This window comes from Bubalus kerabau, chromosome 4, assembly GCF_029407905.1.
Source record: "Bubalus kerabau isolate K-KA32 ecotype Philippines breed swamp buffalo chromosome 4, PCC_UOA_SB_1v2, whole genome shotgun sequence".
NCBI lineage: Eukaryota > Metazoa > Chordata > Mammalia > Artiodactyla > Bovidae > Bubalus > Bubalus kerabau.
In genome coordinates, this window is record NC_073627.1 from 14,674,528 (window position 1) to 14,746,616 (window position 72,089).

At 43.2% G+C, this 72,089-nt stretch overlaps 1 protein-coding gene and 3 long non-coding RNA genes across 4 annotated transcripts; 1 reads left to right on the forward strand and 3 right to left on the reverse strand.

The window, feature by feature from the left end:
• Positions 1–11,125: 11,125 nt before the first annotated feature.
• LOC129648812 (uncharacterized) lies at positions 11,126–11,704 on the reverse strand. The gene is made up of 2 exons (XR_008712877.1): positions 11,566–11,704; positions 11,126–11,410 (listed from the first exon to the last, which is right to left on the reverse strand). It is a non-coding gene; the product is annotated as an uncharacterized LOC129648812 (long non-coding RNA).
• A 206-nt stretch (positions 11,705–11,910) lies between these two features.
• Positions 11,911–17,680, forward strand: LOC129648810 (uncharacterized). The gene is made up of 3 exons (XR_008712875.1): positions 11,911–12,290; positions 15,500–15,539; positions 16,351–17,680. It is a non-coding gene; the product is annotated as an uncharacterized LOC129648810 (long non-coding RNA).
• A 1,568-nt stretch (positions 17,681–19,248) lies between these two features.
• PSMD12 (proteasome 26S subunit, non-ATPase 12) lies at positions 19,249–39,714 on the reverse strand. The gene is made up of 11 exons (XM_055575482.1): positions 39,493–39,714; positions 31,336–31,395; positions 31,120–31,248; positions 29,713–29,820; positions 27,927–28,031; positions 24,866–25,015; positions 24,648–24,782; positions 23,531–23,643; positions 22,739–22,913; positions 20,852–20,929; positions 19,249–19,918 (listed from the first exon to the last, which is right to left on the reverse strand). Exons 1-11 carry the CDS (start codon positions 39,598–39,600, stop codon positions 19,709–19,711), a joined length of 1,371 nt encoding a protein of 456 aa, XP_055431457.1. The 5' UTR covers positions 39,601–39,714; the 3' UTR covers positions 19,249–19,708.
• Positions 32,201–39,485, reverse strand: LOC129648811 (uncharacterized). Its single transcript, XR_008712876.1, has 2 exons — positions 38,953–39,485; positions 32,201–32,668 (listed from the first exon to the last, which is right to left on the reverse strand). It is a non-coding gene; the product is annotated as an uncharacterized LOC129648811 (long non-coding RNA).
• Positions 39,715–72,089: the final 32,375 nt, after the last annotated feature.

Below are 72,089 nucleotides of genomic sequence, written 5' to 3' on the forward strand. Positions count from 1 at the left end.
ACGCGCACACACACTGTGAGATACACCCAGACACTCACTCACAGGGAACACATCCACACCTCACACCCCTGCACGCTCATTGACACCCACCCTGCCAGCCCTGCACACACCCTTGGGTTGATGGACAGGCTGGAGACCGAGGGCCCCAGGCTGACCTGAGACTCCAGGGCTTAGAACAGAAATGGCAAGAACATGCTGACTTTCTGCCTCCGCCCGTTCAGGGCTGCCACGTGTCCACCCTGGGTCCTGCCCCTGACCTGAGCCTCTACTCTCTGATCCATGAAACAGGCATCAAGGGCTGACCAGGTTGCTTAAGTGGATCCACCCCTGAAGCATCAAACACGGAGGGCAGAAAACACAGGGAAGAGATGGAGGGCTTCCCAGAGCTCTGGCCTCTGCGTTGGTTCACCCAGCCCTCCCAGCACTGCAGCCTGACCGCTCACCCTGAGCGCACACTCCCCAGCCAGCAGGGGAGCCTCAGCAACCACCTGGGGCTGCAGCGAAGGCTGCAGGGAGTGGGGGTCCCACGGGGAGGAAGCCCAGACCGCTGCCCTTCCAGCGCTCCTGCATCGCCACCTGCTGGCCACGAGGAGCCTCGCTGTGCGCCCGGCACAAGCCCTGGGCATTAGCCCAGGTTCCCGGAGCCCCCCAACAGGTTCAAGACAGTGGGTAGGGGTGTAGGCTGGCAAGGCCAGGGACCTGGCCCCCAATTTCTCGAGTCAGGAAGGGCAGAAGCAAAGCTTTGGCGCCAGGAGCTGGGCTCCGTTCCCAGACTTCCTCTTGGAAATGGGCGAGCGCAGGAGGGCTGGACGCTGAGCCACGGTGACCGTGGCTCCCTGCCCCAGTCCTCCGCAGGCCCCAGAGCTGAGGCATCTCCTTGATAAAGCAGGGTTCAGGTAAGGACATAGGCTCCCATGGAATGGGTCAGCTGATTTCTGGATGCACCCAGAGCTCCAAGGACATGGCCTGATCTCTAGTTCAAGAGGTGACCCTTGGCAGGACACCCCAAGTCAGCGAACAGGCTGCAGAGGGTGCGAAAGAATATTTGGGGGAACCTGCTACAAGTTTTGTGTGGCTTATGAGTGTGTACCTCGAATTCCACTCGAGATAGAGCATTGCCTTTTCACCAAGCTGCACAATCTGTCTGCCTCTGGGCTTCTGCATTCCCACTGCCTCTGCTCGGCTGCACAGCTCCTCCACACCCAGGTGACAGCAGCCCCGCCCCCCCCACACACACACACACACTGGGGGTGTTCCTGGGTCTTGCTCCTTTGTTATTCAGGAGCCTGGTGTCATTCTTTGTAAAAGCTGACTCTTAACTAAATACAGGAGTGTTAACAGCTCACCTAAAAAAAATACATTAAAGCTTAATTGAACCAGATCTCCAGTCTCCAGGACACTCAGCTGAGATACAACTTGGCACTTAGTCAAGTCCATTTCAACTCATTACTTCACCCAACTTGTTTCTCAACCCAGCTCCAGAGAACAGTTTTTTGCCTTACCTGGATTGCCGCTTGGAGTTGAAAAATACCAGATTTCACACCCTGGGGAGGGGCTGGACAGGGGAGGAGAACAGGGATGAGGCCCAGGTGCTCCATCCGTCCAGCAATGTCCAGAGCTGACTCCTGGAGGAGAGCCCACCCCAGGCACAGGCAGGCCAGAGCCAGGTGGGCCGGGTGGATGCCTATGATGGCTGGTGTGGCAGCTCCAAGACACTGCATTTCAGACGTGTTAATGAGGGGTTAACCAGACACATGCTTCAGACCGTCACACCCTCCCTAGGTTTCCGGGCCTCAGAAATACATCAGAGGTCAGACAGGGGGAGACCCAGCTTTGCCTTCAAGGTCCAGAAACCCAGGGGAAAACACTTGAGGCCACATCACTGGGAAGGAGCATGTGTTGGTGACTTTCTGAGTGACACGAAGCACGTTTCCTGCATCACCTTTAAAGTCAGGCTGCTGCTGGTGCTGCTGCTAAGTCGCCTCAGTCGTGTCCGACTCTGTGCGACCCCAAAGACGGCAGCCCACCATGCTCCCCCGTCCCTGGGATTCTCCAGGCAAGAACACTGGAGTGGGTTGCCATTTCCTTCCCCAATGCATGAAAGCGAAAAGTGAAAATGAAATCGCTCAGTCGTGTCCGACTCTTCGCGACCCCATGGACTGCAGCTCACCAGGCTCCTCTATCCGTGGGATTTTCCAGGCAAGAGTACTGGAGTGGGGTGCCATCGCCTTCTCCATTAAAGTCAGGCACCTGACTCCAAATGATCCTGGCAAAGGATGCAAACATGATTTCCCTGTTACGAGAGTGAAAGGGAAGAACCAGGAAGAAGGGAGGGGCAGAGGGGAGACAGGCTGTGAACGCTGCCCTCCTGCAGCCCCTCTGAGAACTGGAGTCAGTGGTGCTTCCCAAGGGACCCCAGTGTCACCCCACCAGCCACCCTGCCTGAGATGCTGCTCCTCCTGTCCAAGCAGGCCTCTTGCTCTTCCCATAGTGCCTATTCAACCAGTGCCACTTCTGGGTATCCCCCAGTGCTCCAGTATGGTGCCCAGCTTTGGGGTTCATGCCTTGGGGCTGACCCTCACCTGTCCCACCACTTCTTTGGCTACACAAGGGAATATATACAACTGTGTACACAGCTCTCACTCCTGCTAGGCCCCCACTAGACACTCACGGCTGCCCTCTCACAACCCTTGTTAAGGACAAATTATTCACTGGACACTTGTTAGAAAGTGCAAGAGAGACTTTACTCAAGACTCTGGCAAATGTGGGAAGAAACTGACTTCAACTCCCAGTATAACAGAGAGTGAAGAGTTACAGCCCATGGCCAGGTGAGGATGCAAATGCAAATTTACTAAGAGGAACTTGGTTAGCTTCAAGGGTGGGGGATTCTTGGCTGGGACCAGACTCAGCAGGCCCAGGATGAGGCCTGGAGGAGAAGAGGCGCCAGGGAACCAGGCCTGAGTTTGCTCTGCCCACCCCCCACAATGTCCCTGTCCCCTCAAGTGGAGGTTGGGGTCTAGAAACAGTTTCAGTTCAGTTCAGTTCAGTCCAGTCGCTCAGTCACATCCGACTCTTTGAGAACCCATGAACTGCAGCACGCCAGGCCTCCCTGTCCATCACCAACTCCCGGAGTTTACCCAAACTCATGTCCATCGAGTCAGTGATGCCATCCAACCATCTCATCCTCTGTCATCCCCTTCTCCTGCCCCCAATCCCTGCCAGCATCAGGGTCTTTTCAAATGAGTCAACTCTTCACATCAGGTGGCCAAAGTATTGGAGTTTCAGCATCAGTCCTTCCAATGAACACCCAGGACTGATCTCCTTTAGGATGGACTGGTTGGATCTCCTTGCAGTCCAAGGGACTCTCAAGAGTCTTCTCCAACACCACAGTTCAAAAGCATCAATTCTTTGGTGCTCAACTTTCTTTATAGGAACCCTCCAAGGAGAGGACCCGCTGTGGTCGACAGATCCAAAGCCGGAGACTGACGCCACATCTAATGTGCCAAGACTCAGAAGGTGAGTCTCCTCCCAAATGTGTCCCTTTTCACTTCAGGCTCTGGTTTTCTTTCCCTCCGTCCCAGGCCCGCCTTTCTCTCTCTGCCTCTCACTAGCCTCTGCTCCGACATTCTGGGCAGTTGTGAGCTGCTGTCTTCCCACCCCCTCTCCACTGCCATGTTCCCTGTCCGCCTCCCTTTCCACGGCCTCCACAGAATTTCTAACCCTGAGCCCCACGCTCCGCCCGGACCAACCACAGCCCAAAACAGATCTGCTGATCAGGCTGTGTACATCATACAACGTGCTTCTGTGCTGTGGGCCTGCTTCTAAAGGTGACAAGTACAACGCTTTATCTCTTCTTTCTTGAAATAAAAATCCAAATGACAAAATTAATTGCCCTTCACGGACTGTGCCCTGCTGGAATCTCTCTACCTGTGGCCCTGAGAGGAAGGGTTTCTTGGAGGAGGCTGAGCCCCTGCAGAGGCTCTCAAATAATAGGCAGGGGGATAGTTTCCTGGAGGTCACACCTGAAACTTCCACATCCCAGAGGGTGGCCCAGGAACCTCCCCTCCTCAAAGCCCAGTAGCCAAGTAGAAACCGATGTTCCCCCCAACCTTCCCCACCCCCCACCAGGCCAGTTTTTCCTGCTTGTCCTGTTTGGGGACTCCAGCCAGAAACCCAATAAGCAGAGGGGAGGGGGCGAGGAGGGGAGGCAAACAAGAGATCCCAGACTGTGCACCGTGCTGGGAGAAGGTGGGGGCAGGGCACATAAGAGCCTGATGGCACAGCATTAAGCCCCTGAACACTTCCTCACCTGGTCTCAGGACCTTGCTCACGGCACCTCTTCAGGGTCCTGTGCAGGAGGTACCTACCCCCACCTTTGGAAGCTGGGTGCCCCTGGGCTCACCTCCTTGGGTGGTCTCTTCCCCCATGCTTCTCCCCCATATCTCCCCACAGAGCTCCTCTTCTCCCCAGCTCCAGCTGCTTCCTCTGTTGAAGACTCTGATGTCACCTCTCTCATGTCACATCCAAAGAAGAGCCCTCCATTCAATCCTGAAACCTCAGGCTTCCTGTTCAGTAAGAGGCCATGTTATTCTAAATGCTCAGGCCAAATCGCAGTGTCAACTCCGCTTGGCTCTTTCTCACAAATCCCACATCCTTCCTTGATTTCTTCCTGCTCTTAGTTTACAATGTATTCCAAACCCAGCACTCCCCTCACACACTCCCATCACTGCCAAAGAATTGATGCCTTCAAATTGTGATGCTGGAGAAGACTCTTGAGAGTCCCCTGGACTGTAAGGAGATCAAACCAGTCAATCCCAAAGGAAATCAACCCTGAATATTCATTGGAAGGACTGATGCTGAAGCTGAAGCTCCAATCCTTTGGCCACCTGATGTGAAGAACTGATTCATTAGAAAAGACCCTGATGCGGGGAAAGATTGAGGGCAAGAGGATAAGGGGATGACAGAGGATGAGATGGTTGGATGGCATCACCGACTCAATGGACATGAATTTGAGCAAACTCCGGGAGATGGTGAAGGACAGGGAAGCCTGGCGTGCTCCCTCATAGGGTTGCAAAGAGTCGGATACAACTTAAGCGACTGAATAGCAACATCACACAGCACCACCACCCTGCCTCCCGCTGGTCTAAACTACCTCACCAGGGCCTGGATTAAGGTAAATAGTCTCCCAACCTCTCCTGCTGTCTTCCAGGCTATGACATTCTTCTCTCATCTCACTTAGAATGAAATCCAAAGCTTCAGGATACTTCAGGACCTGGCTGTCCCCTCTATTCTCACTGCTCTGCAGATACTCTGGGCTCTGACTCTCCTCAGACAAGCACCCCTGCCTCAGGGCCTTTGCACGTCCCATCAATCTGTTAGAAAGCTCTTCCCACAGGCATGTGCATGGCCCATCCCACTTAATTTACACCAAAGCTCATCTTACTTGTCTATCATCTGCCTCCTTATAAGAACTGAAGCTCCCAGGGCTCATGGACCATATTTTCCTCTTGTTTTCCCAGGCCCTGGGGTGATAGCCAGCACACTGGAGGTGCTCAGTAACATGAGTTATGGATAAATTAGTGAATGGTCAGGGCCGCAGTGTGGGGGTGCTCTGGAGCCTGTGTCCTGCCCGGAGGTGTGTGTTCTGAGCCCCCGCTCAGCCCCTGCCCACGCCCAACTATACAGACCACCCGACTGCTTTCTCTGACCTTTGTATGGGCAGCCCCACCTTCCTTCTTCACAGACTCTCTTTTCTTCTATTCAAACCCTGCTTCTACCTCCTGGCCAAGCTCACCTGATTGTCCTCCACATCAGTGCTGTGTCTGGGGTTGAGGAGAGTCTGGAGCAGCTCTGCCAAGGGGCTAGTGTTAAGACAAGTTAGAGTTGCATGAACTGGCACCCTTTTCCAAAAGGGGAGGTCTTCCCTGCTGTACGTGGCTCCTAGACACCTGCTGGGTGATTGAGGGGCGGTATTGACCAGGCTGCAGCAAAGTTCCTCATGGGTCCAGCCCTCACTGGGCTTCCCTGGTAGCTTAGCTGGTAAAGAATCCACCTGCAATGCAGGAGAACCCGGTTCAATTCCTGGATCAGGAAGTTCCCTTGGCGAAGGGATAGGCTACCCACTCCAGTATTCTGGGGCTTCCCTGGTGGCTCAGAAGGTAAAGAATCCACCTGCAATGCGGGAGACCTAGGTTCAATCCCTGGGTTGGGAAAATCCCCTGGAGGTAGGCATGGCAACCCACTCCAGTATTCCTGCCTGGAAAAATCCCCATGGACAGAGGAGCCTGGTGGGCTACAGTCCATGGGGTCTCAAAGAGTTGGACACGACTGAGTGACTAAGCGCAAGCACAGCACTGATGGAAAGGGGCCTCCCGCCATGGGACTGACTGCCTCAGGTGTTCTGTGCACCCCCCGCCCACCCCTTGCCCTGGTGACTTGCTGTGTTCATCAAGCCGAAAGCAGCTGCCCCGTGCACAAAGAGGTATGAGTCCTGGCTGGCAAATGCCAAGAGGGCGCTTCTGCCAGCCTGTGCCCGAGAGTGCTGAGTGCTGCCGCTCCGAGGACACTGTGTGCTACTTAGGCCACTGACACCGGCTGTGGCGCTTCTGCACAAACGGCATGTTGTTAACACCTCATTACTGTCCAATGGGTTCTCACCCCTCACCGCACCCCAAGGTTTCAAGTTCCTGGAGCCTGTTGGAGAGTTCGTGTTTTTCCTCCTGTGCCGGCCATAGTTCCAGGAGGAATACTGTGTGGCCCTCGGGGAAGGGGGTTACAATGAAGGGAAAGGAATTTGTTTTTATAGCCAGTCACCCACCTTGCAACAGGTCCTGTGTGTGTTAATGATCTTGCCTGTCAGGGACCTTGATCCCCTAGAGCCCTAAGGCACTAAGTAACTCACACAGAATCCCATGCACGGCTGCTGACCACACCCCAGTGGTCGGGTACCTCTGTTAAACCCACTTCTAATTCCAGGTTCGGGGCATTTCGCTAAAGCCAGGTGTTGGAGTCCAAAGCCTTTCCTGATGAAGCTCATTGCAAGAGGAAGAGACGACACAAACCAATAAACCGCAAAACAGCCAAACACAGCTAAGATCTGTAGCACAGAAGGAACGCAGGGGGCCTCCCCGGCCTTTGAGTGAGTCTGAGCTGGGGTTTGCTCTTTCCTCTGCTGCCACCCAGCGCCCCCAAAGAGAGGCTGACCAGAAACCACACCAGTTTCCTTTAGCCTCAGCTCAACAATTTTGGGGAGGGCAAGTAACCCTTTGAGAATCTGCTTAAATGTGGGAAAATCACACAGGAAAATGCACGTGCCCAAGTTTTTGAAAACACTTGTAGGGGTATGCCAAGGATGCTAGATAAAGAACTCCCTTTTCAGAATTTAAATTTGAAATCAGGAGTGCTGTTTGTACTCTATGGCCATCAAATCCTTGATTCCCTGAGGTCCAGGTGTGAAGAGCAAAACATTGCAACTGAAGGCACCTGGAATCAGGATGTGTTCAGAGGGTTACAAAGCAGCCTGGACTGGGACCACAACAGAAATCCAAGAACAGATCCCTGATTCTATAAAAACATACTTGATGTATTGGAGAGACTTCAAATCCATGGGAGAAAGGGCAGATGACTTTACAGTGTCGGGATACGTGTTTGCTAGTTCGGCTTTAATTGAAGAAAGTAGGGAAAACCACTAGACCATTCAGGTATGACTTAAATCAAATCCCTTATGATTATACAGTGGAAGTGAGAAATAGATTTAAGGGCCTAGATCTGATAGATAGAGTGCCTGATGAACTATGGAATGAGGTTCGTGACATTGTACAGGAGACAGGGATCAAGACCATCCCCATGGAAAAGAAATGCAAAAAAGCAAAATGGCTGTCTGGGGAGGCCTTACAAATAGCTGTGAAAAGAAGAGAAGCAAAAAACAAAGAAGAAAAGGAAAGATATAAGCATCTGAATGCAGAGTTCCAAAGAATAGCAAGAAGAGATAAGAAAGCCTTCCTCAGTGATCAGTGCAAAAAAATAGAGGAAAACAACAGAATGGGAAAGACTAGAGATCTCTTCAAGAAAAATTAGAGATACCAAGGGGACATTTCATGCAAAGATGGGCTCGATAAAGGACAGAAATTGTATGGACCTAACAGAAACAGAAGATATTAAGAAGAGGTGGCAAGAATACACAGAAGAACTGTACAAAAAATAGCTTCACGACCCAGATAATCACGATGATATGATCACTCATCTAGAGCCAGACATCCTGGAATGTGAAGTCAAGTGGGCCTTAGAAAGCATCACTACAAACAAAGCTAGTGGAGGTGATGGAATTCCAGTGGAGCTCTTTCAAATTCTGAAAGATGATGCTGTGAAAGTGCTGCACTCAATATGCCAGCAAATTTGGAAAACTCAGCAGTGGCCACAGGACTGGAAAAGGTCAGTTTTCATTCCAATCCCAAAGAAAGGCAGTGCCAAAGAACGCTCAAACTACCGCACAATTGCACTCATCTCACATGCTAGTAAAGTAATGCTCAAAATTCTCCAAGCCAGGCTTCAGCAATACGTGAACCGTGAACTTCCTGATGTTCAAGCTGGTTTTAGAAAAGGCAGAGGAACCAGAGATCAAATTGCCAACATCCGCTGGACCATGGAAAAAGCAAGAGAGTTCCCAAAAAACATCTATTTCTGCTTTATTGACTATGCCAAAGCCTTTGACTGTGTGGATCACAATAAACTGTGGAAAATTCTGAAAGAGATGGGAATACCAGACCACCTGACCTGCCTCTTGAGAAATCTGTATGCAGGTCAGGAAGCAACAGTTAGAACTGGACATGGAACAACAGACTGGTTCCAAATAGGAAAAGGAGTATGTCAAGGCTGTATATTATCACCCTGCTTGTTTAACTTATATGCAGAGTACATCATGAGAAACGCTGGACTGGAAGAAACACAAGCTGGACTCAAGATTGCCATGAGAAATATCAATAACCTCAGATATGCAGATGACACCACCCTTATGGCAGAAAGTGAAGAGGAACTAAAAAGCCTCTTGATGAAAGTGAAAGTGAGAGTGAAAAAGTTGGCTTAAAGCTCAACATTCAGAAAACAAAGATCATGGCATCCGGTCCCATCACTTCATGGGATATAGATGGGGAAACAGTGGAAACAGTGTCAGACTTTATTTTTTGGGCTCCAAAATCACTGCAGATGGTGATTGCAGCCATGAAATTAAAAGACACTTACTCCTTGGAAGGAAAGTTATGTCCAACCTAGATAGCATATTCAAAAGCAGAGACATTACTTTGCCAACAAAGGTTCATCTAGTCAAGGCTATGGTTTTTCCTGTGGTCATGTATGGATGTGAGAGTTGGACTGTGAAGAAAGCTGAGCGCCGAAGAATTGATGCTTTTGAACTGTGGTGTTGGAGAAGACTGTTGAGAGTCCCTTGGACTGCAAGGAGATCAGCCCTGGGATTTCTTTGGAGGGAATGATGCTGAAGCTGAAACTCCAGTACTTTGGCCACCTCATGCGAAGAGTTGACTCATTGGAAAAGACTCTGATGCTGGGAGGGATTGGGGGCAGGAGGAGAAGGGGACGACAGAGGATGAGATGGCTGGATGGCATCACTGACTCAATGGACGTGAGTCTGAGTGAACTCCGGGAGTTGGTGATGGACAGGGAGGCCTGGCGTGCTGCGATTCATGGGGTCGCGAAGAGTCGGACATGACTGAGCGACTGAACTGAACTGAACTGAGTTCAGCTTTTCCTCCTTAACAAACTAACCCAAATCTTAGTGGCTTAATGCAGTCATTTATTTGCTCACGATTCTGTGGGTAGATAACTGGGGCTTGCTCAACAGGACAGTGATTTTGCTGACTTCTTCTGAGCTCACCTGAGCATCTTAGCAATTGGCACGTTCCCTTTTTCTCATCAGTAAAGTGCCAGGATTGACTGACTGCACTACACTCTCCCATTTTTTTCATCTTGCTAGTGTCACTCATGGCATACCATATTCTGTATCTTATACCAGTTTTGCTATTTGTGAAGTTGTTTGTGATCAGCTCTGAAGTATCACCTGCTTCTATGCCCTATGCCTAACTTTGTGAGTAGATGTAATGCTTGCCATATGACCTTTCTATAAATTGCAAAGTATGTATTTTAAAAACTTTTTATGACACAGCAGAAGTTCTAATTCATGGCAGAAAATTTGGGAAATATGGAAAAATATAAGATAAAAAATATGCAGATGACACCACCCTTATGGCAGAAAGTGAAGAGGAACTAAAAAGCCTCTTGATGAAAGTGAAAGGGGAGAATGAAAAAGTTGGCTTAAAGTTCAACATTCAGAAAACTAAGATCATGGCATCCGGTCCCATCACTTCATGGGAAATAGATGGGGAAACAGTGGAAACAGTGTCAGACTTCATTTTGGGGGGCTCCAAAATCACTGCAGATGGTGATTGCAGCCATGAAATTAAAAGACACTTACTCCTTGGAAGGAAAGTTATGACCAACCTAGAGAGCATATGGAAAAGCAGAGATATTACTTTGCCAACAAACGTCCGTTTAGTCAAGACTATGGTTTTTCCAGTGGTCATGTATGGATGTGAGAGTTGGACTGTGAAGAAAGCTGAGTGCCGAAGAATTGATGCTTTTGAACTGTGGTGTTGGAGAAGACTCTTGAGAGTCCCTTGGACTGCAAGGAGATCCAACCAGCCCATCCTAAAGGAGATCAGTCCTGGGTGTTCATTGGAAGGACTGATGCTGAAGCTGAAACTCCAATACTTTGGCCACCTCATGTGAAGAGTTGACTCATTGGAAATGACCCTGATTCTGGGAGGGATTGGGGGCAGGAGGAGAAGGGGATGACAGAGGATGAGATGGCTGGATGGCATCACTGACTCGATGGACATGAGTTTGGGTAAACTCCGGGAGTTGGGGATGGACAGGGAGGCCTGGTGAGCTGCAGTTCATGGGGTCGCAAAGAGTCGGACACGACAGCGACTGAACTGAACTGAAGATAAAAAATATTTTTAAGCCCATAATCCCTGCAGCCCCAAACAGTATTTCTTCCTGGTATTTTTTTCTATATATACTTTTTCTGCATTTTTCAAAATTTGCACAATGAACATGCTGTCACATTTGTAATCAGAAAACAAACATTCGCAGTTACAATAGGGATCTATCATGCTCTTTGGCCAAAGAGAGAAAATGAGAAAATAAACAGCAGGACAGGACTCCCCACTGTTACTGCTGCAAAGGCCCTGACACTGGGACTTGATTGTTTTCAGGGGCTGAAGTACTTCGTGGATCTCTTCCGCGCCACATATTCTTCACTCAGCATTCCAGGCCGCCTGAGCTCTTGGCAGATTAAAAACAAACTCAGTCGACCTCTGGATGGCTTTTGAAGTATCTGCTGAGAAATGCCAAAAGTGACGTTCATTCATTAATGTTATCTAATACCCAGCTCCTCCTTCCATTGTCCCCGATTCTCAAAAATATCTTTTTACAATTTGTTAGAAACAGTATCCAAAGAACCACAGCGTCCTCTAACGTCTGTAAAGTTTTTACTTTGTCTTTTCTTCCCAGGGCCTGTTCGATTGAGCGCGGAGAGGCCGCTGTCAAGCGCACACCAATCCCCAGGAGCGGAGCGCCGGCCAGAACCCCATACGTTGGATGCAAGCTTCTGCCTCCACTGGGAGCATAGCCGAAGTGAGTGGGCTTCGGCGGTTACCATGGAGATTCTGGCTTGCGGCCCTGGTTGGCTGAGACGCCTCCGACACCGCCCCCTCTGCTCAGCTCAGGGAGAGAGCTAATCAGAAGCGGAGATTTCACAGGGACTTCTGGGAAAGGGAAGTCCCTGAGAACGGAAACGGAAGCGGCTTGGCCCGGTGCGTTCTGGGAGTTGCAGTTCAGTTGTCTGGGGCTCTTGTGCCCTCAGGCCAAGCGGTCTTGGAGCGTCGCACGAGTAGCCACAGACGCCGGAAGGCTGCCTGGAGCTTGGTTTCACAAAAGGTCGGTGCGGCCCAAGGCCCTGGTGTCCCACCTCCACTCCGACCGGGAGCAGCGGCCATTCGGCGTTGGGGCTTGGCGGGGAGCTGGACCCCAGGTCTCTCAGAAGCCGCGGAGCCCCAGGGCACCCGCTCGGCTCGGGAAGAGCAGAGGTGGAAAGGGAAAGCAATGTCAAGTGCTTAAAAGGAGATCTGAACGGACCCAGAGTTTCCTGGTTGTGACAGCAGCCTTGGTGCAGTGGGCCAGATTTTAGTCTCAGGACTGCAACCTGCAACCCCTAGACGGTGAGCCTTTGCCAAAATATTTGCTTGGAAACCCCAAATTTGACTTGAAGCAGTTGTTTTTTTGGAGGCCTTGTGAAGGACTTGCATTTATCCTTACACTATAATCTACACCTTTCCAAGATTTCTTAACACTTGCTGAAAATTGAGTATGCAAATCTTTAATTAAGGAAGCAAAGTAACTTCCACAATTTAAGTGACTATTCATTTGGGTTTCTCAGAGGTTTGTGTTTGTTTAAAAAAAGAGAAAGGAACAATTCTCTAGTGCCTTTCCTCTCTTGGTACCAGAACATGTCTTATGTTTATGATCGGTGAAAATGCTGTTGTCTCTAGTAATGATTCCACCCATATGTTAACTGTGATCTTAGATCACCTTGTCATACTGCCCTTCCATTTTCAACCAGTTTGATAACACCTCCTCAGACTCTGTATCTTCTCTAGTATGGTATCTTGTGTTTTCTGTTGACTGGAGGTCAGTCTTTGACCTTCAATACAGACTTTTTGGGAAATTCAGATTATATCCTTTTAAAAACTAATAATGCTTGAAACATTTCAAAATATTTAAGTAGACGGTTTTTATTTTGTTGCATATTTTCTTTTCCAATTAGCAGAATTCTCAGTTTCTGAAATTAGTCTCAGCCCAGGAAGGAATTGTGGATATCTAAGGAGAAGGCAATGGCACCCCACTCCAAGTACTCTCGCCTGGAAAATCCCATGGACGGAGGAGCCTGGTAGGCTGCAGTCCATGGGGTCGCTAGGAGTCGGACACGACTGAGCGACTTCACTTTCATTTTTCTCTTTCATGCATTGGAGAAGGAAATGGCAACCCACTCCAGAGTCGCAGAGTCGGACACGACTGAAACGACTTAACAGCAGCAGCAGCAGGAGATGTTGATGTCTTCAGAGGCACTTATTCAGAGAGGGATAAATCTGTATGTGCAACTTAGGGGGTGAATGTTTAGGAATGCAATCTCAAAAATGTTGTCCAAGGAGCTCTCCTTAATGCCTTAAATTCTGTTCTATTCAGATTTAGACCTTCCTCGGTTATCCCTTGGTACATTGCTTTTTCAGGTGCTGTTTTTACATGCCTTACTGGCTTCTCGCCAGGTGCTGTCACTGACGGCATCATTCTTGTGCATTTTCTAATACTGTTACGCATCCCCTTCATTCTTTGTTTTTTGAAGAGGTACCTGTCCATTCTCTCATTTAAGCTCTGATCAGTCTCCAGATATTGTAGTATAGTGGACAAAGCCTAAGTTTTATATCTGACCATCTCATTAATAACTTCTGTATCTTTAGGTTTATCACATAACCTCTCTAGTTCTAAACTTGCTTATCTTTAAATGAGAAGGTTAAAGTTCTACATCTTTAAAACATTGTTTTTCAGCTTTCAGAGTCTTTGCCTATTGAGCCAGCTTCTTTCCTACTACTTCTGCCTCTATTTATCTCTACTCCACTGGCTTATTATTTTCCCAGATTTCAAGACTGTAAACATGCATTCTAATTTTAGTAAGGCTATTTTTTTTTAAATCCTGAGTGCAGTTCCCCAGCACAGAAAATGTTTTTATAAATTTTTTATTCCCCTCAGATATGAAGACCAGAGCAGATACCAAAGAGATCAGTAGAATATACTTTTGAGTGAGCAGCAACATTTCTGTCATCATTGAAAGGCTCAGAGGAGTTGTGTCCAAAGAATCTTTATTTGAAGGAATCTGTGAATTTGAGGTCAAGATAGAAAAGCGAAAAGAGAACTCTATAGGCAAAATTTCAACAACAAAAAAATCTCTTGCCCAAACCAGTGGTTTTTAGCAAATAATAGTTGCCCATGAAAACTATCTTGTGAGGAAAATGGGCATATTTTTAATGAATTTGAGAGAAGTTTTGATCTAAGATCTAAATTTATCCCAAAACATTATTTGTTCAGAAGAGAAACTACATATACTTGATCCAATTGGGAAAAATGTCAAATGGAATTTATCTCCAATTAAGTCAAAGAACTTCTAAAAAGAAAGCATAATTGTAGTGACTTTGGAAAAAAATTTCAGTGACTGTTCAAACTTTTTTTTTTTTATCAAGAATTCATATTGGTGAAAAACCTTATAAGTGTGAAGACTGTGGAAAAGCATTTATCCAGAATTCATGTCTTACTGAATATCAGAGAACTCATACTGGAGAAAAACCCTGTAAATTTGTAGGAAAGCATTCACTGTAAATTCATCTGTTCAGCATCAGAGAATTCACACTGGGGAGAAACCTTATATATGTAATGAATATAGGAAAGCCTTCAGTGACTCCTCATCCTTTATTCAACATCAAAGAAGTCACAGTGGGGAGAAACCCTATGAATGCATTGATTGGGGGAAGTCCTTCACTGATATCTCATCTCTTACACAACATCAGAGAATTTACATGGGAGTGAAACCCTGTAAGTGTAGTGATTGTGGGAAGGCATTCAGATGAAGTGCACACCTTACCCAACACCAGAGAATTCATACTGGGGAAAAGCTTTATAAATGTAATGAATGTGGAAAAGCATTCAGTGCCCACTCAGTGTTTACACAACACCAAAGGATTCACACTGGAGAAAAACCCCATACATGCAGTGAATAAGGGAAGGACTTCCCTGAAAACTCATCCCTTCCTGAAGATCACTGAATTCATACTGGAGAGAAACCTCATGAACACAGCAAATGTGGTAAAGCATTTAGCCAGAGCACTCATCTTACTCAACATCAGACTTCATACTGGAGAGAAACCCTTTAAATGTGAGATGTGGAAAAGCATTTGGTAACAGTTCAATCCTGATCAGACAGCAGCAGCTTCACACATTAGTCATCTTAATGATACTGTTTTGTGGACTACTCTATCCTTTCATGATCCACTCTTAACATTTTGGTCATATGTCTCTTACCCATGCCACCCACTCTTCTGCTTACAATTAGAATCTAGGAATGTTGTACTCCTGGGATAAAGTGAAACACTGGGTAATATTTTAAGTTTCCCATACTGACACTGTTTTGTTAGGTGCATAGAGATTTAGACTGTTTTCTTGGAGAATTAGCCCATTTATCATTATTTAATGCCCCTTCTTATCCCTTGCCTGGAAAATCCCATGGACAGAGTAGCCTGATAGGCTACAGTCCATGGGGTCACAGAGTTGGACATGACTGAGCAACTTCACTTTCACTTTCTCTTTCTTTCTTATCCCGTAGTATCTTCCCTGAAGTCTGCTTTGTCTGAAATTCATAAAAGGTAAGTCGGCTTGCTTTTGGTTAGTGTTAGCATGGTATGTCTTTCTCCACCTCTGTACTTTTAACATGTTTGTTAGTTTTCTATGCTTTGTATTTGTTGTTTCTATCTTCCTTCTTCTGCCATCTCTGGTTTTAATTGAGCATTTTATGATTCTATTTTCTCTCTTGTAGTACATTATGTACTCCCTTTTCTCTCTTGTAGACTATATGTCTTTTAAACAGTTTAGTCGTTACCTTAGAGCTTGCAGTATACATTTTTAAATTAAGTGCACATTTAAAGAAGAAGGAGATGGCACCCCACTCCAGTACTCTTGCCTGGAAAATCCCATGGACAGAGGAGCCTAGTAGGCTGCAGTCCATGGGGTTGCTGAGGGTCGGACACGACTGAGCAACATCACTTTCACTTTCACGCATTGGGGAAGGAAATGGCAACCCACTCCAGTGTTCTTGCCTGGAGAATCCCAGGGACGGGGGAGCCTGGTGGGCTGCCGTCTATGGGGTCGCACAGAGTCAGACACGACTGAAGCGACTTGGCAGCACCAGCAGCACATTTAAATAAAAAGATCCTGCTGCACACGTAGCACAGGTAACTTACATCAGAGTATTCCCACCCTTTGTGGTATTGCTGTCATTTATTTCACTTATACATATGCTATGATCACCCAGTATGTTGTCATTATTATTACTTTTAATAAACAATTATCTTTGAGAATAAGAAAATATTTTTTTATCTTTCTAAAATTTCTCACTGGTGCTATTCATGTCTTGATGTAGATCTAAGTTTCTGAACTAAATAAATTTTCTTCTGCTAGAACTCTTTTTTTGGCCATGCCACGCAACATGTGGGATCTCAGTTCCCTGACCAAGCATTGAACCTGTACCGTCTTCTGTGGAAGCACAGAGCCTTAACCACTGGACCACCAGGGAAGTGTCTGGCAGTTTTATTCTTATATAAATATCCCTTTGAACTGGTTTTAACATCTGATTGGTTCCCTTATTAACTGTAAGTTGAACAGAATCTTTGATATGCATACTTTGCATTTACACACCATGATCTTACCTTGGAAAGAAAAACCTGTTGAAATTCACATAACAAAATTAACCATTTTAAAGGGATTCAGTAGAAAACAGTACATTCACAATGTTATACAATCATCACATGGATCTAGTTCTATAACATTTTTATCACCCCAAACTAAAACCCCTTATCCATTAAATAGTAACTTTCATTCCCTCCTTCCCCCCCAGCAAAGCACCAGTCTGCTTTTTTTCTCTTGGCTTCACCAGTTCTGGGTATTTCATGTAATGGAATCATACCGTATATGATCTTTCCTATCTGACTTATTTTCACTTGGCACGTTTCAAGGTTCCTCCTCACCACAGTATATATCGGTATTCCTAACATGGTTCTTTTCTAGCATTTACTGTAAGTGTGGTCAAGGATCGGTTCTCAAAGTGTAATACATGGGTCAGCAGCATCTGCATCACTTGAGAACGTGTTAGAAATTAAAATTCACTGGAACTGTAAGATTAAATGTCACAGAAACTCTGGGGGTGGGGCCAGCAATCCATGTTGGAACACGCCTTACAGGTGATTCAGAGGTGTGCTGAGAAACCCCTTAGTCAAAACACAATTAAGATACAGCCTGTCACCAACCCCAAATCAGGAAGAATCCAGGGGGAAAAGCCAACCAGTTGCAATGTACAAAATGTCTTCTCATTGCTTAAAAACAGGATTAGAGAGGTAACATGATTTTGAAAGAAAAAAGGTAATTGTGGCTTTTTGTTATAAACAGTAAAAGAATTGAAAAAAGAAATGATCTTTTAAAGTATGAGTTTTATTCTCCAGGTTTTCTTAAATACCACAAATTAGTGCTTTTATTGCAGCTATATCCAGAAGCTGAAAACAATTTAAAATACGTTCTTTTATCATACATTAAACACTTGTAAGAGACAGAATGGAACGGTATGAATTTTAGAGATGAGTTTTTCGAGGCAATAAAAAGCATATGGAAATTGAATTACAGAAATAATGACTGAAAGCATAAATCATATAGAAATAAAAGGGTGAAAGGTGTTTCATTAAAAAAGAAAAAAGTCCCTTGTTACCTCTCCTGCTGGTTAGTAACCTAATGAAAACATTAAGGCAAGTATTCTCTGTATTAAAACCAAGTGGTTCTATCCTTTCCATGCAGCTTTAGGTCAGAAATTGCGGGGGTGGGGCGCGGGGGGGTGGGGGGAGGTGGCAGGATTTTAGGTTCTAAACATCCCAAATATTTTACTGCCTTAGGCTAATGGATCTTTTTAACACTAAGAAATTGGTAGTAATTCTTGTTTGCTTGGACAGAAAAAATTAAAAAATGGGTGAGCAGTTAACCAAATCAAGTGGGATTTAGTCACTGGGGCACACTTAAAGTGGCCCCAAATGAGAACACACAAAAAGCTTAGTCTGAGGGTATGTTAAAATAAAAAACAAAGGAGAGGAGCACTTGAGATCTTTATAGCAACATATTTGGCCAAACAGTCAAGGTTTGGCACGTATGAGGGGAATGAGTCCCTAGAAAGATGAAATTAGTGAAAAGATATTCAAATTAGTTCCAATTCAGTTTACAAACTAACAATACAAAATGATTTTCTTTTCCATCCTTTCCATTCAAAAGAAAATTAAAAACCATATTCTTAGTGCTAATGTTTCTGAGCTTGGCATATTTTTGGTTAGTTTTTAAAGATGTGTTGTGTGCTGTGCTTAGTCGCTCAGTCGTCCAACTCTGTCCATGGGGATTCTCCAGGCAAGAATACTGGAGTGGGTTGCCATGCCCTCCGGGGGATCTTCCCAACCCAGGTCTCCAACATTGCAGGCAGATTCTTAACCATCTAAGCTATATGTGATAACAAAGGTTATTAATGTGGCCAATACATTAAATTTCTAAAGAATAAGATTGATATTATGTTATTATTCACTGATGACTCAACAAAAATAATATTCAACAATTGTTCCCAGCCCTGGGATCATGAAATAGAATAATTTAGTGACCATTAAATGGAAAATGAATTATGAAAACTGTTGTTTCCAGAATGTCTTTCCCCTCCCCTCTTCACTTGTATTAAGAAAAAAAAGACCTTTTACTTTCTTTAGATACATTTTAAATAACCTAACCTTTTCCCCCATTTTCACTGAAATCAAATTTTAAAACTTCTAAAATTTGCTCATAGTAAGTGATCTCAGATGTTTCTTTTGACAATAAAGCTACTTCTGTTTAAATAGTTTTTTAAAAGCTGTCAAGACTATATCATTTGCCAAGAGGGTGCCAAGAGTCTTTCTGGGTCATTTTTAATGCATTTTAGCTTGTTACCTAGTGTGCATATCATGGAATTCTCTCCTATGAGGAGAGAATGAAATTGCAGCACTGATGAGGTAATCAGACATGGAAGTTAAAGCCACAAGGAGTTAGAAAAATGACTGTGTATTAAACTTAATCAATACAGTTAGTTCAACAACTGGCCAAGTCAGGGAAAGGGAAAATACTGCGATTCAAACAGCTTGACTCAAAAAAATAAAAAAAGAGTCTAGAGCCTACCAGATAGCTCTGTACACAATCTAGAGACTTTCTGCCACAATACTAAAATACAGATTCTTCACAAATCACAACTTTATCCCAAATGTTCTTACAGGTTCTATGTTGCTTTTAAATTCTACTAAATAATCAATAGCTTTACAACAAAATTTATTTTATTTTAAAAAACACATTTAAATCACTATCCCACAAAATGTTTAGAAACACGGGTAACCATGGAAAGTAAACGTGCATAGACTGCTTTTATTATAATAATTACGGTTGTTAGCTGAATGAAAACAAATTGTAGCTAAAAAGGTTTCAAATGACAGAAAAATGTATTTAGGTAAGTTATGACAATTTTTTGAGTACTCAGATGATGAAATGTATTGTGTATTTCTGCACCAAATGCAAAGTTAACAATGAAATTAAGGTACTAAAAGGTCAAAAGGGGCCTCAAACATATTCACTATCTTTTAAATTTTAGACAAAAGAGCTGAGAATAGAAAAGAAAAGAAAAAAAAACAACCCAACATATACATCATAAAAGTGTTTTTCTTTTTTAATGACTTCCAATTTTAACTCTTTTCTAAAAGCATTAAGGGCATGGAGACCCTTATTGTAGATTATGTATCATCTCCTCTTTGGCTATGAGGTGTGTGGTTTTGTTAACTAGAGACATCAGTGAGTTCAGTTTCTGAGACCAGTCATTTAATAAATTATTTGGATCCTTGGGTCTCTGGAAGTTGATAATTCCTGCCAACCTGTCTACTTTAGCAAAGATGGTCTTGTTGACTACTAGATTTGAGAGAAAAGCCTCTGACTCCTGCAAGAGAGAAAGACAAGTTGGTTTAAGACATGATAATTTAGATAATAAAATTTAAGGAAAGCATTTTCTAATTATCTTCATTCAAGAATATGCAGGGCTAAAATTCATTATTAATAGTTAGAAATTGATTTCCTACAATAATGTACTTACCTTACTGAGAGTCTAGGGCTCAGTTTGAATCTCCTCACAAACTTAATACTGTGGGTACTGTTCAACAGACTTTGTCAACAGCAACTTGGTCTACCTTCTACAATGTTTCCCAACAAAAGCAGTATTATACAGTTTGTTTCCAGAAATACTGGTTAGAATATATGCTCTGCCACTTGCTAACTAGGTAGCCAAGGACAAGGCACTTTACTTCTAAGGCCTCTGGCGGCCTTGTCCAGAAACGAGAAGAGTTAATGAACTAACCAAGGATCAAGCCCTCTAACCCAAACTATTCCAAGATTCTTCGTTTGCGGTTAAACTGTCAGGATACCTCCTGTTGACTATACACTTTGCCTAACTCCTGTCTCTTTGGTGTTGTATATTTTACCAACGTGAAACCCGGACGTGAATACAATATTCCCCTAACATGTCCTAGCAACTTTCCAGAGGAACTGCAGTCAAGTCTCCCTTATATGGTTTATTTCTACAGTTCACTTTTTGAACCTAGATGTATTTATTATAGAAATATATACTTTAGATTCAGATTAATCTAATTCAGATCAGTGTAAAACTAACATATTTAAATAAAGATGTTAAGTAGTATAATATTCACATAACTATAACTTGGTATTTAGGCTACTCTTTGGTGTTCAAGATAGCTTGGGGAAACCTTCTATCACCTAAACTTAAGATAATAAAATGAAGTTGATTTGCTCACTCAATTTTTACAAGTCAATTGATTTTCAAAATGAATGGTTACAAACAATGGTATTTACTACTTACATCAACAGACAGATCTAGAAGCTGCGCCATCCTCTTCATTGTTATCCTTGTGTAATACTTGGCCATTATTCTAATATTCTGAGGAAAGAAGGGCGGGCGTGGAGGACACAGCCGTCAGTAAAGCCAGAAGCTCATTTGTTTTCCTATCCAAGTAGGTTTAATTAAAACGTCAAGACTCAGAGCTTTTATTCTGCTGCAGTCTGCCACTGGAATGAAGCCGGTTCTAAATGTCCACAACAAAACTAAATATTTCAATATTTTGGCTTCTGCAGTTATTTTTAAGTTATTCTGAGCACACTCTACAACTCTTTTAAAATACATATAGTTAAAACACAGGCTTAGCTAAATTAGTTGTTAAAAGTTGTAACTGTACTAAAATATTTTTGCTAAATGTAAGAATCGAATGTTAAGTTTTTCTAACTATGATACAAATGTTTAAAAGGCTAAAATTTTAAAAAGATCATCTCAAAATACTATCATCACAGTAACTACATAAAGATAACCTGGATTAAATTTCCCAATTTTCACTGAAGTGGTGCTAAAATTAGAGGTGCCCTTTGAGTATTCTTAATGTTAACCTTACTAATAAGGAACCACACTCACAAGGAAAAATGGGGTTCTGGGGAGAAAAATGAGCTCATCTTTGAAGAAGCTGCACTTCCTCCCATCATTAATCAAGGTCGATGGCAACACCAACCTCTCAGGAAGAATAAGAATCACTCAAGACTTCCTGCTTTTCCTTCATCCTCTCATCAATGACCAAATTCGATTGTCTGTCTTCTTTAAAATAGTTAATTCCATTCCATCCACTCAATTCAAGCCCCCAAAGCCCCTCTCACTTAGCTAGTCTTCTTATCTCCAGTCTTTTCTCTCTCCAAATTCACTCTTTACACTTACTCCCAGAGGAACTGCTATAAAATACAAGCTGGTCATTATCCTCTCAGCTTTTACTACTGGGTGTACAAACTTTGTTATGACCAAGACCTTTTCCGTATCTCCAAAGCCCTTTCTCACTGAGCCCTTTCCTTGGAGGTCCCCAAGTTCCCCGGCTGGTCTGCTGCCTCTGTGACCCAGCATAGACTAACCCATCTGCCTACAGGGACGGCCCTCCCGTCCTGCCCACTGAACCTACATACCCTTCTCACAAATCTTACCTCACCCATCAATTCCTATAAGTCCAGCTTAACCATTCTACCTGGTGGAACCAATCAACTTTCTCCTTATGCTCCCCTCTCATCCATGTATACTTGTACCATAATACATAATTTATAAGTGCCTATTGCACTGTGATGCATTTTTAAACATTTGGAAGGTAGAGACCATGTCTTATTCTCCCATGTGTCCCAGCACTCTGTACAGTGTAGCACACAGAAGGCTCACAACGTCTGTTCTGTGAATGAAGGTTGACATAATTCAATTTGTAGTGACACCCAAGAAGATCAGAGGTTGGGTTTAAAACATGTTACCTGTTTCCAAAACTACCAAGTCAGTACTAGTGAGAAACCACCCCCATCCATCCATCCCTCACATTCTTAAGAAATTCCTTCTGCTTTATTTACTATAAAAGTTTGTATTCCTGAGGGGTGCTCTCAAAATGCAGCATGGTAACACGTAGATATCTTTTCTGAAAAGCTAAAAAGGTGGGGGAAAAATGACAAGGGGATAAGATAATTCTGATGTGCTTGGGAAATAAGACAATAAATATCTGAACAACAAACTTACATCACTACCACACTAGGCATGGTGGGGGGGGTGGGGGGGGAAGAATCCTTAAGTGAAGAATTAAAGATATAACATCTAAAAGAAACATTTGAGAAATAAAAGTTTAAGCTCAAATTTGCCAAAGTTTGCTTCTAAATTGTTATTTGCAACATGCCAGATCCTTACATGTTCAACAACTCTGTTTTTCAAGTCTTTCCACCTTTTTTCACCTTCCTCTGTATAACCAAAAACGTCAGTTGCAGGACTCTCTAAAGAACCTTTTCTTAATTCCATTCCATAGTCTTCAACAAGTGTGGACCAGCGCATCAACTCCATTGTGGTAAAAAGCTTTAAAAGATCCCTGTAAATTACAGAAAACTTACTATTCCAAATCTGTAAAGACTGCATTTCATCTAATAGCAAATTTTAAAATATCAAAGATTATTTTTTAGAAAGCTTTGTAGAACAAGACTCGAGGTGATTATTATTTATTTTACCAACTTTGCTACCATTTTTTCCACAGTAATTCTGAAAGTGCCTTCTCCTACTTATCATTCTGTTCTCTCCTATATTATATTTGCCAATCGCTGGACTAACTGACTGTAAACTTACTAATGAAACAGATAAAAGAAGAAGTGCATAAAGCCCATGTCTGCTTTATTTAACAGATTTTCAGAAGCATGTACGTCTAAAAATCACAAAGCCCCAAACATTTACTATGATAAAACTGACTGAATAGTTAAACAAGATCTGCTCAAGTGAGCTTGAAATAAAAACTTCTTGATAAGTGGCTTAGAATAGAGTGTGTTATAATCTAATTATGTTAATTTCTAATGTAGTCCTAACAACAACAAAACCACTTTACTTTCCCTGAGTTTATTCTCTAATATGATCTATCAGCCATCAATTAAGAAGCATACACTTAAGTTAACCAGTCTTTCAAAATGGTACTTCTACTGAGACATAAAAAGTACTTACTTGTATTTAGGGATTTCTTCTAACTTCTTGTCACCGCTTATTCGGTGAACCAAGTCTGACTGTTCATTGTCAAAAGGAGCCAAGATAACATAAAGGACAACACTTTTCAGGGCCTAAAAAAGTTGTGCAATTCAACAGAATATAGGCAAGATTAGAAACAAAATGAAAACTCTGGCAGAAAGTGAAAATTCATGGAATAATTGTATACAGTCATCTTTAATAGTGTATTCAAAAGTCTTAGGGGAAAAATCTTATCAGATTGATCTTTTCATAGGGCTTTTTGGTAATATTTACTTTTCATAAAACTATTATAAAACAAATACAGTGAATCTTTGTAATGTGAATTACTACCTGGGTTGGCTTTTTTTTTTTAATTGAAGTATAGTGATCTAGTTAATGTTCGTTTCAGGTATTCGAGAAGGAAATGGTAACACACTCCAGTATTCTTGCCTGGAAAATCCTGTGACAGAGGAGCCGAGTGGGTACAGTGAATGGGGTTACAGAGTCGGACATAATCGAGTGCCTGAGCACGATTTCAGTTACAGAGCAAAGTGATTCAGTTATATATATAATATATATATTGTTTTTCAGTTTCCTTTCCACTGTAGGTTATTACAAGATATTGAATATAGTTCCCTATGCTATATGATATATCCTTGTTTATTTTATATATAGTGGTTGTATCTGTTAATCTCATACTCCTAAATTATTATCCCTCCCCGAAACATTTTTTAAAATAAATGTATAAAAGAAAAAGTCCTTATAACAAGTTAGCAGTAAAAAGGTGGAATCCACATGTACACTGTTCACAAGTTTTGCAAAATAATTTTCCAAAGTAATGCTGGATCTTTATGACCTCAGTTAGAAGGTAACGGCTGCACATGTCTTCAATAGTAAGCCTACACTTCTTCAAAGGTCATAGAGTATTGCCACAGTTCATCCGAGTCAGTAATGTTAAAGTGAACTATCAACACAATGAACAGAAAGCAGACCACACAACTGCATGTAATGACTGAAGTTAAAATTATTTCAAAATAAATCAAAAATGCAAATTCTTTCTGATAAGTTTCAACATCAAGTTTAAGACTCTATCTTAAAAAAAAGAATATATTCTTACCTGTTGCCACTTTTCACTTTCTGCCTGTATACAGGGTGTATCATAGATTGCTCTGTAGTGCTTACAAATAGACAAATACGATCCTTCATGCTGATCCAGCTGAATCATTAAGTTATAGTATTTCAACTTTAATTTCTGTAAAATATCGACAAAATGGGGTTTATGGATTTTTTTCCCAAACATTTTCAAAGTAAATTTACAGTAAGAGATAAGCTTACCTCTGTATTTTCTTCCTGGAAAAATTTGGTGTTAATTTTTTTGCTGATGATTTGTGTACGAATGTAATCCTTCACTGCTAGGCAGAGCCGCATTTGCTCCAAAATAAATTCCACTCGCTCTTTCTTTTCCATTGACCCATAGGTTTCCACCTACCAGAGTAAATCCCCAAGTTTATAATGTTTAGTTATAGTTTACAATTGCAACAAAGTTAAACAGTCATTAAAAATTCACATTTGATAAATAATAAGTAACTTCATGCATATTGGGAGAGTGCTGCTGATATAAAAAGCTAGTTTCCTTCAGGAAATTACAATTAAAAAAAATTATTAATACAGTAAAATGGATGTTTTCCTCTTGGTGTAAAGTTCTATAAATTTTAACACATGTACAGATTTCTGCAGTCACCATTACAATCAAAACCTACAACAGTTCCATCACCTGAATAACTGTGATGTACCCCCTTCAGTCACACACTGCCCCTACTCATAACCCCTGACAATCAATGATCTCTCCTCCAACACTACAGAGTTGTCCTTTCAAGAATGTCAAATATGCAACCTTTTGAGACTATCTTTGTTTACTCAGCATAATGCTTTAAATAAGATTCATTCAAGCTGTTGTGTAAATCCAACGGTTCAATCCTTTCTATGACTAAGCAGTATTCCACTGCATAGATGAACCCCAGTTTACGCATTCCCCTGCTGAAAAACATCTGGGCTGATTCCATCTTTTTCCTATCATAAATAAAGCTACTCTGAACATTAGCGAAAGAGTTTTGTGAACATGTTTTTCTCTCTTGGGTACCCAAGGATAGGTTTGCTAGGTTATACAACAAACATAAGTTTAACTTTATAAGAAACCTCCACCCTGTTTTCCAGAGTGGCTGCACCATTTTGCATTCTTATCAGCGATCTGTGAGAATTCCAGTTGCTCTGCATCGCCACCTGCTCTTGGTGCTGTCAGTTTTTAATTTTAGCTATTCTAGTAGACCCTGAAGCTGGGAAGGATTGAAGGCAGAGGAGAAGGGGACAACAGTGGATGAGATGGTTGGATGGCATCACTGACTCAATGGACATGAGTTTGAGTAAACTTAGGGGGCTGGTGATGGACAGGGAGGCCTGGCGTGCTGCAGTCCATGGGGTGGCAAAGAGTCGGACACAACTGAGCGACTGAACTGAACTGAATAGGCATGTAGTGGTATCTCATCATGGTTTTAATTTGCATTTTCCTAATGGCTTATGAAGAAATGACAATTCTAAATATTAAAAAGATGTCAGTTGCAAGCTAACTATATAATAGTTGAAACTATTACATAAAAAAGAGGCATCAGTCTTTTTAAAATTCAGATAACAAGTCCGATGTGACCCCTTATGGATATAGAAGTAGATATACATGATACAAGAGAATCAATTGTATCAAGTACTATGAAAAAGTTCCTAATATAATATCTGGCACACATACACTATAAATGATTTATAAAATCTAGAATGACACTTTTACAAAGTAGACTGAAGTAAGGCTATTGTTATTACTATAATTTGGCCTAAAAATTTATTTCACTGCTTCTCCTTTGTAAATTTTAAAACTAGTTATTCAACACTGTGCTAAGCACTCTACATACACGAATTCTCCTTTGTAATTTCTTAAGGAAAGTAAACACACACACACAGTGAACCATTAATGTTTCATTTCTACATCTTCACTCACTCTCTCTGTGTCAATTACTTTGAAGCAAATCTCAGACAAGACATTAAAAATAAATATTTCAATGTGGTATCTCTAAAAGATAAACCCTGAAAAAAATTCTTACATAAAAATTCTTTGTATCATTAAATATCTAGTCACTCTACAATAGTCTCATTTATTTTTTAATCAACTCAGAATCCAAATAAGGCTCATACTTTGCAATCTGTAGATGTTTCTTATGTCTCTTTTTTCCCTTGCAATTTATTTGTTGAAGAAATCAAGTCAATCATCCTATAGTTCCCTAGAGTCTGGAGTTTGTGGAGTGCATTCCTGTGGTATCATTTAACTGGCTCCTCTGTCCCTGGTATACCTTAAAAACTGGTAGTTAAACATTTGTATAATTGAGATTAACTTTTTGGGCACAAATACTTCACAAGGGATGTTGAATCATGAGGCATAATTCTCCTGCTTGGAAAAGAGTTTGAAGGCAAAACTATGCAGAGAATAAAAAGATCAGTGGTTGCCAAGGGTTAGGGAAAGGAAGGGATAAACAGGCAGAGCCAGAGGATCTTCACGAGCAGTGAAACTGTTCTGTGTGATACTGTCGACATGATGGTGGAGACCTGCCATTATGTTTGTCAAGTCTATAGAGTGGACAACCCCAAGAGTAAACCCTAACGTAAAACTATGCTCTCTGGGTGCTAACGACGCATCAGTGCAGGGTCAATGACGTAACTAAGGTACCACTCTGATTTGAGATGCTGATATAGTGGAGGTTGTGTGTGGTGTGAGGCAGTGGATACATGGGGAATCAATGTATTTCCCACTCAGTTTGCTGTGAACCTAAAACTGCTTTAAAAAATAAAGTCTTTTAATTGAAAAGAAAAACATGTGTCGGGGGGGTGGGGTGGGGGGTTGGCGACTTGAAGTCAAACAGAATTAGTGTGAATCCAAACTCAACTGCTTCTGGACAGTGACTATAGTTACTTAACTCCTTTGACTCAGTAGCCTAGAAACTGACCACCAATCAGATATTCATTAAAAATGAAGCCAGTGATTAATGGTAAATTCCTAAGGCACAGAGAGATGTACATGAATTACTGGTTTAAGTTCTAGAGAGAACTGAAATGTTCAAATAATAGCATAAAGTTAAGACTAATTTGTTGATCTTAAGTTTTCAAAACTTTTTAAACAAATGTAGTTGGGGCCATAATTACACAATTTCCAGCTGCTTGAATAACCTCACACACCAGAGTACTCACTCTTAATCTTGATGGTTCAGAAAAAAGCAATAAGGTGCCCAAAAAAGCAATTATAAGAAAATACTGCTGATTGAATAGAAAATTTTACATCCCCTAAAATGCAGCTCCTTACCTGTAACTCTTGTAAAATGGAGGCTGCCTCTTTGACGTCACCGTTTTGTTCTTTTATTGTGGCTAATGTTTTCGTCAGCCGAGCACGCTCAATTTCAACATAAATCTACAAATACAAGAAATTCATATTATCCAAATTCCTACAGAAACATGTTAAAATTGAAAAGGCAAAACTGAACTATCATCAAACAAAGTATTTCTCTGCAGCTGTCATGCACTTATCTTCCTCATATGAACATTTTACATTTCACACTCACATAATTTTAAAGAAGACATCTCTATAAAACATTATCCATATTTTTCAGCTTCCATTTGAGAACCTAAGTAGGAAACCACTGTGCTTAACAAATAACAGGGCCAAACAGCAAAGACAGTACACAAAATGGCACAGCCACAAAAAGCACCTTTAAAAGAATTGATTATTTGAAAAATAACACTCTGCAAAGAGCACAGGCAGTCCAGTAACTGTAATTCAACCAATACTCTCATTCTGACTTGTTTAAATGCAAGGCTACTTTCTCTAAAAATATCTGATCTTATAAACTATTAAAAGCTACTAGCATTTTTCATAGCTATATGTAATGTTCAGTTTATAATTTCCAACAAATGAAGCATTAAAAATATAACTATAGCCTAACAGAGGCTAGGGGACTAACTTTCATGCTTGTGCTTGTTGACCTGCTTAGCCTTTTCTCTGCAACAACCCCTTTCCCCACTCACTCCCAAAACCTCCGCTCAAATGATAACAAAATGCTTACAGTTTCCTAAATGTATGAAGCATTTCTCACACTTGCTATCTCTGCATATAATTTCCCCTATACCTAAAATGTCCATCTCCCTACATCCTGGCCCAATAGAACTTGTATTCATTCTTTTTTGGATGCCACTTCACAGCATGTGGGATGATCTTAGTTCCCTGACAAGGGATTGAACTTGTGCCCCTTGCAGTGGAAGCATGGAGTCTTAACCACTGGACGCCACGAAAGTCCCAGAATTAGTGTTCATTCTTAAAAAGCCAGGTGAGCCACTATCAACTCTTTGAGGCTTTCCTGAGGTCCTCAGCCATCAGTCCTCACCTCTGTGCTGCAGGGACACTCTGCTCCTGTCGTGACCAGCACAATAACTGTTTCTACGACTGACTTCTTTTGACATTAAAATTAGTGTCCTGCCCATTTTGCACCTCGCACAATACAGCCAGGTGCTCAATAAACATTTAATGAACTAAACTGTCAGAGAGGTAATAAGTTAGATATAAAACTAAGTTTTTGTCTTCAAACCACAAAAATCTACCTAGAAAGAAATGTATCTACCACAGTCACCATTTCATGCTTGCCCTTTTTACAGAAACACAGACTGGGTTGCGGGGCGGGGGGGGCATCAAAAAAAAATACAGATGCATTTTAAAGAGTGAAATTTTGAAAGCTAACCTCACACTGCGACACTCTATGAAACCTCTGCTACACCAAACAAAGACTTCTCAAGCAGATCTAGGTGACATGAAGAAATAACCTTATGTTTAATATCAGCAAATGTAAAATTGGGATAAGATGACTAATTTTTAGAAAAATCTGGATATACTAAGATTGTCACTATTTATATTCACTGGCATGTGGGAAGACACTAGATATACAAAGATATGGGTTAAATTAAGGTGATGACATTTTGTGTATTTGATCTCAAAAATACATACATGTGCACTTAAATAAAATGTTTAAATACATAAGTATCTCTGAATACAGGTAAGACAGTACTTATCTCACTGTGAGTTATACTAATAGAAAACTCACCTTTCCTTCTGTAACCATTCGTAGAGTATCAATTAATCGAAGTTTGATGGGAAGGTCTGTGATTTCTTCAACGTAAGTACAGCACTGTTGAACCATTTTTGCAACAGCCTAAAATAATAAAATCCATTCACAAGTTAAATTCATTCCTCACACAGGAAAAGGAAATATTTTATTTATGTAAGTGCTGTGGTCAAATCTGGTCTCCCAAAAAACTATATATTGCAATGCCTATATATAAAAAAAAACCCTCCCTTAGCTAAGAAGTACTGAATACTCAGTAACAAATCAATAAAGGATAGGAAAACCTCAGTCACAAAGACTTTACCCCCTTGACAACTGGTGAGCTGATCACACAGAAGGCCAGGTGAGAGGGGCATGTCTGGCCATGTCCAGCAGAAGGCTGCCTAGTTAGTTTTCTTGCAGCCAAGAAGAAAAGTATGCAAGAAGTGGCAACAGACTAAAGGTGTGGGGAAGAGAAAAGCACAGTTTCACAGTAGCCATGATACCAACGAAGCCATGAAAAAGGGTCAGTGGCAGAAGCAGAAGATAAAACAGTTCCATCATCTGGGTGGAGAGAAGGAGCCACAGCCAGCCATGCTCACCCCAATAAAATGTGACATTGAAAAGCACAGCATCTCTTGCCCACAGTTCCCAGACAAGTAATACAAGCAGGCTGGACTATATTTTTTCCAGCTCTAAGTCTATGATCTATGTCAGGGGTCAGCTAACCTCTTCTGTATATTTTTATTAACATTTACACAGTAAGTATTTTAGACTTTATGGGCCAAAGGGTCTCTGTAGCAACAATTCTGCTCTGTCTTGAACTCCACAGATACATGACAGATGGGTGTGGCTCTGGCCCCCAAAACTTATTTACAAAGGTGGCAGGGAGAATTTGGTCCTTGGTCCAGTTTGCCAGCCCCTAATCTAGATTCTAAATGGCACAGCATAACCATCGATAACACTAATCAGGACTCTTGTCATCAGGAAAATGTTATATATTCAGCATATTTAAAGATAGCAGAAAAGTAAACAGAATATCTTGCCTCAAAAATAAGATAAATACTAAGTGTCAAATAAAAGACATGATTAACTAAATTATAATTAATCAACTTGATGGATTATAACACAGCCATTTAAAATAACAACTATGAAGGAGCTACATGGAACTAGAAGAGAGCTGCATCAACACTCTCAAAGCAATTTTGTAAAAATACGCAACTTCATAAAGACTAGAAGAAAAGCAGTTGTCATGAGACTATGGACAGAATTTTTTAAAACTCTCTAAATGTTGTAATGTTGACTTAACATTATTAGATTTAAAATAGATTCATAGAAAGGTTTTCTTTTTCTAAAAGTCCTTATTCAAATTTGAATGTATTTGTTTTTGACCAATCTTGAACTCACTTGTTTTAATTGACTCCGTCTTTTTGACAAAAGCATAATATTTTCATTAAGTAAATCCCATTCTTTAGCCTCATAGCACATCTTCACTATTGCAACCAAGATACGGGATGTGGACACCATATCAGAAGCCTGTGAGAATGAAAATACACTTAAAGTTAATGGAACAATGTCAAATGAAATTAATGGCAATTGAGGTTTTCATTATAATCTACTCACAGTTCGGGTCTGTTTTTCCAAAGAGAGAAGGGTTTCAATGACTTCTTGAAGTCTTCCTTCCTAAAACAAAAGGTAAATGAACAATAAAAACACCACCACCAACGCAAAGCCAAATAATTTAGTCTAACATAGGCATTTCTGAAACAGTAAAGACAAAGTCAATAGTCTATCTTAGAGGACAGAGACCACCTGCACAATGTTGTGTTTTTTCTCCCTTCATGATACTGCCTGCTTCTCTAGAGGGTTCCAGAAGTCAGTGGTTCCCAACTTGGGGCCTACAAGCTACTTTTAACATTTCAAAATGCCTAGGAGAAATGGAATCTAGTAAAGTGATGATTTAACATCCAAGAAAAACAGCAAGTCTTTGTTTTGGATTTTAATTCATCATTTCAGAGTGGTAACACCTGCTTATCTTGTTCTGAACAGAGACTCTTAACTGGCAGCCACCTGTGCCTTAAATTCATCAAAAATATTTTAAAACACGGAGTTCTGAGGAGAAATAAAAAGGATATTTTGTGGTAAAAAGATAGGAAACCCTGGTTTAATTTTTAAATGACTTTAGAAATAAGTCATTTGTGCTTAAAGAAAATGAAGCCCACCTGAGATTACCACTTGGTAATGCATGCTATACCAAGTAATACCAATGCAAGTAATACCCACTTGGTATGCATGCTATACCAAGTCATGAACTGACAGTAACCTGTATCTCATGTAAAAACAAAACATTCTCCCTGGGGCATACATAAGAAATGAGAATAATAAAATTCAAATAATATAAACCGAGATAATCATACACCAGGACTAAAATAAGCCATCATATTAGGAAACACACATTTTGGTAAGAACAAGACCAACCCACAACATAGAGACTGCATTTATTTAAGGTAATGATATTAATAACACTGAATAAACTAGAAGTGATGAGGAGGGTTTCATTTATAACTGCTTTTCTAACCGTAAGGAAATTTATTTTTATGTTAATGACATTCACAGATGATGCGTGAGTACCATCCCCTTTTCTTCTTTTATTGGCTGTGCTGGGTCTTGGCTGCTGTGCAGGCTTTTCTCTAGCTGTGGCGAGCAGGCGTCTCACTGCAATCAACGGCTTCTCTTGTCTTGGAGCACGGGCAGAGTGCTCGAACTTCAGTAGCTGTAGCACGTGGTTCCTAGGCGCTAAAGCACAGGCTCAAGGGGTGTGGTCCACTGGCTTAGTTGCTCTGTAGAATCTTCCTGGATCAGAGATGGAAACCACGTCTCCTGCATTGGCAGGCGGAGTCTTTACCTCTAAGCCACCAGGGAAGCCAGAGTACTACTCTTTTACTGATGAAAGAAACTAAACAACTTCTGAATTAAGGGCACAAATAATGTTTAAACTTTTCAAAATATTGTTTCCATATTTTCCATATGAATTTTCCATGCAACACAGAAAATGTACTGTATAGCCAACTGTATGAATTTACTAATTCAATCTGAAACATATACAATTACTAACATTTTAACAAAGTTTCCTATGCAAAGGGGAGCACCAGCTCTGAAAGCTATATAGGCTCATGTACATTTACTGTACACAATAAATGCTGGCTAAATGCTTCTGTCCATCAGAGCAGAAGAACAAAGAACAGGGCTATAAATTCTCCAAAGCTAAAGGCCAATAAATCATAAAAATCAAAGAATCTAAACCTGTGTTGTTCAAGGGTCAACTGTAGTTTCCACAGGGAAATGGTTACTATTTGGCAACAAAACCTAGTGCAAGAACAGCTAAAATGCAAAGTATTGTTTACTAATGGTACCCTCCTGTTGCTTTTGTAATTACCATTAGTCACACGACTGATCCACAGAATATAGTTTACTACATGTGGTATTTTAATTCAAAAATATGGGTTTTAAAGAACTGTGCCATGTATAGGAAGGAATCACACACCATTCTAGGGCTGAGGTCTACAGGTATCGATGGGACATTAAATGTCACTGTCTCAGAAGGGCACTCTTTGATACTGCTCTCTAAAGTCAGCAGTCACTCAGCACCCCCTTTAACACTCCAGCCTGCTGACTTTCCGGTCTGCAATGACTCTGTGGACAAAGACCGGCACCTACCTGAACTAAAGGATACTGGCCCTAGATAAGATAACATATCAAAAGAATGATTTCAATAAGCTCAGATTCCTGCATCTTCCCCTACAGAGAAAAACTCTAAAACCATTAACTTGAGCTGTCTGTTTTGGTGATTAGAAATAATCATTTGATGTTCAACTACATGTGTGATTTTCTTTTTTTCCCCAGCCAAAACTCCTATACATTCTGATTCCTCCCTTAACTTTTTGGAACAGGCTCTCAAGAGATATCTGAGTGGCTGCCTTCCTGGGCGACAGTCCTCAGGAATGCCCCAAATTAAGAAATAATTCTCAACTTAAAGGTTGTGCACTTTTTTTCAGCTGATAACCCCAAACTCTTTTCCATCTTCATGTTCACCATCTTTCTAATTTCACTAGAATGTACTCAGTAAGAGCAGGGGGCTGTCTGTACTGTTCACCACTAGCTCAGTGCTCGGCGCCTGCCCAAACTTACAGTGGTGTTTCTGTAGGCATGCTGGTGCATCCCTTTACACCTGTACATAGTTATTAATATCCATGTCTCCAAAGTGTTTTGTAAGTTCCTTTAGGGCTAGACCTTGTTTGATTGGGGCTTCCCTGGTGGCTCAGACAGTAAAGAACCTGTCTGTAAAGCAGGAGACCTGGGTTCGATTCCTGGGCTGGGAAGATCCCCTGGAGAAGGAAATGGCAACCCATTCCAGTATTCTTGCCTGGAGAATTCCATGGACAGAGGAGCCTGGTGGGCTACAGTCCATGGGGTTGCAAAGAGTCGGACACAACTCAGTGACTAACACCTGTCTGACTGGGGCTTCCGAGGTGGCTCAGTAGTAAAGGATTTGCCTGCCAATGCAGGAAACACGGGAAACTCAGGTTCAATCCCTGGATCAGGAAAATCCCCTGGAGAAGCAAATGGCAACCTACTCCAGTCTGGAAAATCCCATGGACAGAGGAGCCTGGCAGGCTACAATCCCGTGGGATCTTAAAGAGTTGGACACATATACCCTTGTCTGATTGTATCCCTTGCAGCAACTTGCGCATAGCATGTGTCCAATGAACCGACGTTGACCTGAACTATTCATGTGATCTTGGCTTACAATTCCTGATTCTTACTGTTACAGTAAGCAGAATGTGACAAATTATATAGCTGACAATTCAGTGCTGAGGGACACTAACATCAATTTCATTAAATGCAGCTCCCAATTCTCAAACCATCCAACTTTTCACCCAATCTTCCACGTTCAATCCTATGGCTAAACATCTTCCTCCTCCTTTTCCTGTCTATTCACATGTCATCCTTGCAATCCTACCTCCTCGATGCTGCCTTTCAGTGCAGAGGAACAAGACGGTTAGAGCTCCCAAAAGCAACCTGTTAGAACATGTGACTCTTATGACTCCTTTTTCCCATTAAAATAATCCTTGTCAGTGAGGTAAATGACTAAGGAGTTTGTTCAGCATCAATACATGCTGGGGATCTGCACGCTCTATATGTTTGTGTCCTTTAACTCCTAAATGACCTGATCTTTTAATGTCTCCTTAAACAACCCAAATAAGAAAAGGCTAGTAACATGTTAACCACAAATAACTGAAGTGAAATGCCAATGCAATACTTTTAAATGACCTATTTCTTGAAGTGGTTTTTTGTCTAAGCCACTAACAATCAAGTAAACTGTTTCTCATTTCACCTCCTCTTTATTTTTAGTATTAACCATGAGAAGAAGTTGCAGGTGACCAAAAGAAATGAAAAGACATTAAGAGGAGGGAGAAACAAAGGATATATTTAATTTAGGAATGCAAGTAGTCCCTAAACACCCATGTGTCAAATACACGGTGATCCAAAAGCCGGGGAGGGGGGGGACCGGGGTAGGAGGGGAACCTTCTGCAGCCAGAACTGTTAAAACACTATATCTCCACAGTTCAGAAAAGGCCCTCCCAGACTAATTTTTAAGTCCTGAATGCAAGAGTGAAACAACAATGATTATCACAAACTAGTATCACTTTTATTATCTCACCAATCTCATACAGGGTCCTCAAACACCAATCACAGAAGCAGTAGAATGTAAGGTTTAAAACAGGCTCTGCAGGGACTTCCCTGGCAGTCCAGTGGTTAAGATTCCATGCTTCCATTGGGGGCAGGGGTTCAGTCCAGGGGAACTAAGATCCTGACTGGCCAAAATACAAAACAAAAACAAACAAAAAACCCAGGCAGGCTCTGCAGCCAGTATTCTTGAGTCGAAATTCCAGATCTACCACTGTCTTACTTCAGGCAAGACACTTACCCTCTCTGACCCTCAATTTTCTCTTCAGTGATATGAGCGTACGGTGTAAGGATTGAAGCAATACCCGTGAAGGTATGCCTGAACGTTCAGATGTATGAATGTTACCATCAACATAACAGCTAACATTATTAGTTACTGTTGTTGCTTGCTGAGTGAGTGTTAGGACACAGAAACACAATTGTACTAGGTCACAACTGTAAGAGATACAAAAGGCCTAGATCTGGCAATTTTGCCACCTGGGTTTAGACTTCAGTTGGACTTTTGAAGGCTTTTGCTGTATGTGGTTTTCTCACCTGATACATTCTTATTCTCTACACACATAATCTTTTATCTTAAGTTGCCTTCCATATTTATAAAATGTCTTAAACACAGAAGGGATAGTCTCTTAAAGAAGCCATGGGACATAGCAAAAAGAACACTTGTTACCTGTTGCCAGGAGACCTCAGCTCAACCTGACTCTTCTCTAGACCTTGGATAACCGCTGAATCTACCTGAGCCTTAGTTTTCTCTCAAGTGAAGATAACAAAACTTCCTTCAGTTTTATTAATGGGTTAAAAATGAAAAACAAAAGAATGTATGCTAGGGCTTCCCTGGTGGCTCTGTGGTCAAGAATCCACCTGCCAGTGCAGCAGACATGGCTTCGATCCCGGATCTGGGAAGATCCCACATGCCGCAGAGCAGCTAAGCCGAAGAGCCGCTACTACTGAGCCTGTGCTCCACAGCCCGGGAGCTGCAACCACTGAAGCCCATGGGCTCTAGAGCCGATGCTGGGCAACAAGAGAAGCCACCGCAGAGAGAAGTTGGCACACTGCAATTAGAGAGTAGCCGCCACTCTCTGCAACTAAAAGAAAAGCCCACACAGCTACGAAGAGCCAGCACAGCCAAAACATATATATAATAAAATTATATTAAAGAATGTATGTTAAAATATTCCATGCATTCCAATGTAGAAATGCAGTGCTTTAAGTATTTTTTCATGAGTAGCAGGATGCCTAGAGTATAAAATGATGAATAAAAAGCAAAACAGAGAAACATACCCTAAAAAAAACTAAGACAACTATCTTATCCAAAAGTTGAAAACTGTGGTCTGTATTAAAAAAAGCCTTCTACCCTCCATGCCCCAGCCCTCTTCCCCTGCCCCACCTCCCCACAAAGAAAATTCACATCTACACTTTGTTGTGTTCAATAGGCACAGTGGCTTAAAAGAAACACCAAAATGGCTCTAATTTTTTAAGTTTAACAGGTCCCAACATTCCCGGCTTCAAACATATCCATCAACGTGATACCTAAAAAAAATCAGCCAGTGTTTGAGTTTGCAAATCTATTCAACTATGTTGAACATAAGCACAATGTTGTAAATAAATGCGGTACACTGACCACTACAACAACGAGCAGCAACATTACTTTTTTCTTACTGGCTTATAAGCGATTAGAGAGCAAGAGTTTTATCCACTCATCTTGATACTCTCCACAGTGTCTAGCACTGACTGGGTCTTGCACACAGTAGGCTATTAGAAGAGACTGGTAAGGGGAAGGTTTTCTTTCACTCTCATCTTAGTTCTAGGAATAGCTGTACTCCTTTAAAGCAATTAGCTTCTTCTTTATGGACACTATTAATTCCAAGAGGTGGTTCTGGGGCTGACTCTGGACTGAACATATGTTTTGTTTGATCTACGTGGTATTGCCTCAAACCTTCAAAGCAGTTTAGTGTCCAGTTTCTAAATACAGAGCCAATTCATACAAAAACCCATATTCTGGTCACTCCCACAAATAAGAAGAGTTGACAAGGCTTGGCCTTCATCCTCCATTGGCAAAGCTGAACCTAAGGTGCAGAGTTCCTGCCTGCTTTCCCAGTGCAGGTGCTCAGAAGTTCAGCTTTTCACCACACTTTGCTCACTGGGCAGGACAGCTCAGTGGGAGCAGAAACTCTAGAGTCAGTGTGCCTGGGTCTGTATCCTGGATCCATCACTTTACTATCGGTATGACTCTGGAGCGTGTGACTTAACCTCCCCTAGACTGTTTTCCTGTCTGTGAAATACGGATGATAACAATGTGGACCTCACAGGGCTATGGTGAGGATCAAATGAGTTAATCGGTGTAAACAAACACTTAGAAGAGGACCTGCCACTGCAGAAAGCACTCAGTAAACGTCAGCGGTTATCTGCCCGGCTCTGGAGATGGCTTGAGTTTTCCAACCTCTATGTAACTGGTGATGTTTCTTTACACTAGCAGCTAGAAAGCTCAGAGATGAATCTGTGGTTCCCTTCCCCTTAGGGTACTGAACCTAGGAAATACAGGTCTATCAACTTCATCATCTTTTCCTATCCCTGACTTTTCTAAAGCCCTACTACATTCTTTTTTTGGGAATAAGGGAAGCATTAAAAGGGTTCTTTCTAAAAACTAAAGGTGAAGTATTATTTGACACTCCTCCTGCCCCTGAATTTATTGTTTTAATGTACTTAGATAGAAAGCTCCATAATAGACAAAAACAACTCTATTAGTGAATGCATCCCAGATGAACTGGGATAAATGACTGTGGATAGATTGATCAAAGAATTTCAGGAGGCCCGAGCATAATCCTTAACAACCTCCTATAATGGAACTGATGCAACAACCATCCAAACCCTAGTCAGGCAAAGTGAAAGTCACTCAATCGTGTCCTACTCTTTGCAACCCCATGGACTATACAGTCCATGGAATTCTCCAGGCCAGAATATTGGAGTAGATAGCCTTTCCCTTCTCCAGGGGATCTTCCCAACCCAGGGATCGAACCCAGGTCTCCTGCATTGCAGGCGGATTCTTTACCAGCTGAGCCACAAAGGAAGCCCTAGTCAGGCAAACCTAGGTTTAAATCCCTGGTTCCACCTATTACTAACTGTAACCATCGACAGACAACTCCGAGCCTTGGTTTCTTTACACACATACACAAAGTTGCCTGACACACAGTAGTGGGGACATGATAAATGCTTGGATCAAGTAGAATTTCTATTTCATGGGAGATAAGGAGTTGGGCTAAACTACAGTTCAAGGCCTCCGCTAATCATATTATTCTGTACTTTTATTCTGCCTATTTGTCTTTACTCGCCAAGTTCCCGCTCCTAGGATGACTCCTCCCCATTCCAGTATTACTCATTCTTCAAGATATAATACAAACGTCAGCTTCTCTGAAAAATCCTTCTTTAAACCACCAGTAAGAACGAACAATTTCCTTCTGTTTTTCAGTAACACTTTCATACTCATATGGCACTCACGAGCATGTGCGACTCGTCTAATTCGTTGTGTACACGAACTCCTTAAGGACAGGGGTCCTGAATTAATCCCCTTCGTACTATCACTTTTCCGTCCCATCTCCTGGCCAAAGGCCAAGAACATCGCCAAGATCCGTCCGCAACTTAACAAGAGAAACTGACTGGGCAAGAGCAATAGAACTAAAGTCTCTGATCCACCGTGAATGCTGAAGCCGCCTTAAACCCTGAGGAACTACTAAAGAAAACTGGAAACGGTATCCAAGAAAAGGCAAAGAATACTACTGGAGCCCCAACTTCTACGGGAATGAAGTGACCATCTGTCCTGGGGAGGGTCTGGGAAGCTGGAAGTACTACGGTACTCCCGCTGCGGGGTCTCCCTGGTCGGGCAGACCTGGGATGTCCTGCTTATGCAGGCCTAACTCGGGCCGGACAGACAACAGCGGGATGTGCGCTCCAGCCCGGAGGCCCCCTGAGGCCTAAGCAAGCTTGGCGCCGTGACTCAGCCGCTGGCGCCCGCCAACAGCCAGCCCGGCCTCCCCTCACCTTGGCCAGCTTCTCGCACTCGGGCAGTCGCTGATCCACCGTGGCGCTGTAGTCCACCTCCATCTTGACGATGCGCCCATCAGCCCGCTCCGAGCCGCCGTCCGCCATGGTCCCCGCCTGAGCGTCCCTTGATGTCCCCCTGCTTCGGCCACCACTCGTCACCCACACCGGAAGCCGCCGGGGCACCCGCTCAGGCAGTGCGTCGGCAGCCCGCGCGAAGGACCCCGCGAGGCCCCCTGCGCTGGCCGCCAGTCAGGCTCCGCCGCGGACAGCCCCTGGGGGCGGGGCTCGAGCGTGCACGCGCGCGCACACATATACACACCCCCCCCCCCACCCACCACCCCCGCCCCCGTCTGATTTTGCCTTTGGTGGCAGACTTTTCATCTACAGTTCGCGGTGAGAAAAGCTAGTATAACCGAATAGACTATGATACATATTCTTGCACTTCTCTTTTGAAATATTATGGTTTCTCAGAGCCATGGGCAAGTCACTTAACGTTTTCTTGGATCTCGGTTTTCTCCTGTCTTACAGGAGCAAGCTGAAATAAACCCCGAAGAAAAAAATTCTCAGGTTTCATCTGGTTGAAAATCTTGGTGACTTAATCAATCTGTGGGATCTCTTAAAGCTCATAAGAGAAGGTATGGGAGTAACTCGGTAGTATAATCGGTAAATATTATGTTGGTAAGCAGAATCTTTAAAAAGACATTTTATTTGCTCTTTCCCACTTGTGAGCATCAGATGAGATCTCGTTTATAAACACGAGTCGATTTCCAATTCTTAAGGAGCATACTAGTTTTATTATCATCCATACCATCTGGATCCCTTAAAAAAAAAAAAAAAAGGCTTACGATCCTTCAAAGTGAGAATGAGGTTCTGTGTGGTATGGTACAAGTGTTAACAGTAGCCTGGGAAGCAAACGGGAAATCTTTGAGTGGCCAACAGTTATGTTAGTAATTCTCAGTTTCATCAGCACCAACCTCTCTTTATATATGCTGAATAGACCTTTTTTCCCCTACTGTTCTATAATGAAAATTATGGATAATATAACCCATCTACACACATAACTATAAAAAAATCAAGAAGACATCCTAGCTGTAAAGGAGAAACATTGCAAAATAGCAAGATAATGATATATTTCAAAATATAAAGGCTAAAAAATGTTTACCATAGAATACAAAGAAGTAGTCATTTGCTTGTACACGTATACAACACAATAACTAAATACAAACGTTACAGCTGCCACAGGTGTGTTCTGTTGGTTCCTCAAGCATGATTTTTCCAACCTAGTATACAACGTCTTGGTAAAGTTCTGTCTATATCAAAGTATAATCTTACGTTGTTTTTCACATAGAAGTCTTTGAAATTTTTTAGTGGGTGTTAAAACTTCAAAATGAAAAATAGCTTGACATATGCATAATGGAGCTAAGAGTTTATGCCTCGGATACATAAGGAAGGGTCTGGCAGAATGTCAAAAAGTCTGATGAAATGTGGCATTGTATTCTATTGTGTAGGTTTGTTGCATCGAGGTTGTTCAGCATCACAATTACATGTTGATATCGTCCTCCTCCCCAGCGATTGTGGCAACCCCAAATTCCCTTGCAGATTTCTAAACCACACTCTAAAGCCCACTGAGACACATTAGGGTAAGATGTTTTCTGGTTCTGCATTTGGGGGGCAGTTGGTTTGACTAGAGTAGACAAAAGGATTTGGAGGCCTATCCTTTGCTTGAAAAGACAAAAAGTAACAAAGGTGTGATGGGCTAAAGAGATTTATAGTTTACAGAACTCAAAAAATAGGAGTGTGGAGAAGCCAAGTAGGTGGAGAAAAGTCTAGTTGGCTCCACACCAAACTGAAGCCCTTCCTTGCTAGGCTTGGAGGTAGTGAAAACAAAAGCAAGTTGAAATCTAAGGAAAAGCTGGCAAAGGAAACCAAAAAATTCAAGTGAAGTAAATAAAGAAGGAAATCCAGGGACTTCCCTGATGGTCCAGTGGCTGGGACTCCACGATCCTAATGCAGGGTGCCCGAGTTCGATCCCTGGTCAGGTAACTAGATCCCACATGCCACAGCTAACAGTTTCCATACCAAAACTAAAGATCCCACATGCCATGACTAAGACCCAGCGCGGCCAAATAAATCAATAAATACTAAAGAAAGAAATCAATAAAAGTCTGAGTAATGGGCAGAGAAAATAGGTAAAAGTACTGTATTATAGACAGACTATAAATCTATTATTTGAGTGAGTCTGAGATTAAATTTGTGGCTTTGTAAGAAAGAATTTGGTTTCAGAAGAGAAAAATTGGCAATGGAAGACTAAGGTACTTAAAATGGAGAGAGAAATTCAGACTGGAAAAAAACGTTTGTCCAGAAAGAATCACAGTAATGCATATTGTGATACTAATTATTGAAAATAATGTGCTTATATATTAATTACTGCATTGGTGTGTCTGTTTTCATATCTGGCATTTCTGGCACTTTTAGCTTATTGACTGTGCACTTAATCTGACCCAAAGTTCCTGCCTTTGTGAAGTGAACAAACATTCTAATGGGGAGGAAGACAGAAAATCGACACGTAAATACATGCTGGGTGTGATAGTGCTTGGGAGGTGGTTGAGGAGGGCATGGCCAGTGAGCCAAGACCTGAGCAGGTTGCTGGGGTATGGAGATTCCAGCCAGAGGCAACAGCAGGAACCCTGAGCTGTGAGCAATCAGATCATGCCTGGCTTGTGTGAAAACCAGACTGAGTGAGGGTGAGAGTTATAGGAGATGAGATTTAGGGCAGTGACCATTAGAAGGGCTTGGGGTTTTTTTTGTTTGTTTATTTTGTTTTTCATTTTTTGGCCACACCTAGCAGCATGTGGGGCCTTAGTTCCCCAACCAGGGATCGAATTCGTGCCCCCTGCATTAGAAGGCAGAGTCTTAACCACCAGACTGCTGGGGAAGTCTCAGGATTTGATTTTTAATTTGTGTAAAATGGGAAGTCAATGGAGTTTGGGGCAACAGAATGGCAAGTGTTAATTTACATAGTATAATTAAAGAACCACTCTGTTTCCTGTGGGGCAGAAGTTGTCTTCTGTTGGGCAGAAGCTGGGGGACTAGTTAGAAAATTTCAGCAATAATCTGGGAGAAAAATGAGGGTGAAGGCTGTAGAAGTGGTAAGAAGTGGTTTGATCCTGGATATAATCTGAAAACACAGCCAAGGTAGTTGGTTGTTGGGGGGAGGGTGAAGTATGTCTGCATCAAGCTCTGAAAGGATGGAGTTGCCACTTACCAAGATGGAGCAGACTAGGGGCAAGCAAGTCAGAGGAAAAAGGACAGGCGTCACTTTTGGATATGTTAACGTTTGAGGTGCCTGTTGGATATCCAAGTCACGATGAGAAGGCAAATGGATATTCAAGTGTAAATTAAAGGGAGTCATTAGGGCTAGAGATTTAAGTTAGGAGGCAATAACATACTGATGGTGTTGAAGGTCATGGGGCTTAGTTTATAAAACACTTCCTGACCTGTGTGTAAAATATTTGTTTTTATTTATTTATTTTTTGACCATGGATTGAACCCTGGCCTGGCAGTGAAAGCACCCAGTCCTAACCACTGGACTGCCAGGGAATTCCCCCAATATTTGTTTTTATAAATTGCTTATTTTAAAGACAATGGGAGGGGCTTCCATAGTAGTCCAGTGTGGTCCTCCACACTTCCATTGCAGGGGTTGAAGATTTGGTACCTGGTCAGGGAACTAAGATCCCATATGCTGTCCTATGTTAAAAAGAAAGAAAGAAAGACAATGGGAGAACTTGATGTTTTCAAGTCTGTTGTGAAGCACTTGATCAAGGAAAATATGCTGTGTTTTACCTTTTGAGTAAATCTCTTGGTCCTGGGTTAGAATTACTTCCTGTCAAGTGCATTTATATCAGGTGAGGAAAGGCATACCTAAGTCACTGTATTCATTTACTCTTGCTGCTGTAACAAATAACCATGAATCTGGTGGTTTAAAACAAAAGCAATTAATGCTCTTACAATCTGGAGTCTGAAATCAGTGTCATTGTGGGCTGAAATCATGGTATGGCAGGGCCATGCTCTCCCTGGAGGCTCTGTTCCTTGCCTCGCCCAGTGGTTCCTTGCCTCGTCTGGTGGCTGTGGGCATGCGTAGGCTTGTGGTCTCATCTCTCCAATCTCTGCTTCCATGGTCACCTGGCTTTCTCTTATATAGATGCATGCGTGCTAAGTCACTTCAGTCGTGTCCTACTCTTTTCAACCCCATGGACTGTAGCCTGGCAAGCTCCTCTGTCCATGGGATTCTCCAGGCAAGAATACTGGAGTGGATTGCCATGCCCTCCTCCAGGGGATCTTCCTGACCCAGGGATCAAACCCGAGTCTCTTATGTCTCCTGGATTGTCAGGAGAATTCCTTACCACTAGTACCACCTGGGAAGCCCCTCTTATACAGATGTTGTTGTTGTTCAGTTACTCAGTTGTATCCAACTCTTTGCTACCCCACAGACTGCAGCACGCCAGGCTTCCATGTCGTTCACCATCTCCCGGAGTTTGTTCAAACTCATGTCCATTGAATCAGTGATGCCATCCAACCATCTCATCCTCTGTATCCCCTTCTCCTCCTGCCTTCAATCTTTCCCAGAATCAGGGTCTTTTCCAGTGAGTCAGCTCATCGCATCAGATGGCCAAAATACTGGAGCTTCAGCTTCAGCATCAGTCCTTCCAATGAATATTCAGGGTATATAAGTATCTGAAATACCCCAAATATGAGTATCTTATATAGATAGTTGTGACTATATTTAGGAACACCCAGATAATCCAGGATAGTCTCATCTCAAAGTCCTTAACTTAATCAAACCTGCCAAGACCCTTTTTTCCAATGTGGTGACATTTTCAGGCTCTGGGGCTTAGGACCTAATATCTTTGGGGGCCATTACTCAGCCTCACTATGGTCACCTATCCTTAGTCCCTCAGTCGTGTCTGACTCTCTGCGACCTCATGGACTGTGGCCTGCCAGGCTCCTCGGTCCATGGGATTCTCCAGGCAAGAATCCTGGAGTGGGTTGCCATTTCCTTCTCCAATAGTCACCTAAGCAATTTCTAAACTGAGGTTTTGATATAAATGATTACATACTCTTAATAGCAACCACAATTCCTTCTTCTCTCTGGGGACATTTAAAATGTTCCACAAAAAGTCAAATTCCATGATGTCTCTGTGGCACCACATAGCTAAGAAATCCTATTTCTGGATCTGTGTTGACATCATCTGATGATACTAGGTCAAGTATACTTTGGCATTAGAGAGCTCCCATAAGTTATGGTTGCATTTACCTCCTTTTAAAGGACACTCAGGATCAAGGACAGCATCTTCTTTCATCACTAAAATTTCTCTCCATCGAGTTTAGGTTACAGATCCTCTCATAATTCATCTCAAAATATTCCAGTGTTTTGCCAACTGCTGTAAAAACAGGTAATGCAATAAAAAATGAAAACTTCATAAAATTTATTACTAGCTTATTTATTAAAAAAAATAATGATAGGGACTTCCCTGCTGGTCAGTGGCTAAGACTGCATGCTCCCAATTCAGGGCGCCCAGGTTCTATCCCTGGTCCAGGAACTGGATCCTACATGCCACAACTAAAACATCCCGTGTGCCGCCAAAGCAGCCGAATAAATGAATATTTTTAAAAAAGATAAAGTCATACGTTTGGCCATGGAACCTCCAGGTTTTTTCCCTATGTGAAGAAATTTGTACCACATCACTCTCAATTAATTTTTATTTTATGAGCATTTACTGCACGGCTGTAAGCAATCCCACATCAAAGGCATTTTCCGTATTTAATAGAGGCCTGATAAATGGGTCTACACATAAGAATTGCTCTGGGACTTGCTTTATGTAGTTTTATTGAGAATGAATTTAACATTTGCTTAGGACCTAACAAGATCAGCATACAAGTGTTTAAAACGCACACACATACACAGACTCACACACACACGGACACACACACACAGACCCATGCACACAGACGCATAAAGAAGAATATATAGACATAGCTTTAGCTGGAATTAAATAATGTTTAGTAAAACAAAAATTAATTGCAAAATATAACTTTGATTTTCAAAAATTGCCCTTAAAGGGGAGGAGAGTACGTCAAAAGGACACAAGAATGATCCTGCAAGAGCTACCAATGGCCAAAGCGGGAACAGTCTGAACAACAAAAATAACGTACTGAATTACAAAGAAGGGAAGGAATATTCTCGAGTCCACACAGATATGGATAAATACTTGAATGAACACACAAATGAGGGGCAAAGGACGCATCTTGCAGGTTGCCACAGTACCCTTCCCTCGAGGAGGTGGGGCTCAGCTCTGCTCCCTTGAATGTGTGTGTGTCTGTGTGTGTGTGCGTGCGTGCTCAGTCCTGTTGGACTCTTTGCGACCCCATGGACTGTAGCCTGCCAGGCTCCTTTGTCCATGGAGTATGGAAAGAAAAAAAACTAGTCACTTTACAACGGAGAAACTTGGCTGACATCACCTTAATCAAATGATCAAGGTGAAAGTCAAGGCCTTTACCAAGGGCCACTTGGCTAATAGAAATCAGAGCATGGGGATGAGAAGGGGACAGCTTTATAGCACCATGATGGAAAAGTTTTGTTCTATTCTTTCTCTCCTGAGCTTTAAAACAAATTGAAAGTCCATCTCTTCAAAAGCTTCTTTGGAGTATCTACACATTTAGATAAGATTAATGAATACTATGGGGCTTCCCAGGTGACGTTAGTGGTAAAGAACCTGCCTGCCAATGCAGGAGACCTGAGAGATAACGAGTTCAACCCCTGGGTTGGGAGATCCCCTGGAGGAGGGCACAGCAACCCACTCCAGTATTCTTGGCTGGAGAACCCCACGGACAGAGGACCCTGGCAGGCTACCGTCCATGGGGTTGCAAAGAGTCAGACATAACTGAAGTGACTTAGCACAATCACAAGCACACAAGCACAATGAGTATTACACTAATACAGTCATTCTCCACTGGAGGAGTTTCCCCCTCCAGGCCCATCTCCATATTTGGCAATGTGTGTGGGTGGGTGCGTGTGTGGGGTTGCCACTGATAATCAGTGTGTAAAGACCAGGGATGCTGCTAAGTCCTACAGTGATTGCCCCCCGTAAGGAATGATCTGCCACCAGATGTGGGTAGTGCCAAGGTCAAGAACTCTGAACTCATATGCATACATCTGCTAGTTTACTGTTGGGTACCCACAAGATCCCTCACACCAGGCTACACTTTCTGGAGGACACAACAGGACATGGTCTGTGTCCTCAGGAATCTCATCATTGTGTTAGGGAATTGGAGAACAAGGGAAGCACTTCAGTTACAGAAGATGATATTTTGTATGGAAAGGCCACCCTGGCAAACAAACAAGAATGAAAGTGAATAGTCCAGGGTTGTCTATAAAGAGTCTAGAATGGCTGTCTAGGAGACAGGACCTTAAGGCAGCCACAGACCTTAGATCTAGTGAGTAGGAAGGTGGAAAGAACCACAACATTTTACTTTAGAAGTACCAGGGATATTCTTGGAATAAAACATAAAGAGTCACAAAGTCTGTTGATACACTCTTCTTTCAGATCCTATTTACAGATGTGGATCAGAACCCTACAGATTTTTTTTTTTCTCACATGAACTGATAAGGAAACTAAAGGAAATCAGTCCTGAATATTCATTGGAAGGACTGATACTGAAGCTGAAACTCCAATACTCTGGCCACCTGACGTGAAGAACTGACTCATTTGAAAAGACCCTGATGCTGGGAAAGATTAAGGGCAAGAGGAGAACGGGGCCACAGAGGATGAGATAGTTGGATGGCATCACTGACTCAATGGACATGAGTTTGAGTAAACAATCCAGGAGACATAAGAGACTCGGGTTTGATCCCTGGGTCAGGAAGATCCCCTGGAGGAGGGCATGGCAATCCACTCCAGTATTCTTGCCTGGAGAATCCCATGGACGGGGAGGCCTGGCATGCTGCAGTCCATGGGGTCACGAAGAGTCATACACGACTGAGCGACTGAACTGAACTGAACTGATAAGAGGTTTCAGTGTCCGGGAGGTGTGAGTCAACAGAATTCTGGTGAAGGCAGAGGATTGAATAGCTCCTCAGATGCCTGAGATGCACACCTCCCCCATCTCGCATCTGAAATCCCCTGTCTTCAAAGGGTGTCACCGCCTGAGACTGTATGCTGTCATAGACATGTGTAGGCTTATATTTTTTTCCTTTTGGTAGTATCATTCACCACTGGTAACTTTACTCTCGGTTCCTCTTTTTGTCCTTTGCACCCCGTCCACACTTTAAAAAAAAAATTATAATTTTTTTTTTTTATTTGGCTGCGCTGGGTCTTAGTTGCAGCATGTGGAATCTAGTTCTACCCGAGATCGAACCTGGGCCCCCTGCATTAGGAGCACAGGGTCCTAACCACTGGACCACCAGGGAATCCCCATCCACACGTTTTAATATATGATAATCCCGTAAACTGTAGAGTGTACGTTGTTAGTGGAACATCGCTACCATCCTTAGTGATGGTAGCAACACCTTCAAGGTTCTTTGGAAATGAACCTTGCAGACTCCATTGGTTGAAACAGACAATTCTCGCCAGACTGTTGCTGCAAGGTGACCAGTAGATGGCGCCCTCCTCCTTTTGTGTGAGTGAGTTATGAATGAATACGCGCTCCCGTTGCCCTCCCCTCCCCCAAGCGCCGTTGGAGCGAAAACCCTTCGGTTCCCAAGTACTGCCTGAATCTTTTAAATCCATCATCTTTTCTTCTTCATTCGCTAATTCAGGCTCTCTCCATTTGTCTGCTTTAGAATTACAGTAATGCAATAACCTCTGGCCTCTGTCTAGTATCCTGTTCTAAGCCATTCAACACACTACCATCAGAGTCACTTTCCAAAAACACACATTGTCAGTGCCCTGCTGCCTGCTGGGGTCCTGAGGGAGCGGGTAGGAGAGGCTCTGTGAAGGCAGTGGCAGGAGCAGACGGATCCAGGTAAGTGGAGCCCCTCTCCAGACAAGAGATGTTTTTCATTTGGCTGGAGTAGGGCTGGAAAAGGATGGTGTGGCTCCATAGGAATGATAGATTCAGAGCCTTGATCCTTCCGCCAAGGAATTTCAGCTTGCTCAGTTAGACCACAGAGAGTCACTAAGGTTTTGATGGTGGCAGGATTACAGCTGTGTTTGAACAAGGGTAATGTGACCAGGCATGCGAACTGAGTGAAAAGGAAGAGTTCAGGGGAGAAGGCAGCTTAACAGAGAAGGAAAGGGCAGAAGCATATCTGTGGTTATTTACAGTTTGCCAGGTGCTGGAGAAGACTCTTGAGAGTCCCTTGGTCTGCAAGGAGATCCAACCAGTCAATCCTAAAGGAAATCAACCCTGAATATTCATTGGAAGGACTGATGCTGAAGCTCCAATACTTTGGCCACCTGATGCAAAGAGCCGACTCACTGGAAAAGACCCTGATGCTGGGAAAGATTGAGAGCAGGAGGAGAAGGGGGCCACAGAGGATGAGATGGTTGGATGGCATCACCGACTCAATGGACATGAGTTTGAGCAAACTCCGGGAGATGGTGAAGGACAGGGAACCCTGGTGTGCTGCAGTCCACCAACACCCCAGAGTCAGACACCGCTGAGTGACTGAACAACAACAGATGCAGAGAAGTAATTCTTCAACCATAATATTCATCAGTGAAATACTTAGTTATAGAATTGGTGTCAGGAACGGCTGGGAAGCCAGGAATATGTCCACGTATGCTGATGTCCTGTGTGAGTATGTGTATGTGGCTAGCCACTGCATCCCCCAGCTGCCTCCGGGAAGAGTTTTAGGTGCTATAAGTGAAGCCACTACACTTGTTTTAGTAAGAAGCAGGAAAAAGAATAACAGCTTGAGCTTCCTCTGCGTATCGCAGGCTTTCATGTGTTATTATTCAGCAGTACAGCATCAGATTTAGATTTTTCCACCTCGAGGAATTTGGTTTAGCTTTAATTAGTTGCTGTGAATCTTTCTGAGCCAATACTGGGAAGCATTTATCTAGAAAATAGTTTTTCCCTAGAATATAAGCTGGATAGAGGATGTCATTTTTCTATCAGCCTTTGTTATCATGTTCACATAGAAATTCTCTTCAGCCATCTGGATGATTTTAGCCACAGCCCACCATAGCAATTAATTACTTATTGCTCATAATTTTAAATACTGTAATATGGAAGCCATCTGCATTGCCATCCAAAGCCCTGTGAGGAGCTGCAGGATCTTAGAACACGAGTATTTTTTTCTTTTCCAAGAAAAGATGATGCTTGCAGGTTATTCTGCAAAGAGGCAACTGATGCATTTTTCATCCAGCACTTTTCAGAAAAACAAGCTTAAAAATACCAGACAAATGAAAAACAGACTTCAGCAGTTACATGCAGCTTCCTGAGTAACTGAAGAATGTGCCTCTTGTGGTTAAAATGAGGGATCTGTTTAATATGGATGAAATACCAACACTCCAGGCATTTTCATTGACATTTCATTGTGACTTTTTGAACTTGGGAGTGCTGACAGGAAAACCTATTCTTGCTGCTCTGCGAAGCCTGCAGTCAGACTGCAGAGCAGGGCCAGGAGAGGGAAAAGGCTATGTCCCGGTTCACGTTCCCCCTGGTTGTGTGTCTTTCCGTGTGGATTTCATTTTCATTTACCGTGTTGCACTTTGCAGTTTCTGCATTCCTGCTCTGAAACCAGTTAGGAAACCAGGCACGGGTTTGCTCTTTTGCGCCCAAATCCCGTTGCCTCTCCAGCGCTGGACTTGTTTACTGGACCAAAGTGAAAACGCTCTCGGGTGGGCATTTGTTTAAAAAAAAACAACCCACAAAAACCGTTTCTAAAGGTCAAGGGACACACTCCTGTACCTTGGACCCAGAAGCTACCCATAGTGGCTGGACAGAGCACCATGGCACCCGGGGTACATCTGAGAACAAGACTCAAAGGGTTTCAAGGAGCCAACGGGAGCCCCCTCTTTTCCGAACCTCCCCAGCGCCGGCCGGCCTATGCTCTCCGGGGCAGCCCCGCCGTCTGGCAGCAGCCCGGGAGAGACATGCTGTTTTGTTTAAATCCTCCACATTCTTTGCCATTTCCCCATTGGCCGGATGGGGCTACCCTCCCCGCCGCGACGGCTGCTGATGTCAGCTGCGCTCGCTCCTCCCGCACCCACCTCCCCGGCCCGAGGTACACCGCAGCTCGGCGCCGACTCTCCGGCCCCGGCGAGGTGGCTGCAAACTCGCGGGCACGCACGGCGCTCGGGGATCCGGACTCGGGGGAGGGGACGCGCGCGGAAGGCGCCAGCTTCCTCTCGCCCGCCCGCCCCTCTCAGGCGCGAGCCGAGGTCGGAGGAACCCGGGGCCCCAGCCCCGCAGAAGCCGAGCGGCCGCGGCGGTGGAGGCTTCCCTTTTCTCACCCAGCGAGACCCTGGAGCGCCTCGGCGACCGGCCCTAAAAAGAGAAGGAAATCTTGTTTACCGCCGGGGAGCACAGCCGTTCGAGCCTTTGTCTGAAAAGTCAGCATCTCTGGCTCTGGCTGCAATGTGTGCTCGGTGACATTCGCCTTGGGCAGACCGGCCGGAAAAGGGGGTGGGGGGGGAGTAGCCAGGTTAAGATCTGGTTTCAGAGGCGGATCGAGAGGGTGACTTTTGTGTATTCCGTGTAATTTTTGGAAACCTCGTGGGTTTTGTTTTTTTTTTTTCCCCTCCCTCGCCCGCCGACGGGCATGTCCTGATCTGGCTTCCGCTCCTGCTGCCCCGGGCTGCCGATCAGATTGGTTTCCAGTGGGTCTCCCTCCCTCCCTGACTTTGCAACACCGCGTTCCAGGCGGATCGACCTCGGCGAGGAAGGAGGCGGGGGAGCAGCGAACACCCGGACCCAAACCTTGACATGCTCTCGGGCGGAGAGGAGGAAGCCAGGAACTGAGCGCACCGCCCGGGGGGCTGCTTCGCCGACTGGCTCCAAGCACGGGGCTCCCGGCGCTCAGCTCTGCGCCTGGGCGGCAGCCTTGTTGATCTGGGGGAGCCCCCACCCCTGCCCCGCCCGCTTCCCGCCTCGGAGGTCCGTGGCCGGCAGGACCATGCTGCTGAAGGAGTACCGGATCTGCATGCCACTCACCGTGGACGAGGTAAGCGCCGCGCCGGGCCGGGCCTCGCCAGCTCCAGGTCCCAGGCTCCGAGGCGCCGCTTCCCCGCCACCGCCTCTCGCCAGCGGGTCCACTGCGGACGGCGGGGAAAACCCTGGTGGAACATTGCCTCCCAAACCGGGAGGCTGGAGGGGGAGGAAGAGGAGGGGAGTTGCTGCTTCCACTTGTCACCCCAGCAAGGAGAGTAACGTTGGGTGGGGCGGTGGACTGCAGGTGGGGTTCTTTGGGGGCATCCAGAATTCGGATCGCTGAGGATCTGAATGCGCCAAAGGGAGTTGGTCGTCCCCTTCCTCCAATTAAGAAAATGAAAAAAGCAAACCCAAGAGCTCCAAGCACACCCTGGTAGCGCAACCCTGGAGGGTGGGCATCCCGTTCCCTTCGTGGACCCGGGTTCCCTTCCCGCCCGCCGCTAGAAGGTTGGGGTAAGGGAGCAGTCCTTCGCCCTCGGGATTTGGAGGGCCCGGGTCCCGCTTGGGGGCATCTCGGAATCCTTGGGGAGCGGGGAAGTCCATTTGGACTCAGACCCCTTGCCATCGCCGCCAGCCTGGGCACCGCTCCAGCCACGCCCGTGCTTCGAGGCTCGGGAACCTGGCCTCGACCTTTCTCTAACCGCCTGGCTCGGAAACTTTGTGCGTGTCTTGTTTCTTGGGCCGCGGGGAAAGCGGTCTGCGGGCGAGCCGGGAGCGGCGGGGACTGCGGCGCGGCCACAGAGGGGCGCTGTAGCACGCGGGTGCCGGCCGGGCCCCCTGGCTCTCGGGTCCCCCAGCTGTAGGGCGAGGGGCGGGGGACTCTTCTTGGGCTCGTCCTCCACCGGCCGCTCAGGTTGCTTTCTCCGGATCCGCACCTCTCGTCCTCGCCAAGCGGCAAGCTCTATCATTCAGGAAACGATGACTCAGTGAGGATTATTCAGGCCCGGCTTCCCTTTATTCCCCCTCTGCCTCCCTACCTTTTTGGTGATTTCACAATTGCTTAGCGCCTGTCCAGGGACTGCGAGGGAGTTTGAAGCCAATCAGGGCAATTTGAAACTTAACTAGTGTGGTTTGGTGTGACAACACACGTGATACCGGCGACCCAAACCGTATTTATGTTTAAATACAGTGCCCTTAATCTCTCCGATATGTTCTTGAGCCACTGCTTTGGGGAAGGGGCAAGGTGCTTTGGGAGAGAAAAAGATTTTTAACTAAGAACGTGGTTGTGCTCCCAAGGGACTTGTCTGCATGTGTCATCTGGAGCAAGTGTTAAGACCCACAGTACAATCCAAGGCAAGATCAAAGTAGCTCCGCGTTTGCAAAATGTATCCGAGGGAGGCTGACTGCCAAAAAGAGATCAGCCCCCCCATCCAGTGAACACCCGAGCAACGCGGTTCTGTAACTTTGGAGGAGACAGCATTTAAGCAAGGTCCTTGAAGGATGGATGCCATGTGGGTAGGCAGACCGTGTAAATTCTGTGGAGAAGCAGCACCCGGCTCTGTGGACAATGGGGCAGCAAATGAATGAAACTGGTTAACCAAAGCAATTTTAGGAATTGTTGAGATCTTCCCACCCATGAGTCGCTAGGCTGGAGTAGTTCAGCTTGGAGGTGTGTCTGCTTCCACTCCATCTCCTCCTAATGACTTTATTTATTGAGAGGAGTTTGGGATCTCCGGGCAATGCTGGTATGGCATGAAATGCCCAGCAAGGCAGGTGATAGTCAAGAAAGTAACCAACTCTAGAATCATCTATACCACCTGCAACGTCTCTTTATTCTGGTTGGTTCCCTTTTCAGACTTTCTTGAATCCTCAGGCACCACCACTCTTTGTACACTTTTTTTTTTTTTTGTACTGAAATAACTACAGTTTTGGTGTGAAGTAATCTTATTTGAGTGGTATAGGTGGAGGCCCTTCTTTTCTTAATGGGCAAATGATTTGAGGCTAGGCCTGTAACATAATGTATAATTATAGCTTACTTAATGTATCATCCATTTGGACCAAAGCGTGATTCAGTATCTGAAAGGTCATATTCCAAAGTAGTTTTCTTCTTTGTTAGAGAAACAGGAGGGTGGTTTAGGTTGAGAGAGGGTTCCAAGTGGAAGGATTCAGATTAACCAAATCATGATGCGTGAGGACAGGAGGCCCAGCTTACCAGAGGTTAGACCCCTAAGGTCTGACCTGTAATGAACCCCACAATCTCCACCATCCACCTTAGCACTATGTCTTCCTAACCTTAACACTGAAAACTGGGGAAGCAACTGACGTGTCTTCAAAGAAGACAATTGTTGGGGTTTCCCTGGTGGTCCAGTGGTGAAGCATCCACCTGCCAGTGCAGGGGATACAGGTTCAATCCCTGGTCCGGGAAGATCCCACATGCTACAGAGCATCTAAGCCCACATGCCACAACTACTGAGTCAGCACTCTAGAGCCCACAGGCCTCAACTACTGAAGCTGGCTTGCCTAGAGCCAGTGTTTTACAAGAGAAGCCATCACAATGAGAAGCCCACGTACTTCAGGAAAGAGTAGCCCCCACTCTCCGCAATTAGAGAAAGCCCACCTGCAGCAATGAGGACCTAGTGCAGCCAAAAATAAATGAGTAAATATATTAGAAAAAATAAAAGAAGAAAATTGCCACCAACTTAATAGACTTTTGGAAGCCTCACTTTTGCTACAACTCTTTTCTTTTTAAAAAACAATTTTTGGCCTCATCTCACATGCCCTGGGACCTTTGTTCCCTGACCAGGAATTGAACCTGTGCCCTTTGCATCAGACAGGGGAATCTTAACCATTGGACTGCCAGGGAAGTCCCCTTGCTACAACTCTTGATTTGCTTTGGGCCGATTCAGCCTATGTTTTAGGACTTGTCTCTGTTCTAACCACCACAGTTAATTAGTAGCAATGTCCATACTTTAAAAAATTAGGCAAATGCCCCTGTTTTGGAAAGTCATCAGAAGAACCAACACTATATGTCTGTTCTTTTTCCCTGGCCTTATCTCATTTAACTTCTGGTAGAAGGGAGCGGAAGGTGGACTGGTGTGTTGCCCACATTTTACAGATGAGTGAACCAGGGTTCAGAAAGGCTAAGTAATGTGTGCCAGGCCACACAGCTAGTTACTAGCCAAGCTAAAACCAGACCATGGTTTAAAAAAAAAACAAAAAACCATTAGTATTTGTTTCTCCTTACTCAGCTTTTTGTCTGTTACTCATATTTAATCCAGCAAAAAGAAAACAAAAATTTCTTGAAAATTAGCACTTTGAACTAAATGAAAAACCAAAGGCCTTTTGAACAAGTATAGAGAATACTGGTTTCTACTGTTTCACTCACCTTATTTTGACTCATAAAATGTTCCCTAGTTCCAGGAAAGAAGAATAGCTCTAAGAGATCAAGCAAATAAAGCTGAATTACAGTCTAGCTCAGAGTGTTGGTGTTTTGTTTTTTAGACATTCATATTCAGAGTAAAGAACTATAAGAAGTAACATCCCATAGATTCATTTTAACTTAAAAAACCCACTTCATTGGAATATTCTCCTCATTTATGTTCAGTGTTGTTGTCTCTGAACTAAATATAAGCCTGTTGGAAAGTTCTAAACAGCAGAGGTCCCTAGGGGCCAATAGTTGCCTGTAAAGAGACAGTTGTCTTTGTGTTTATTTGAAACATTTGGTGATAGAGATTGTAGAATTTTAGACTTGGAAAGGCTGTTACAGATGGTCTAGAGTTGACCCATTTCATTTTGTGGAAAAGAAGACTGGCGCTTTAGAAGGTGCAGTCAGTCAGTTGCCCATCTCATAGCCAAGGTCAAGGTCCAGGCCAGAACTCGGAGCAAAGCTCTTTTTGTTACAAGCCAGGGATTCTCTCACTTCCCCCTCTGGGATTCCTTGTTGGAAGGAAATATCCCTAAACTGGATGCGTGAATCAGTCTGTAGTGGGAAAGGTGGGTTGGAGACTCAGACGTTGTCTCATTAGGGGAATTTTAGGAGTTTGTCAGCTGCCTGGAAAAGGGTCCAGCGGCTCTCTTTGAAGCTGCTTTTGTATCATAAGCCCACTGGTTTTCCTTAGATTGCATTTTTATTTGAATGTGTGACTTGATGGAGATTACGGTGGAGTTCAAGGCCTTCCCTCTGAAGCCACTCCTGGATGCTGCCACTGATCCCAGCATCTGACATGGATCCCCATCTTCAGGACTCCATGGAACACAGTCTGATCACTCCTCCCTGACAGGTCCTTATCAGTAAGATAAGCATTTTCCAAGAGCTAAGCACATCCCAGTATGATCTAAAGCGGGAATCTTTTTAAGTTCATTGCTCATGTTGGTGTTAACACTTCCTGTTCTGACTGCATCAGCATTAATGTCTGGGATTCATTTGTGGTCTTCAGGGATTTGATGCGCAATGAAAAACTCCCCCTCCATGAATTTGAGCAAACTCTGGGAGATAGTGGAGGACAGGGAAGCCTGGCGTGTTGCAGTCCCTGGGGTCACAAAGAGTAGGACACGACTTGCTGCTAAGCTGCTGCTAAGTGACTTCAGTCGTGTCCGACTCTGTGTGATCCCATAGACGGCAGCCCACCAGGCTCCCCCGTCCCTGGGATTCTCCAGGCAAGAACATGGAGTGGGTTGCCATTTCCTTCTCCAATGCATGAAAGTGAAAAGTGAAAGTGAAGTCGCTCAGTCGTGTCCGACTCTTAGCAACCCCATGGACTGTAGCCCACCAGGCTCCTCCGTCCATGGGGTTTTCCAGGCAAGAGTACTGGAGTGGGGTGCCATTGCCTTCTCCGGGACACGACTTAGCGAGACTGAACAACAACAAACCCTCCAAGAAAGAAGAAAGAGAGACAGAGAGAGGGGGGAGAAAAGCACTCAGCTTTTTAACAGAATATCATTGTGTTCTTTGTCCTGGCAGGGAGCCAGTGCACTTTATCCAGGCTCCCCCAAGTCCCTGGAGAATCTTCTTGCGCACATTTCTGAGAACAGATTTGGGATCCGGGTGGTGCCGTCTCTGGAATGACATAAATGAAGATGCCAAAATGACCAGCAGTGCTCCTTTCGCTCCGTTTTAAAGGATTTTTGTGAAATGCATCTGCAAACCTATTGGGGCAGAAATTCTTTAAGAAAAGAGGTTTTAAGTGCGATATTTTCATCGACACTTTGTCTTCTATACAAGGTGGTACCCTGAAGTGTAAAGGAGAAAGACCCCCTGGATTAATCTCATAGACCTTCTCCAAGGTTCCTCATAAACATAATTTTGGAAAAAAATATTTTTTAAGAATGAGCACTATTTTGACTTTTTTTTCCCCCCTGTTAGCTTCATTGGGAGGGACCCAGGCCAGGGTCGATTTCTGGGCTATCTTGGTAGCTTCTCTTGCCTGATTCACAGTTCGGGAATCGTGTTGCTAGTGGCTTCCCGTGGGTGCATACCTAGTCGCTCAGTTGTGTCTGACTGTTTGCGACCCCACGGACTGTAACCCACCAGGCTCCTCCTCTGTCCATGGGATTCTACAGACAAGAATACTGGAGTGGCTAGCCATTTCCTTCTCCAGGGGATCTTCCCTACCCTGGGATCAAACCCATCTCCTGCATTAGCAGGCAGATTCTTTACTGTCTGAGCTACCATGGCGGCCCAGCTGTCTCCTGAAGCTCCCTTCTTGGTTGTGAGGGTCACCCAGGAAGTGGGGGGGAGGTGGTTAATGGATCAGTGCAAACCTTTTTCACCACTAATGGAACAGGCGACTGGAGCAGATGCTCTCTTCCTGGTTGGTCAGTGAAAGTGATTTTCTGGAGAAAGAACCCTGCATTTTCCCTGTGATTTGAGTGTGAATGCCTCCTATGAAACAGATTCTGGGCCTTGAAAGAAAAAAAAATAGCATGCTATTGTTAACAAAACCCTATTTAAAAGTGGGTAGTAATTAACTTTTACTGTTCATTACAAAGGCATGGGGCGAATTCCGAAGGCTCTTAAAAATCAACTTCAGAACCCTGTGTCTGATTGAGTATAACTGATATTAAGAGAAAGGGAGGCATCTTCATTTCAGAAGCCTCTCATTTCAGGTGAATGGAGAATACTATTTTTTATAAGTATTTTTTTTAAAAAAATAGTCTATTTTCAATACTTCCTTGCTCCAGAGTGTCAATCAGGGAAGTGTTTATGTACACGTGTGTATGTGTACACGTGTGTATGTGTACACGTGTGTGTGTGTGTGTGTGTGTGTGTGTGTGTGTGTGTGTAGGGTGGAGGGCTCACAAAGATGGTTTTTTAAAAAAATATAAAAGTGTGTGCACAGTGACAGGCAGTAAATGTGTTTTTCAGGGGTGGCAATTACTGGAAAAGTACGTCGAGCTTCATTGCTTTAGGTGCCTGAGTAAGGACACAGGTGTCCTGGCTAGCCTTTCTGGGCTCTGCCCTGCTTTCTGTTGCCTGGAGGTCTGTGTAGTCAAGTAACTCAGAACATTTTTTTGAAAACTATCTAACACTTCTGCCTCTGTTCAGAGAAAAAGACAGATACAGAAAACAGCTGATTCGTAGCAGGAAGTCCGGAAGGTTTTACAAATCTTTAGCAAATTCAGCTCACTGGGAGATGAAAAAAAAAGAATTTCAGATTGCAGATGGCCAACTGTCTGGCCTTTGTGTCTTGTGCTTGAAATCAGGAATTATATTGTATTCCTAAGTGGAGATTTTTTGTAGGCTACAGGGCAGACGGAGTCCAAGTATGCTGTAGGTATTAAAACTGGAAGACAGTTTGTATCTGGAAAACGTAAAGTTTGAAAAAATTATCTTGGAAGTTTGATTTTTAATACTGTCCACCCTCCAACTTAGGCTTCCCATGTGGTTCGGTGGTAAAGAATCCACCTGCTAATGCGGGAACCCCTGGAGATTTGAGTTTGATCCCTGAGTAGGGAAGATCCCCTGGAGGAGGAAATGGCAACCCAGTCCAGTATTCTTGCCTGGATAATCCCATGGACAGAGGAGCCTGGAGGGATACAGTCCATGGGTTCACAAAGAGTTGGACACAACTAAGCGACTGAGCACATACACACCCTCCAACTTAGAAAAACTTGAAAAGAAAGCCGCTCAGTCGTGTCTGACTGTTTGCAACCCCATGGACTGTAGCCTGCCAGGCTCCTCTGTCCATGGAATTCTCCAGGCCAGAATACTGCAGTGGGTAGCTGTTCCCTTCTGCAGGGGATCTTCCCAACCCAGGGACTGAACCCAGGTTTCTTGCATTGCAGGCGGATTCTTTGCCATCTGAGCCACCAGGGAAGCCTGACAAAAACTTATTAACAATTTATACAAACAGGAGCTCAGGGGCGCACACCTCCAGGGGGCGCACTTTCCATGGAACCTAATGGGTATAGTGCAATGTGATGGCCCTGCAACTGACCAACTCCCTTTGTTAGTCCTCTCAGACTCCTCAGACCCTGTTGCCGTCACGTGTTAACACTTGAGAGGTTATGGTGGTCTTGCAGGTTTACAAGTGGGCATGTTACCTCCTTAGAGATGTCTTTCCTGTCCACTCCATATAAAATAGTTCTCCCCTCTCATTCGCTATCTTCACACATATTTCCTTTGTAGTGTTTATCTTTTTGCTTTTGCATTTATCTTAATCTGTACTTATTTCTTTACTTCTTTGTCATCCATCTCCATCACTGTCTTTTCAACATATGATCCACAGAAGAAAATACTGACAAGATCTTTTAACTTATTTTTCTTTTAATTTTAAAAATATTTGATTATTTTATTTATTTGGCTGTGCTGGCTCTTAGTTGCAACACTCGGGATCTTTGATCTTTGTTGTGGCATGCGGAATCTTTAGTTGCAGCAGGTGGGATCTAGTTCCCTGACCAGGGATTGAACTCAGGCCCCCTGCTTTGGGAGTGCAGAGTCTTAGCCACTGGACCACCAGGGAAATCCCTTATTTTTCTTTCATGTAAAGTCTTTGAAATCTGGTGTGTGTTTTCCATTAGCAGCACATTTCAGTCCGCACTAGCCACTTTACAGCGCTCAAAGGCCATATATGGCGCGTGGCTGGCATATTGGATAGGGCAACGTTGGTGCTTAAACCTTGGGTCTGGCACACAGCAAATGCTTGCTGCATGCATAGATGAAAGAAGCTGAGAAAAATAGGAACCTTTTAGGAAATCTGACCCTCGATGTTTACCTTCGCACTTTTTTTTTTTTCCCACTTCAGTTTTATACCTCTTGAAATGTTGCAAACTAGAGATTCCTTTTTATTAAAAAAACTTCCTCATTTTAAAATTCCACAGCAATGCCTCTTAGAAATTTGAGGCTGGTCATTCCTGGGAGTTAATGTAATCTGTCTGCCTTCCTCCTAATTCTTGGAGGAGTGTATACTCAGTATCTATTGCTGTGCAACAAATTTTTACAAACTCTGTGGCTTCGAACAATGCCCACTTATTATCTCACAGTCTTTGTGGGTCATAAGACCGTGTGACTGGATTCTCTGCTGAGGGTCTCACAGGGTTGATATCAAGCTGCGTTTTCTCCTGGAACCTGGAGTACTCTTCCAAGGTCACATGGTAGTTGGCAGAATTCAGTTCCTTGTGACTGCAAGACTAAGTCCTCGCTTTCTTGCTGCCCATCAGTTAGGAGCCAGCTCTTAAAGGCCACCTGCTATTTCCTGACATGGGGCCCCCTCCACATTGTGGGTGTCTGCCCCTTCAAGGCCAACAGAAGAGTATTTACTGCAACTTTGAATCTCTGACTTCTTGTCTCTGACATCTACTCTTTTTTAGAAAGACTGTCCCGATAAGGTCAGACCCACCGCCATTCAAGGGGGAAGGAATTGTGCATATACAGGGTGTATACACCAAGGAATAGGAACCTTAGGGACCATTCTGCCTACCATAGGGAAATGAGCTGAATTAAAAGTTTCTGTTGGCAGATTCACAGACTTAGAGAATGAATTTATGCTTAGAGAATGAATTTATGCTTGCTAGAGTCGGGGGAAGGATTGGCATAAGGGATAGTTAGGGAGTTTGGGATGGACAGGTACACACTGGTATTTTTTAAATGGATAACCAACAAGGACCTACTGTATACACAGGGAACTCTACTCAATGTTATTTGGCAGCCTGGATGGGACAGGAGTTTGGAAGAGAATGGATACATGCATATGTATGGCTGAATTCCTTTGCTGTCCACCTGAAACAGCATTGTTAATCAGCCATGCATGCGTGTTATGTCTCTTCAGTCGTGTCCGACTCTACGACCTATGGACTGTAGCGCACTAGGCTCCTCTGTCCATGGGATTCTCGGGGCAGGATTACTGGAGTGGATTGCCACGCCCTTCTCCATGGGATCTTCCTGACCCAGGGATCAAATCTGCGTCTCCTGCGGCTCCTCTTTGCAAGCGGATTCTATACCGTTGAGCCACCAGGGAAGCCCTTCATCAGTCATACTCCAATACTCCAATATGAAATAAAAAATTTAAAAAATAGTTTCTGTTGGAGGAAAGTAGCCATTTTTCATACCTGGGAAACTTAGAAATCTGGAAGGTTCAGGTTGGCACTGGGGCCGCATAGAAGTGTTGCTATCACAAACACTTACTGAACTCCTGCTCTGCCAGGTGCTTGGCCAGATGTCAGACCAGGTGCCCAGGATAGAGGAGCAAGCAAAGCAGACACGATCCCTACCCTCTTAGAGCTTATGGTCCAGAGAACATTGGAGAGGTTTCCTTGCCATCTTAAAATAGATATTGGTGATGGTTGCACAACTCTGTGTGAATATTAAATACATTAAAAACCATTGAGTTGATACATAAAATACATCTCAATGAAGCCATTTTTTAAAAGAGATATCTATGGATTTTTCCAGCAGAATAGACGTCTATGTTCAGAGAGAGAGAGAGACATTGATAGCATGGAAATTGAATTATGAATGTGTACAGTGAAAAGTTATGGTCCCTGTCTACACGATGACTCTGGTTATCCTGAATTTAGATACCTTTCCAAAGGAGACTGTTCTCTTCTGCAGCAGGGTCGGGGGAAACCTGCCAGGTGTGGACTAGAATGACCACAATTTAGGTCAGAATTTTATTCTTATGGGAAAAAATAGTAATCACGACTTGAGTAGCAGCAGGTCTTTAGGGTACCAAGGGCTAATCATCGACATACTTCATGATCTTCAGGAACAGCCACTCTGCCCCTAAGGGGGGACAGAGGCTGGCATCGGCCATCATGAACGGAAGGAACAATAAGTACCAGGTGGCCTCTTGGGCTGTGGCTCCAAGTGCGTTCCTCTACTTTCTCTGCACGTTGGGTGGAAAATGACGTGTTGGCAGAATGAATCCCGGACCATGCATTCTGGAGGAGATGGTTCTAGATGGGAGTTGAGTCCTCTGCTTTATTCATCTCTGGCAGATGTCCTTAAGACTTTCCATCCTGGGCTTCATTATAAAACAGGCTAAATGGTTGTTTAAACTATGTCTCCGTAGTCTCTGTCGTGCCACGTGAGGCTGGGCAAGTCTTTCAAGATGACAGAGAGTTAGAAGGAACCCCTTTCTGCCCAAGACACACTAGCTTTACCCATGACAGAGAAAGGAGTCGAGGGTCACCAGCCACTTCCTGGCTTATGGCCTGAGCAACATTATACAGTACTGTTTGTTGATTCAGAAACACGAAAGCCGGAGCTCACCAAGATTTTGACATCAAGTATAAAGTGAGTCATTTTTTCATTTCCCAGCACGCTGACAAAAGGCGCCAGCTATTAAAACTCCTTTTTAGACTTTAGTGGAAGTCGACTCATCCATCTCAACAAGTTAGCTAACATAAGTTCTTGATCAGATTTACCTAAGAGTTCTTCACTTTAAAAAAATAATTTTTTTTTTTTTTTTGCTTCTTTTAAGTTTGGGTGAAGCATGGCCTTCTAGAATTCCTGTTGTTCCTGAGCAAAGAGAAAACATCATCATCCTTTAATTTCTTTAGAATTAATCTGACAATCTTCAGGGTGTTGTTTCTTTCCCAGAATGAATCATCTAGAGAAGTAAGATTGGCCAAACAAATGTAATTTGATGACAACCTGTAAGAATGCCGTTTAAGCACTTAATTTCAGCAATTAATCTCCAAAGGCTGCTCCCCACCCCATGTCACCTACACATGCACACGTGCACACACACACATGCACACACACAGAGTTTAGGTCTGATTATACTTGCTGTATTAAGGTCAGATCCAGGTGTTTCTGAGCATTAGTTTGTGTATTTTTACACTCCAATTAACTGATCTGTGTATTTATTCAGAAGTAAATGTACCAACTAGGGAAAGAGAAGTCACCATGAACTTGTATGCTAATATAATTAAGGTGGGGCTTCCCAGGTGGCTTTGGTGGTAAAGAATCGGCCTCTCGATGTAGGAGACTCAGGTTCAATCCCTGGAATGGGGAGATTCTTTGGACTAGAGGATGGCAACCCATTCCAGTATTCTTGCCTGGAGAATTCCATGGACAGAGGAGAATGGTGAGCTACAGTCCATAGGGTCGCAAAGAGTCAGACACGACTGAAGCGACTTAGCACAGACGCGTAATTAAGTTATTGAAGCTTTCAAATGCTTTGGGGTCTTATTTGCTGGATTATCTAGAGTTCTCCAAAGCTCTCCAATATTTTCTAGTTTTAATCATCATGATGGGATTTAATAATACTTACTTATTCTTAAAGTGGCCAAGTTTCACTTATCTTTTGACTCTTACGAGAGTGTTTCCAACTGGTGTAGACGGTTTATAGAGATGGTGGTAGGGCCTCTTAATGAATATTGTGCTTATGCTTCCTGAAAAGTATCATGGAGGACTGAAGAGTCCCTAGAAAGTGCAGAATTGCACTGTTCACTTTGCCTATCTGAGCCATCTCCGTCTTCATATCTTAGACAGATTGTGAAAGTTGCTTGTCCTGACCTCTCAATTGCAGCAGTGAGGAGCTGGGCAGTCACTCTGTGTCACAAGATCTTGGCTGAATGTGGCCTGGCAGTCACCTTGCTTTTACGTACGTAATAAAATAGCACTCTGTGCCTTGGCAATGCATATCCCATGAAACCTTTCGTGTGGAAAGTAAGAGGTTTAAAAAGTCAGTTTCAGTTTTGTATGCTTGGATTGCTCACAGTCACATTCCACATGCAAGGGAGGCAAAGAGAGAAATTACATTTATCAAGTGCTTTCTTGCTTTAGTCCTTGTAATGGTCCTGTGAGTTGGATATTATCATCCCATTTTACAGATGTGGATTATGGATGCTTGCATGGCTAGTCAGTGGCAGACCTGGATCCAAGCCCACGCTGGTCAGACATGCAGAGCCCAGAGTCTTTGCTTTCCCAGTTCTGCCTTCTCCAGAATCCCAAAGCTGGAAGGAGCATTGGAGGTTATTTAGTTCTATCCCAATAAGCGCGCGCACGCACACACACACACATAAACACATTTCTTAAAGATTAAATAACTTGTTCAGGATTAACAAAGGAAATAATTGGGGTAAGGTAGTTTTCTTGTTCCAGATGAGCTAACAGAGTGATCCGTAAGTTTTATCTCCTACTGAACAATCAACTTTACCCAAGTATTAAACCAAGCAACATTCTCCAGTTTAACTTTGATAAATGAATCACACTCCTCTTTGAAAATAACTTTTATAGTTCATGCTCTAAAAAGAGAACCACCCCTACACTTTCAGAAATTATTCCTTTTAATGGCAGTGGCAACCTTTGGCTTTTCATAGACATCAGCAGCAGAGATGTTCACTGATGGGCTCCTGTGGGTTTCTCAAAATTAGTGTCTGGAAATAACAGTGGGAACAGACAAGAGCCACCATGCTTTTGGCACATTTCATTGAACACCTAAAACCCTTCACATGGAGGTAACCAAATCAGGGACTATGAAAAATGATCGAAATGTGTTGTTTGGTATACTTTCCCTGCCTGCTGAGATGGCTGCTCCTTGGACACTTGTGTCTCGCCTTTGCCAACATTGCCTCGGAGGCAGTTTACAAACCACATACACAAATTCATGTTGTTACTCTAGTGTCACACCTCCTGTGGGGGCTCAAATGAATTTTCTAACTTGAGAAGATTGTTTTTTTTAACAATGGAGCTCTAAAATATTCTTTTCAAAATTAAAAATTGTCCTCCAGAGACACTTACCATCATCAAAATAATGGGAAAAAAAAAATGCAAACAGACCTATGTTCCACAGCAGAGATTCAAGCATGTTTCACTCTATATCGACACCAGGGAAATAAACATGGAATGCCCTAAAATGAACCACTTGAAGGGGACCCCACTTAATTGGGGGCTTCCCTGGTAGATCAGCAGGTTAAGAATCCGCCTGCAATGTAGGAGACCCCAGTTTGCGAAAATCCCATGGAGAAGAGATAGGCTACCCACTCCAGTATTCTTGGGCTTCCCTAATGGCTCAGATGGTAAAGAACCCACCTGCAATGCAGGAGACCTGGGTTCGATCCCTGGGTTGGGAAGATCCCCTAGAGGAGGGCATGGCAACCCACTCCAGTATTCTTGCCTGGAGAACCCCCATGGACAGAGGAGCCTGGCAGGCTATGGTCCATAGGGTCACAAAGAGTCGGACACAACTCAGTGACTCAGCACAGCACAGCACCACTTAACTGGATGTGTACACTCAGGTCAATCTTTTTAAAATAATTTTGTTTAAATTATGATATAACATGCATTACATAAAATTTGCCATCTTTGACCATTTTATTTAAGTGTAGAGTATGACGGCATTAAGTGCAGTCACCCTGTAGCCCAACCATCACCACCATTCATCTTCAGAACTGTTCATCTTGTGAAACTGACACTGTGTACCTATAAACAATAACTCTCCATCCACCTCTCCCCAGCCCATGGCAACCACCTTTCTTCTTTCTGTTTATGTGCTCACTACTCCAGGGATTTGGTCAGCATTTTTTTTTTTCTTTCCTTTAAAGCATTGGTTATATTACTTTGTCATTAAACTCACATATCATTTCCTGAAACAAACTCAATAAAACTTGAATTAACGGAAGCTAACTGGAATTTTTTTTGGAATTCTGCTTTCTAAGGAGGAAAGGAGGAAAATGACAAGATGGACCTGTGTCCATATTTGGGGTGGCATTAATGACTTGATTAGTGACCTATACCTTTGCAGCAACATCTGAAGGGCTTGACAGTTTTAATTCAGGAGTCCTCCTATACTGTAACTTAACAGAGAAATCACATTTTTTGTTTGAAATACTTGCTATGGAAGAAAAAAGTACCGGCATATTCTAGAAGTATTTGCAACAGAGTTGGCACTGACAAGTATTCTATTAAAATAGAAGATAGAATAGTTGACTAATAATAATGCTTTATTCCTATACCAGGTGGAAACAGACCTGAATTGGACACTTTTTCTAAATAAAGAAGTATAGTTAAAATGTTAGCTTCTTTTTAAAAAAAGATGATGTTTAATTCAGGAGAAAAAAAATTGTCATTATGACAGCTTATCAGTAAGTTACCTTTATAACATTTTCATTGTTGTTGATCCATTTAGTGATGTCAAAATCACTAGCCAACAACCTGGATTTCATTCGATTTTATAAGATTATGGTCCTGCTACTCTCAAGGAGCAGTTGGTGTGTTGGACTGTCCAAGAAAGGAGTGGGACGTTGGAACTTCCCTGGTGGTCCTGTGGTTAGGACTCCGTATTTCCACTGCAGTGGGTGAAGGTTCAAGCCCTGGTCAGGGAACTACAATCCTCCATGCCATGAGGTGTGACCAAAACTTTTTTTCAAAAAAATAAAGTAATGGTGGGTATAAAAATTTTGGTCTTCAGTCTGAGAATTTTGCAGTGTGCCTGGGACACCTTACAGATGTCTGTTTAATCTCTAATGCACTGAAAACCCAGAAAATAACTCTTGTTAAAGTAGTAATTAGCAGTTTAACCAAATAAGAAAAAACATGATAGATGCTTGAGAAAACAAGACTTGTAATGACCTGCTTATGTGGACAGGTAGTTCCGGGAACAGGGGTTATCACTGAAGTCTAGAGTTTGTACTTGAGCCCCCTGGGCATGTCTTCTGAAACGTGTTAAGTGCCCTATGGTGTGTAACCTTGTGACTTGTGCTACATCAGGAACATTTTGCTGAGCTTACCCTGGTCTAAAATAATGATGATGATGATGCTGGAGCTGAAAAGACAAAGCCATTCATGTCACCTAACATTTATCATCATTCCCGACTATTTCAGCCTCCATAAAAGTGACATGGGGGATAAAAGTGGTGTTCTCAATACCTGAAAAGTGCTGTGAAAATAGACCGTACTTTTGCTCAACACGTTTAAAGATATGAAATAGAGTTATTTAATCCCCCCAAGTGCAAAGAGTTTGGTAACTAGAATTGTATTTAGTCAATGGGGTACAGAGTGTACTGTGTACGCTGGAGACCCAAATCTTGGACTATTGAAGGTTATGATGAATACCTTTTTTTGATGTTAAGTTTTTCCTGCTCTTAAAAAGGCATCGTGCCCAAAATGAAAAACCTTTAGATTCAGGATTCAATAGTTCACCTCTTTTGGACTGCGTCTGATGGAAACTTGGATGCAGCTAAGTGTAATTATGTTTTTCAGCAGTATGACTTATGGTACTGCAGAGATGGGTGTTTCTTAGAGATTTCTTGCCAAGATTGGCTGAAAAGGAGTTTGGTTGTTGTTTTCTTAAAAAATAGTAATTAGGCTATTAGTTGTCCAAATGGAATAATCCCCCTTAAGCCTTTTCAAGAAACACACTTCCAAAAGGGTCAAGTATATTTAAAAATCAGCCGTTATTTACATAGTGTTCAGCCTTCTGCCTAAGCTCTTTTAATCAGCTTTTTTTTTTTTTTTTAATGTTGGTTATGTCTGTCAGAAACCGTCTTATATTTTAAAGGGATTCAGGTACATGCGTGCTAAGTTGCTTCAGTCATGTCCAGCTCTTTTCAATCCTATGGACTGTAGCCCGCCAGGCTCCCCTGTCCATGGGATTCTCCAGGCAAGAATACTGGAGTGGGTTGCCGTGCCCTCCTCCAGGGGATCTTCCTGACCCAGGGATCAAACCTGCACCTCTTACATCTCCTGCATTGGCAGGCAGGTTCTTTGCCGCTAGCACCACCTGGGAAGCCCCCAAAGGGGTTCAGGAATGGTTCTTATGTCAAAAGCAGCCAGATCCCTAGCTTCACAGAAGTTCATCCCAGAGTCATCTATTTTTCATCTGCAGAACGGCTACATCCAGTGTCGTCCGGGCCTCTGGACAGTCTCTTCTGTGGATCTGGAGAAGGCACGGCCCATGCGCCTTGCAGGCATCTTTCTTTGAGAATGCTTAAGAGCAAAGGAAAAAAAGAGTTAGGAGTGGTGGCCAGGGCTAATGGATTGTGGTTCCAGGATGGAAGCCAGGCCAGTGTTTTGATCACTGGGTTCAGCGTCCACCTTGGGTGTCTCTCAGATCTCCAGGCTGGGGTAGAACCTGTTCACCCTGATGGAGATGCACTTTGCTGCCACCCTGAGCCCCATGACGCACCTTTTGGGTGTGTCTCGTCTTCAAACTGGAAGATCAGCTTTCTCTCCCTGTGGTTGGGTCTTTCCTAAAGGCAGCCCAGCCACACCTTACAAAGTTCATGTTTTAAGTCCTGGTAATTGTGCCGCCTCTCACAATGGGTAACATTGCTAAAATGAGGCATCACTTTCAAACGTGATTTTTCTTTCATTTTCTGCTACCCTTCGCTTTGCATTTATCTCCTGGAGCCAGAGTCCTTCTGTTGCCCTAAGTTGGGGTTTCTGGCTTAGGGTGTTGTGGTATGGCATGGAGTTAGAAGGACTAGTTGAGGCTTTGCTGTTTGATTGTCATGAATTGATTTAAGAAGACTGGATTTTTTTTGTGCCTCAGTTTCCTCAATTCTCAATACCCCTCTTTTAAAATTTTTTCGTTCTCATATGATTTTAAAGGTTACAGTTCTTTATGATTATTACAAAGTATTGGTTATATACCCCGTTGTACAGTATGTCCTTAAGCCTAACTCTTACCTCCTAGTTTGTACCTCCCTCTTCCCCACTGCTATGTTGCCCCTCCCCACTGGTAACCACTAGTTTGTTCTCTGTATCTGTGAGTCTGCTTCTTTTTTTGTTCACCAGTTTGTTGTATTTTATAGATTCCACACGTGAGCAATATCATGCAGTATTTGTCTTTCTCTGACTTATTTCACTTAGCATAATGCCCCCCAAGTCCATCTACATTGCTGCAGATGGCACGATTTTGTTCTTTTTTAGGGCTCAATAGTATTCCCATACTCGTCTTTTTGCCTCCACGAGGGTCTGATCACATGAAATATAAGCCCATCTGGCAAATGTAAGAGACAATAATCATTGTCCCTGTGCGGGTGCTATCTGAACACCTGGTGATCATTCATTCCCTGAGCTGTGCATGAAATGACATGGTCTCATTACCTTTAAATACATTTATTTTAGAAATCCATCTAGTACAATATTCACTTTTGGAGTCTGTACTTTCCAAATAGCCCGTGGGAAAGAATCCTGAGGTGTCCAGGGGGACCCAAGTTTGTCCTGTGGAAACGTTATGTCATAGTAACAAATGCTTAAGGATTAGTTTATTTCCAGCCCTGCAGAGGCTATAAATTGCTTCCTAAATTTTTATTCTCCAACATCGTGATGTTTGTGTTGCTATGGTGGTGTGTCTCTTGCTTGGGTGTCAAGATTGTCATTGGAAATAGATGGGCCAAAATAACAGCTTAACAGGTGGCTGCGCTTTGTGATGTTGTTTGTAAAACTATTTTATGAAGTCCAATGAGAGTAAATCACACAACCGTGCCCTTTACCGTATTTTGTATTTTAGAACATTCTTTTTTTTTTTTTTTTTTGTCGTAACACATTCTTCCTCTTTCCGTTTTATGTATAACCTTTCCCCTTTATCAAGCAGCACCAAGCTGATTTCCTGTAGTAACACAAGGCAAGATTTCAGCTCATTTTATTTAGCCGTGGCTGTCCCTTCCTTATTTTGTGTAATTGGAACCCTCCTCCTAAAAATAATCCTTCTTTTTTTAAATCTGATTCTTTTTATAGCTGATGTGCTCTTTATTTAAATAAACCTCTGTTTAATATGCGATTGATATATATATATATATGTTAATACATACACACACACACACACACATATATACACATATATTTGTATACACAGACTTCCTCCCCAATCCTTTGGACTTCCTCTGTTACTGACCTTTCAAAAATACTGAACACGGTACTCTAGAGCAAGGGTCAGTAAACTTTTTCTGTAAGAGGCCAGATAGAAATATTTTAGAGTTTCAGGCTATAAGGTTGCAACAATTAAACTCTGACCCTGCAACATGAAAGCAGGCAGAGATAGTACGTAAATGGGTATGGCTGTGTTCTGGTAAAATTTTATTTATGGACCCTGAAATCTGAATTTCATGTAATTTTCACATGTCATGAAATATTTTTCTCTTGCTTTTTTTCACCCCATGCATAGCTCATGGGTCATATAAAAACAGTGTTGGGTGTCTTCCCTAGTGGTCCAGTGGTTAAGACCCTGTGCTCCCAATGCAAGGGGCCCCAGGTTCAGTCCCTGGTTGGGGAAGTAGATCCCACATGCCACAGGTGAAAAAAAAAAAATAGATCCCACATGCTGCAGCCAAGACCCAGTGCAGCTAAATAAATAAATAATAAATATTAAACAACACCAACAGGTGTGGGCTGGCTTGGGCTCAAGATATTGGAGGAGCAGTGTTGAAAATATGGAAAGTAGTTACTTCATCACCTTGTGCTCTGTTGATGCTTGAGTATTAGCATCGTCAGTTTTGGAAGCGGCATCAGTTTTGACCGACAAGGTGATCGGTTCACCCTGGTCTTACCCACGTGACCTCCTGGCAAAGCTGTCTCTGCATCCAGATTTTTGTTTGAAATCTACAAAAACAAGCAGCCTGATAGCAACAACAACCATTATCGTAGGACTTTGAAATGTAAATGTGATGAACAGCATCTGCTGATTTCAAGTTTGACAAAATGTTTTTGGTTCATGCTTCTGTTATTTACTGTGTTAGCTAGTTCTCTTAACTTAGTGCCAGATGTGATAAGCATGGCTTTCTGTCTTGATCCAACAGCACAGCGATTTTTCAGTCACATCCAAATCCTAAAATATAGGTCATCACTACTTACCTTGGTTGAAGAAACCAGTAAGCACTTGGGTATAGAGATGAAGCCTTCAATTATATTAATAAGATTAAGAATGGATTATTCGCTACTTCCTCATTAGTTTTAATTTTTTTAAATAAGGTTCTAATGAGATATTTTCTGAAACAGTTTAACCACGATTATAATTTACCATGCAGAGGAGAAAATTTAGTAAATGGTGAAGCCTATTTTTTTTTTTTTTTTTTTTTAGTGTACAAACGTTTAATTAAAATCATATATCTGGGACTTCCCTGGTAGTCCAGTGGCTAAAACTCTGGGCTCCCAATGCAGGGGGCCCAGGTTCGATCCCTGGTCAGGGAACTAGATCCCACATGCCTCAACTAAGACAGTGCAACCAAATAAATAAATATATATATAAAAAAAATAATAAAATCATATATCTGTCTATGGGGACATTTACTTAGCAAGGCTTTGCTTTTTCACAGGAGAAAGGAAAACAGAGAGGACCAACATTTATGGAACTTTCTAGTATGCCAGGACCACTGTGTTTATTACCACATTTCATCTTTGCAGTCATCCTTCAAAGCATTAGTCGCTCGGTCATGTCCGGCTCTTTTTACCTCATGGACTGCAGCCCGCCAGGCTCCTCTGTCCATGGAATTCTCCAGGGAAGAATACTGGAGTGGGTTGCCATTTCCTTCTCCAAGATCCTTCAAAGTGGATCCTTTTATCTACATTTTATAGATGTTGAAACTGAGGCTCACTGGATTTGCCAAAGTTACCCAGAGAATCAGTGGTGGAGCTGGCTTCTGATGCACAGCACTTTGGCTACAAATTTCCATTTGCTTTCCACAGCCAAAGAGAGGTTGCCCCTCATTCTTTATCAAGTTATTTGTGTTAATTTAGATAGTTGATCCTAAAAGGGATATATGTTCCTGAATTTGTTACTGGAATGATATATTTCTGGAGTATATATCTGTAGAAACTATGATATAAAATAAAAATATTCACCTCCTTAGTGGAAAGAGTATGTTCAAGTTGTAACTACTTGCATTCGCCGATCTTAGGTAAAACTGGAAACTAGATTCAATTTTCGATAATCTTACAGTGATATAAATCTTGAGGGAAGCCTTAATTGTTTTTAGAAAGCTTCTGTGTTTATCTAGACTGTACCTTGTAAAAAAGGCATTTCAAGATGTCATTATATGAATATTCAGAAACTAATAGAATCTAGATAAAAATATGTGATAATCTATAGATATCATTTACGTTGGGGCTTAAA

What these genes read in the sequence shown, in the direction of transcription:
- PSMD12 (XM_055575482.1), bottom strand. Translation starts at nt 39,600, where the DNA reads ATGGCGGACGGCGGCTCGGAGCGGGCTGATGGGCGCATCGTCAAGATG. An exon ending in AGTGCGAGAAGCTGGCCAAG is followed by an intron (nt 31,396 to 39,492) that starts GTGAGGGGAGGC and finishes CTTTTGTTTTAG; the next exon opens with GAAGGAAGACTTCAAGAAGT. An exon ending in TCCAGGAAGAAAATACAGAG is followed by an intron (nt 24,783 to 24,865) that starts GTAAGCTTATCT and finishes GATATTTTACAG; the next exon opens with AAATTAAAGTTGAAATACTA.